Here is a 72089-nt window from a genome sequence, read left to right on the forward strand (position 1 = left end):
AAACCCATTTACATCTAACAAGTTTGCGTCCCTTTGGTAGAGGAACAAGATCCCATGTATCATTTGTCATCAATGAATGTTATTCTTCATTCATCGCTGCTTCCCAATGTGGATGGCCTGAATCTTCTGCAAAAGTGTCAGGATCATGATTTACTGGAGCTTGAGCCAGTAAAGAAGAGGCTCTTTCAAACTGAGAACGTGTACGTCTCTGATCTGTAGGATCACCGGCAAGATCACCTGCTGCATCCCGAGTAGCATGGACCCATCTTGGAAGTTGAGGATCCTGAGAAGGTGGGGGAGGATTATCATCCTCGCTTTCATCATCTGAAGAAGAAATGTTTTCAAAAGTAGAAGAGATAGGAAGAGGTGGGACATCCGCCGGACTAGGCTCGCAGGCTGATTTATTTTCATCAAATTTTACATCTCTTCTAATGATAACATTTTTGGACTTAAATGGAATAAGTCTATAACCTTTTACATCTTCAGAATATCCAACAAAAGTACATTTCTCACTCTTAGGTTCTAAAGCTTTATGCTTTTCATCTGGAATATGGGCCCATGCTTCACTTCCAAACACACGAAAGTGACTTACAACTGGTTTAATGGAACTCCAAGCTTCTTCTGGAGTGATATTCTCTAGAGCCTTAGTAGGAGTGCGATTGATTATATAATTTGCACAATTAATTGCTTCGGCCCAAAAACTAAGACTGAGTCCTTTAGATTGCAGCATAAAATTAGCCATTTCCTTTAAGGTGCGATTTTTCCTTTCAGCTACACCATTTTGTTGTGGAGTGTATGGAACAGTATGTTGCATTTGAATTCCATTTTCAGTGCAAAAGTTGATGAATGTGTTTTTAACATATTCTCCACCATTATCAGTTCTTAGCTTAAGAATTTGATGTCCAGATTGTTTTTCAACAAAGGCTTTGAAGGCCAAAAATGTGTTAAATACTTCGCTCTTGAGTTTTAAGAAGTATACCCAAGTGCGTCTGGAGAAATCATCAATGAAAGTTAAGAAGTACTTGCAGCCAGAGAATGAAGCAATAGGAAGAGGACCACATAAATCACTGTGCACAAGCTGTAAAGGGGCTGAGGCGTGCCAAGAGGCACATTTGTCAAAAGTGTCCCGATGATGTTTTCCGAGTACACATCCGGAACAAACACCATCTCTGCAAGATACCATAGGAAGACCTGTCACCATATTTTCTTTACATAGATGCTGAAGGGAGCGATAGTTTAAGTGACCAAATCGCTCATGCCAAAGTTTGCTCACTTCATCATTATGAGCAACAAATACTGAGGGAAGATTTGATGACCCAAAGTTGTGAAACTTATACAACCTTGTGGAATCATCAGCAAGACCAGTAGCTAGAATCTGTTTAGGATCTTTTAGATCCTTGATTACAACATCATGAGGTGAAAATTCAACAATTTTACCTTCACCTGAATGAGTTATCTGATAGGCAGATAGAAGGTTGCAGGATAAGGTTGGAACACATAATACATCATTAAACTGACCATTGTCTAGATGAACAGTTCCAGTCCCTACAACATTAAGAGATCTATCATCACCAACATATATATTTTTGGTGTTACAATCATTTAAAGAAGAAAACATGGCTTGGTTTTTGGCCATGTGATAAGAGGCTCCAGAATCAATGAGCCACTCATGAGAATGAGAAGAAGAAGAAGATACATTTAATGCATAACCAGACTGAGATGATTGACAACGACATGCAGAAAGTGCCATTCCGGAAGTTGAAGTTGAAGTAGGCTCCACATGGATGTTATGTTTCTTCATTGCGGCTTCCAAGGCTTCCATTTTCTTAAAGAATTTAGATTCTAAGTGGCCATCTCGATTAAAAGTTACAATGTCTATCAGTCTTCTTCCATTTGTTTTTATTGGTCTTTTCATTTTGCTGAAATGATCTTTCATTTTGAGGCTGAGTTGGTTTAGGACCATTCTTTTGAGGATATGACTTCTTAGGATTCTTTGAATTTGGTTGCTGCTGGGCGGCTAACGCTTTCGTGGAAGAGTTTCCAAGATTAAGAAGACCAAGGTGTAAGAGTTTTTCTTGTTCTCTTATTAAGGAATCACAAAAGGAGTCAAAGGAAGGGGCCTTGTAGTCTTTTCCTTGACAAATGAAAGCTTCCCTTGTAGAATGGAAAGTGGAAACAAATACAGAGTAGGCTGGTCCCAACTTAGTAAGGATGGAATAAATAAGGTTACCATCTTCTTTCTTAACTTTAACACCTTCCAAGAGATATCTAAGGGTCTTGAATTTGGACAAGAAATCTTCAATGCAAGAAAAATTATTAGGATCCAAAGTAAGTAACTCATTTTCAAGTTAATGGGCTCTAATTTCATTTTTAATCCCAAAAACTTTAGCGATTTTTTCTAATGCTTCATGAGGAGTCTCAAGTTCTGCAATGTGGAATCTAAGATCAGGAGAAATAGACATCCCTATTAAACCACATGCTTGATCTTGTCTATTTTCCCATTTTGCAGCCTTGTCTTCATCTTTTGGTTTCTTCTCTTGGTCTGTGGCTATTCTGAAGAGACCTTTACTTCTAAGTAAATCTTCCATGTAGGCTACCCATTGGAAGTAGTTAGTGCTGTCAAGAATGACTTGGTATGGACTTTCCATTTTTTTTTAAAAAACTGAAGCTGAAGATGCTGAAAGTAAGTGTTCCAATGGATAGATCTCGAAAAAATATGCGGTTTTAAAAAAAACGGCTCTGAAAAAGGCTTCCGGATGAAGAATTTATGGCTTTTTAAAAAAAAAATGTTGACGTTGCCGGCAAAGTGTGCGAATGTGCGGGAATGAAAAAATCCGCCCCCACAAAATGGAGACTTGAACCCAAGACCTCTACTCTCTTAAAATAGCTTTGAACCAATTGATCTATACAAAAAATTTGAGAGAGAGAGAGAGAGAGAGAGAGAGGGGGGGGGGGGGGGGGGGGGCCTTGGTTTGCGTGCTTGCCTTGAGAAAGCTCTTTTCCCCTACAAAACACAAACACAAAACCCAACACGAATATGCAAAGAAAAACGAACCTTGCGGCTCGAAGTTAGCTTTAGCCAAAAAACTAAAAAAATTTAAAAAAAAATTCTCAAAGTTAGCTTTAGCCGAAAAACTAAATATTTTTCTCAATGTTTCTGATTTTCCGAGATCACACTAAGGTGCAGGGAAAAGAGCATACGCATGAGAAAAATCCTTCCTTTCTGTTTCTGATTTGCCCAGATCGCACAGAGTCGTAGGGCAAAGAGCATATGCAGAAATGAAAGGTATAGATCCGGTTAAAAAAAGGGCTAAATAAACCGAAACCGAAATAAGCAGAGAGAAAATAACAGTAAACTGCAAAAAACACTGTATACCTCCCGATCTGAAAAATGACGCAGCTAGGGCTACCAGAAACCTTTTCGCATGAAACGAAAGGGGTTCCTCACTGGAACAGATGCTCCGAACGCAACAGAGCAGTCCTCTCGGCCCGAAAGCAGTCAGAAACAACAGATCTAGGAAACGACAGCCGCAAGCAGTTCTACCGGCTTCAAATTTGGATCACCAACGGACGCGGCCCTCAAATAGCTCTGATACCATGTAGGAATTTACAGGGTAAGGTCCTCAGAAAGAATACCAAAAGGACACCGCTCACAACCAGATCACAGATCAATACACCAGTATTTTTGACGTGGTTAAAACCCTCAAAGAGGGAAACAGTCCACGGCCTGTCCCAACGTGGGTACTACAGGCAATTTATTAATCAAAGAATGAAAATTTACATAAGCTTCTCTCATGCACGGATTACCCGAACAATGACCCTCCATGCGCTTTAAATAGAACTCATGGACCAATCGGGTGTCAAGCCACGGATCAAGTGTCGGTAATACCGAGGAGAGAATGAACCGTCGGATCACTACATATCGTGACCGTCGGATTGTAAGTTACAAAATGTACAACGGTAAAGAAACACACTTTACCTAACTCTATACCTAACTCTATACTAGACCAAGTTGAACTTAACTATTTCCTATGTGTCGGAATATCCTAACACACAGGGGGTCTCAAACCTTTTTTTTTTTCTTTCCGAAAACTCCTAACAGAGTTTTACTCCTTTCTTAGGAATACTGGAGTAGCCGAATCCCCAAAATGTCAATGCTGCCAAAAGTCCTATGAAAATCACACCCCGATATAGGAACCCCACACAACTACTCAGATCTGGATGGCTGATCTGGTGGATCTGAGAGATTTGAATGGCCGATTGGATAGCTGTGAGCGGAAAAACAGATTGCTGCAGCGGATCTGATGGATCTAATAGATCTGAATGGCTGTTATGTTAAATCTGAACTGCAGGACAGATTTATGTTGCTGCTGCAAACCCTACTTACGAGATCTGATCTGGCAGAGATTATGTGTGATCCAGAGATAGAAAAGGGAACTATGGTCTCGAGGAGTGTCAGGTGCTACAGATCACAATATACATAAGGGTCTGACAGTAGTACTCGGCCCAATATTTCAGGGCTCTAACTAAGGAGGATCAACCGTACCCTTAGCCGTACAACCCGACTACCCTATCGTACGGGCAAGTAATCTCTCCGAGTGCTATTCTCGGTGTAGTGTAGAAGCAAGATGGCCGACGGTTTATCTATGGTGAGGTTTCAAAGGAGCTAGGGGGCTTCCAATATACCCAGAGGGTACTTGGAAGACAGTCCATGCGTGGTTCTGTCTAATGCGCTACTACTTGAAGGGGTACCCACAGGGGTTACAAGGGAGTCCAACAAGCGTGACCACCTCTTGTATTTCCTGCATGCATGCATCCCCAAATCTGCAGGTTTATGCGCTCAACAACAGATCCCATGGTTTAAAGACATTGGAACACGTCTCTAGCCAAAAAAATAATAATTTGCTAAGAAACGAAGATCCCACTGGCCCTGGAAAGTGCTCTGATACCACTTGTTATGCTCTTAACCTGCAAAATGATACCAGAATACTGAATATGCGAAGAAATATACCCAAAACATAGAATAGTGAGAAACAACAGCAAGTATTTTATTATTTAAAAAGCAATGTTCACTTGCCTCTTTGAGGGGGCAACCTCCAATAGAGCAGAGCTCGATTAAAAAATAAGACAGGATGCTCCTTGTAGGGAGTCTCTATCCTTTATATATGACTCATACATGCAATACCATGGTTCTTATTAATACCATCTATCTAATACCATGGCCCATTTGCAACTAACTGTGGTCCCGACATTAAATGCGGGTTAACCACTTACAATTATTAATGTGGGCTTTATTGACTCTTTACTTAACTATAACTATGACTCGATCCTACTACATAAATAAGGGGGTTAGGGTGGCACCCTAACACGTACTATTGTTTGAATCTCAACTACAACTTCTACAACTTGAGGATGTATTGGTGTAGAAAGCTTTGGCAACCTTACTCGTCTTCCACTTGACCCAACTTCAGGGCTTTCAACCAACTTTCCTTCACCTCTTTTGAGCTTTAACCTTGTAAGCATGACATAAACTTGCAAACAATTAAATCCTTCTTTCACAAAGCAAATCTAGTAAGCAAAAACCAGTGCTCTGATACCAAATTTATCTGAAATGGAGCAGATTAGTAATGTTGTGATAATTCCCCATTCATAATAAAACCCAAGATGCTTATCTTATGTTTTTCAAGCATTTAAGGATTCAATATTGTTGCTTAATTAACTGATTCCCATGAGAGTTTTGTATGTAAATGTTATGAACCATTTAACATAAAACATATGCTGAACAACAACAATATAACAAAAAAGAACATTAAAATACAACACACATCAAGCACATGATAAAGGAGTTCACCCCTCCTCGGCTACGTCTCCTTGGTCCAGCTTCTGATGGCTTGGGCCTCTCTATTATTCTCAAAACAAAAGTGTGTTTACAATGCTCAGATGCCTCTAAAACCTGTCTGAATGAGTTCAGAATACTAAAAAATTGTTATCTATCCTCCTTTTGCATCCCATTTGGATAAGAACTAAAGATTTTATGAGTTCTCCTAGTTCTTCCACTATTTGTTCCACAAATTGCTCCAAAACTAACCAAAAACCCCAATTCGGCTCCAAAATTCTACTAACAGAGCGAGAAATTCATCGCATGGTGGGCTATATCCTGTTGAATGCATCAGAAGTCACAATCAGAAAGTGTTGCGGGCTCTTAGGGTCTATGAATAGAAAATGGGCGATTTGCGATTGTGATATTGCAAACCCAACGGGATATTAAATCGCAACCTATAGTGGCATCGCATCCAGGGACTATCGCATTTCGCAATCAGTGTAAAATCCTAGTGGATGATCTTGTAAACAGAGTAAAATGTTGTGATTGCGATACCGCAGACTCATTGGGGATATTTAACTATAACATATAAAATCCCGTGTCCGGGGTCCATTTCTCATCATGATTGGTGAAGTTCAGCAGCCAAAGATCTTATTAATATGGTGGAACAATGCAATGCAATATCAGCGAACTTGACGGGAACTTAAATTGTGACATATAAAATCCTACGTCTAGGTAATTTATTGCATCAAAACATGGTGACTGTCAGGGGCTAACTTTGACTTGTTCTCCCCTTGCTGATCTGTGATGGCCTTATTGCATCGCAGCCCTGAACCTACCGAGGCCGATTTGTAATGCTTTTCTGCCTTGCGACTATGATTTACGAAATGTGGGGGCCAATGGAAGCCTACCATTTGGCGCCTCCTCATTCACCGAAGACCTTGCCACCTCACCCTAATCCTGCCATGTAGACAAGTCAAACTTGAACTTTGACTTGCTCTAACTTCTGCATACGAACTCAGGTTTCAGTACCCTTCACACTGTTGGATTTAGAATGATCAGATATTCAATCTAAAGCTGAGTGTGACAAGATTATGACACTTTGATTTTTGAGCATAATTATGAGCACTTGATCATTAAATCAACTTCCAGAAAGATGGAGACCAACATTTATCATCATGGATTGATAAAACTTTTAGTTACTCATGAGCTAAGGAAGCATGGTAGTAGTTGGAAAAAGTTACTCAAAGATCATTTTGCTTCAAAAGGAAATTCCAAATCCAAAGAAAGGAACAAGCCATTGGATAGTAATAAGGATTTAGGCAATACGCAGGAGAGTAGCAAGAAGACACATAAAAATTAAAGAACTAATGAAGAAATTACTGGCCCTACTTCGACAAAATCCATAAATCAGTCAAACAAGAGTAAAGTGATGGAAGAAGAGGAATCTCCTACACCAATAGGGTAATCATCAAAAGGTAAAATCCCTTCTTTCAGTTCAACAACTGAAAGTAAAGATGCAAAGGGTGAGAAGAAGAAAAAGAAACAAGTTGATAGTGAGGGAGGAGAACCCACAAGTACCGTTTCAAAAGTAGTTGTTGAGTTACCTCTAGAGTACACTCCTAAACCAGGAGTTAAAAAGGAGAACAATCCTATGATAAGTGAGAAGGGTGACATGTCACAAACTACTAAAAGAAAGGAGACACATGCACAGAAGGGAGAGATCTCAGAGTCCATGTCACAGACCAAGAGGAAGAAGAGGAGGTTGTTTCAAGACCCTATCCTCACTCCTGACAACAAATTTGGTGAGTCCTTAACACCCACACGATGAACTCACACGAGCATTGAAAATCAGGTAATGGTCACTAATACCCCTTCTTTTCCAAACAATCCAATAGATGTCTCTGCTTCACCTACAAAGGAACATGCACAGGTTGAAATGCTTAGTGAAACAGAGGAATTAGTCACAAAAACATTGAAAGAATTGAGGAAAGAAGCTAAGGCTAGTGAAAAATAAATTGAAGCTAGTAAAGAAACCACTAAGCATGTAACAGTTGAACCTGCTAGTTTTATAACTAGTGATCAAATGACAATTGAGAAACTTCAAAGGGAAAATAAAAAACTAAACGAACAAGTGAAAGAGTATAAGTTGTTGGACAAGTACATTAAGAAAGAAAATGAGAAATTGAAAAATAATAGCAAAAAGATACAAGATGAGTATGATGAGGTCTCTACCATGCTCAAGAAGGTTCTTTGCCTCATACATTATACTAGGGTTATTAAAAGCGAACTGAAATAAGAAGTTTCAAGTGTAAACATATTGGATACAAACAACTGATGTTTAGGCAAGAAGACTTCGTTTTTGATATTTTGAGGATTGGTTCAATACCTTTTGCATGAGGACATGCAATGACTTAGGCATGGGGGAATGTTGAGCCTCCTTTTTTATACCTTTCAAACCCCAATTTTTCCTCTATTTCTGACCAACGTTACCTCGCAATCTACTCATTATTTTCATGCCTTCTTCCAAAAACATGACCTTCAGAATCCTTGCGTATATACGAGGTAATTTATATTTTAAGCATGGTTTTTATGATTTCTTGCTAGTAGGATTGAAATAGTTGATTCTTTGTACTCTCTAACTATTTGGATTGGCTCACATATATTTTTATACCTTGTTCCTACTTGTCTGATATGAACATTACTCATCTGGTACCAACATAGGTCATTTGATACCCCTATTCCTGCTTTTTCGGTACCAGTGAAGCTATGCTCATCTACTACCTGTGTGCCTATGTTCATCTGGTACCTATGCTCATCCAGTACCTGCATGCCTGTATTCATTCAGTACCTATTTTCATTCGACATCAATATCAACTATCCAATTGTGTTCATCTGGTTCTTGCGACCATCCTACACCACTTGCATTCATCCAGTACTGGGCCCGATTCTTCAGCTCTGACATTTTGAAGTGAGTTGTCGTTGACGAGACTAAGGGAACCGATGGTTAGCGCATTACCTTTGATGGAAAACCACAGATATGCTTCATCAATCATGCACAACGTGTCATGACGATGGAGTTGAATATGTAAAACAAAGCGAATGGCATATTTTTGTAATGATTTGATCACATCTATTAACATTGAATGTAACAAACATTCTTCTATAAGAGAAGACTGGTAGATGATAAGAGTTAGCTAGTAAGGGAGGGAGAGTGAGTAAGACAGAGTGAGACAATAGTTGCCGCTAGTTGGAGACAATTTTTTAACTTTATTGTTATGCTGAAGACTTGATTCTGTAATCTTTTCTTTTGAAATCAATAATCTCAACAAAAATTGATGAATTCAATGTGTTAGTAGATTCTTTAGTTCTATAAATTCTTCCAGCTTTCCTTGGTAGCTTAGCAAGGGCCCACCGAAGCCATCAAGGAATGTTTTTATTATAATTAGAGTGAATTTAGTTTGGTTTATGTGTGAGAGTGATTTAGTATTATAATTCAATTTCAGAGTGTTTGATATGATTCTAGTTTTGATCATATGCAAGTAATCTATTTTTCTGAGTGATAACACATTGGTTTTATGAATGCAAACTTATTTCTCAGGCTGTAGGTTTAAGTATTGATTTCTATTTTAGAGAACAAGAAGAGTTAAGAACAAATATCTCACCATTCACCTACATGTATTGTTATGTGAATACTCTTGTCATATTTAAAATTTCCTGTACAAGAATGTATGGCTTCCTTTAGAACTAGTTAGATTAGGAATGTTTGCTTTGATGCTTGATTGCAGTAAGTTAATTGAAATCAGCTACTACAAGAAAATAGAGTTGAATCCATCTTTTCATTTCATGAGCCTGTAAATGGATAGACTTGTTATCCTAGCAAGAACCATTAGATTACATGCTTATTAAGATTTTATTTTGAGTTTTTCTTTCAAACTGTGTGAGGAAGTTAGTATTGGTTTTGAATGATTTTTTATTTAGGCTATACTCATCAGACATAGGAACTTATCTATTATCAGTACATATAGTTTATCAGCTCTACTCATTACGAGTCACTGGTTGATAATTTAATATTGTGGCGATATATAATTCATATAATTTCCCCAACAATTATTATGAATCACATTCATTCTCTTATCCCATACTACCTTCAATTTAATCTTGGTCTCCCATACCCTTGCATGTAGAGGCACAAATAGAAATAGAGCAAGGCCACAATATTCATAAGTTGATTCCAACCACAGGATACAAATGACCATGTCCCAAGCCTTTCCTTGAAAGCCATCTTAATAAAATTTGGCATTGAATTCAAATCAAACAATTGGGCTATCTATCTTAAAAAGTATCTATAACCTTATCATTGAACATAAAGTGATATTCTTTCACTAGAGATTGGTGGTGTGGGGACCTATTAATGTAAGACCAAATTACCTAGGGGTGTGATGCCCATGGTGTTTGCATTGGGTCCACATTGAAACTTTGAAACTTCTTCTGATTTTATTCGCTTGTTAGGAAAACTCAAGCTTGGGTAGGAGTTTTGTTAGTAGTTCTTTTCAACCTCACTACCTTGGAAAACTACCTTGTTCGGTAATTTCCTTCGATGATTTACCAGGTTTTAAGGTTTCCTAGATTATTTTTAGATTTGAAGTGCTCTTCCATATTTGGAAACAACATGATCATTCATTGTTTAATGGTGATGTGGTGTCTCATCAATTTCCTTATAATGGAATTGCACTGATACATATTAACTCAATTGAATAGCATAAATCCTCATTCCCCATAAGTACGTTTTGTTGAACCAACTTGGCATTTAGCCTTCTAAAGTACTCTTTCCACCAAACCTATTGGGGCCTCTCTCTTAGCTTGGCCTGATGGTATCCCAATTTATTGTCCCAAAGCTTTGGTAGCAACTGACCTTAACACAAACTAATTCAACAAGTTTAACAACAAAAAGAGAGGGCATGCAATTAGACAAATAAACCTCCTACAAATAAACAAGCAATTCTCGACAGAACCGTTAGCAATTTCAAGTGGATGTCATTAATGATGGCATCTAAATACACATAGAGGAAGACCTAGACAAAATTTGAGCAACATCCTCTTGGAATCAACATAGTCAGTATCTAATATTAATACTAAAGGAATAAATTTGTTGTTTAACACTTGAAAAAATTAACATTTTATTTTTTCTTTACTCATAACAACTTGATTTTATAACAACTTTAGCGTCATGTTGGAATCATCATAGTTAATATTTAATATATTAATACTAAAATGGTAACATTGTTGCTTAACACTTCAAAACATCAACATTTTAGGATTTTCTGTACTTATAAAAATTTAATTTTATAACAACTTACAGACACAACTTTTAATAAAACTAGCATATGGATTTCATAAATTTTACTCATAGCATGATACATAAGTATATTTAACTATAAAGGCATGCATACTTTACCCCTCTCTAGATTTGAATCTATAACCTCTTAAAAATATTTATATGTTGTTAACCATTTAACCTACTGAAACTTTACAATTAAAAGTTTATTTTTCACATCTAGGTTTAACAACCATTGTAAACATTTCATGTTTTTTTAGTACTCTACATCATGCTATAATGGAAACATACAAGAAACATATGCTCTTAACCATTTAACCTACTCAAACTTTACAACTAAAACTTGTTTTTCGACATCTAGGTTCAGTGACAACCATTTCATGTTTTTTTAATAATCTACACCATGCTATAATGGAAACATACAAGAAACATATGCTCTTAACCATTAAACCTACTCAAACATTACAATTAAAACTTGCTTTTCCACATCTAGGTTCAGTAACAACCATTGTAAACATTCCTTCATTTTTTAATACTCTACATCATGCTATAATGGAAACATACAACTTATAACCTCTTAAAAAGAAACATATGCTCTTAACCATTAAACCCACTCAAGATTTACAATTAAAACATGTTTTTCCACATCTAGATTTAGTAACAACCATTGTAAACATTCCTTGGTTTTCTAATACTCTACAGCATGCTAGAATGGAAACACTCAACATTTCTTTTACACATGCAACTTTTAACAAAACCACCATGTTTTTAATACTCTAGATCATGCTATAATAGAAATACACACATTTATTTTACCCGTGTGACTTTTAACAAAACTAGCATATGAATTTTCATATTTTCTGCCAATAACATGAAAAATAAGAAATCTACAAAGTGAAATAAACTAGCATTTGCACCTAATGTTGAAAAGGAAACGCTGTAAGGCATAGAGTGGTGAAGAATAGTGACATGTAAATGGAAATTATTGAAAGCAAGGGTGGATGATCAGAAACCAAGTGACCAGTGCGCGTTTAATCAGAAGATTGGGCAAGTGCTCTTTGGATTGGTGATCATTGGTAAAATTGCAAGGAGGAATATATATATATTAGTAAAAGCTCATTGTTGGGAGAACAATGAGTGCAATTTGACTGCAATAAATTTTCCTTCTAGCACTTTTATTGCTATACTTTTTCCTTATGGCATGCTCCTGCTCTCTAGAAAGTCCCAGAGAGCAGTTTCCCTTGACTATTTGTCATGCTCAATTGTGTAGATTTTGATTTCAATTGGAGCCAAAGAAAGCAATGTAAGAATGTCATTCTTGATCACAATAAAACAAGTGGATGGAAGATATCAAAAACGAAGTGACCAATACATGTTTAGTCAGAAGGCCAGGCAAGTTCTCTATGAATTGGCGATCATTGGTAAAATTGCAAGGTGGAGAAGATATAGCAGTGTAAGTTCACTGTTTGGAGAACATTGAGCACACTTTGACTGCTATATCTTTTCCTTCTGGAACTTCTACCGCTATAGCTTTTTTTTCTGTCATGCTCATACTCTGATATACTATTATCTCATTCCATTTTCATTAGCAAACACAGTACAACTATAGTCCTGGGCACACCTCTCTCTCCATGAAGTCCAGCTAATCGTATTCCTTCCATGATGACAAGTTTTGGATTTCATTCCAAAAAGGTGCATATGTCTGAGAAATTTGATATGAAAATCAAGTTTATATTTAGAAACTTTGTGGATACTAGGCACAGTCACTGCCTACCATGTAATCACATCCTTTTCATTTGTTCCTTCACTCAATAAAATGCAGTTTAGTTTCTCACACTAACATATATCGATCTATCTACATATATGACTAGTAGTCTCCACAAAAGACAGGGCTCATAGGTAGCTAAGTCATTAAAATTAACACTTGGATTGATTTTCCTTTCGTAGGTCAGTTCACCCTGATAGGCGCTGCAATTTTAAATGGCCAAAGAAGATGCTTCAGCCCTATCACTTATGATTAAAGCTATCAAACCATGTAATGGCACCCACCCTGATAAGTGCTGCAATTTTAAATGGCCAAAGAGGATGCTTCAGCCCTATCACTTATGATTATAGCTATCAAACCATGTAATGGCACCCAAAGACACTAGGAACATTTGCAAACAAAGATATGAATATCCATTAGGTACAGTGTTGGTGGCATTATCATTCAGAAAACCTTCTTTGCTAAGGAAGTGCAAGATTTCTTGATATTTAGAAGTATGAGATATGTATATTCCAGATTTCTATTAGAAAGGAACAGATATATCATATGACACAGTTTTTATAGTGCTGTAATTTTAAATGGCCAAAGAAGATGCTTCAGTGCTATCGCTTATTATTACAGCTATGAAACCATGTAATGGAACCCACCCTGATAAGTGCTGCAATTTTAAATGGCCAAAGAGGGTGCTTCATCCCTATCACTTATGATTACAACTTTGAAGTTGAAGAACAATACAACCATATGTCTAAAGATAACTTAAGTCAAAGGCCAGACACTTACTATATTTGTTCTTTTGAAACAAGTCTATTCATTACAAAGATGGAATATAACTCTTCACAACAAGAAGCTTCTGCATGCATGTCTTTAGTTGCCAAAAAAACCACTTATTATGGTATTTCGGCAACACCAACAAGGTGGAAATTGACAAAGGTTGCACTTTCCACTATTCCCTACATGATCCATCCTTCTCATTAAAGTTCGAGCTACTAGTCTATCCTTCACTTTTTCTCTGAGAAGAAACCCACTGATTTATTATTCAAAATGCTTGATTGAGTTTGCCTAGTAAATTATATTAATTCGAAAGGCACAGTAATTGGTTTTCACCTGTGTTCATCTCGAAAGAAATATACAAGAATAAAAGCTAAAGAAAGATGTCCCATTCAAAATTAGTGGGCCTCCTAATAACATTGCCAAATCTGCTTTCACTCACTCCCCATGAATTTAGATAAAAAAACATTCTAAAAAAGAAATAAATATTTTTTATATAATCTAGATCTATCTCTATAAGAACTAGACCCTAACAAAGCAGTTTCCCTTGAATATATGTCATGCTCAATTGTATAGATTTTGATTTCAATTGGAGCCAGAGAAATATATGTAAGAATGTCATTCTTGATCACAATAAAACAAGTGGTTGGAGGATATCAAAAACCAAGTGACCAATACATGTTTAGCCAGAAGACCAGGAAAGTGCTCTATGAATTGGCGATCGTTGGTAAAATTGCGAGGAGAAGGTATAGCAGTGTAAGTTCATTGTTTAGAGAACATTGAACACACTTTGACTACTATATATTTTCCTTCTAGCACTTCTACTACTATATATTTTCCCTCTGTCATGCTCTTACTCCGATATACTATATTCTCATTCCATTTTCATTAGCAAACATAGTAAAGTTATAGTCTTGGACACACCTCTCTCTCCATGAAGTCCAGCTAATCTTATTCCTTCCATGATGACAAGTTCTGTATTTCATTCCAAAAAGGTGCATCTGTCTGACAAATTTGATATGCAAATCAAGTTTATATCTAGAAAGCCTATAGATACTCGGCAGAGTCACTTCCTACCATGTAATCACATCCTCTGCATTCGTTCCTTCACTAAATAAAATGCATTGTAGTTTATCTTATTTTGTCTGATTTCATGACAGTTCAAGTTTTTAATCTTTTTGCCAATTATCACTTCTTATTTGTTGATTTGAGATAAGCCTCTCAATTTCTCCATCATCTTATAATTTATGCAAGATTTTCTGGTTGAATACTCGTATCTATGGTGAACTTAATGAGTTGTATCTCTTTCATTTAGTGAGCTCCTTGGTTCAGTGCTTTGTTAACTCAAAAATTTTAATTATTGTGCAAACGCAGGTTTCCATATCTATTCAAGTTGGATTATTGTTTCTGGATGTAAACCACATGCCAGAAAAAGGAACGTCTTCAAGTTGGATTGTTGTTTTTTTATGTAAATTATGTGTGAGAAAAAGAAATAGCAAAAGTTTCTGGTAGACACTCCATTTATCATCCAAGACAAAGATGATAAAGCTGCTTAAAAAAGATTTTATTGGTTCTTGATGATAGGTGGAGTGTCCATCAGAAATATCTAACATTACATTCAGTCACACACAATTTTTCTTTAACTTCTTGTCCCAAATAATAAGTGAAGCATCTAGCTAAAACATGGAAATTACTTTCACTCTCACAAAATTTACATAAAAAACAATAATCCAATTTAATTAATATCCAACGATTAAACTTTTATCGGTGCGTTTTGAAATCTCTCATCCACAAAGGCACACTGTGAACATTACTTTGCAATCGTTGTGATCTCCAGTCGGGAGCAAGTTTGCAAAGTTTTAAATTCTGGTTTGATTTTTTTTTCAAACAGAAAAAACCAATTGTCCTTTATATAAGAAATATTTTACATTTGCATAGTTTTGAATCTTCTATCATTGAGATTGTATCAAAATCTATCTGGAGTGAACCCAGAATCTATATTTGAATTGCTAAATATTGAAATACAAAAAAGCTCTCGCTCGATCTAAAATCTACTCAAATTTGCAATGAAAAACAGAGTTGACCCATAAAATCCTAAGACAAACAGGGTGTCTCCATTCAATACCTGTGATTTAGCAGTTATGACCTAGAATAAGCAACACTGACCAAAAACAGGGGAATAACATCTTGACAAAAATTTTGCATATGATGGTTGGGTCCTCTTCGAAGTTAAAATAACTCAGTTGTAACCTTGCAACCGAGAAATGACCATAAATGTTGATACACCAATGGAGTAGTAGAGGAGACATAAACACCAACCATTATAGAAAGAAGAAACCAAAGCTTTGCAAACAATTATTGATGAAGGTCTTATAGGAGATAACACTCAACATAACAGTGCACCCTCCTTTGGATAGAAGATAGGCCACCTTGTTCTACTCTTTGTATATGTGGGAGAAGGAGATGTTCTTAAAGGACGACTTCAAATATCTGATTTGTTGCTTCCAGTGATATAAATAGGGCAGACCAAAAGTAGAACGCTGTTGTACTAACTCAATTACTGATTTGGAGTCACCAACAACCTCTATCTTCTCTATTGCCATCCAACTAGCACAACGTAGTAACCCCATAAAGAAAGAAACTCTGTTATTTGTACCTTCACCCCAAACCAATTGAAGTGATAGCATTACGCAGAAAGCAAAACAATGTGTTGCCCCACATCGACATACTCCATTTGTTGAAACACCATCAAAATAGCCCACCCATATGGACAAATCAATTTCTCTATTGCAAAACATTCTCCTATGTGATTTTTGACACCAAGGCCTAATCTCCTTGAAATATTCCACAATCTTCAGGTTTGTTTTTCTCACTTGTGGGACAATCTCGTCAAAGATTTTGGTGTTCCTACTCCTATAAATACCCCAAATGATGTAGAAAGGAAGTGCCCTATTTTATTTTTGTCTCTCGAACCAATGTAATACATTTTCCAATCGAAGATCTATCCACATCTACTTGAATATTTAGAAAACTTGTTACCTCTTTCCATATATAGAAACGTGAATGGGCATGTGAGGAAAAGATGGAAAATTCTGATATGATGTTTCGTGATAGACCATAACTTGTTTTCATGTCAATGTGTGATTGCAAGAAAGGATGAAAAAACTGTAGTTTCTCACACAATCATCTATTGATCTATCTGTCTACATATATGACTGGCAGAACCCAAGGCTAGGTTCCATTCCAAATTTCCATATTAAGAAGAGAAACTCAACGGAAGGAAGTAGGAAAATATATCTTGCATTCTATGAATTGACTTTGTAGATACTAAGCCAAAATACATTATAAGCAACCATCAATACTAGGGCACAATATTTAGACTAAATATATATAGAGAGGAAATATAATACTTGGAATATTGGAAAGCTCGAATAACTGCAGTAATAATAGATTCTACCATTTAATAAAGAGGGATATTGTAGGCAATAGGGTCTACCTAGTGAGGGACCATATCGCAGTAAGATACTTTAAAAAAACACTCACAGCATGACTGGACATTTGGGAGTAATTATGTAATGGTGTCATTAACCGAAGTAAGGAATATTTTCAATTTGAGATTTTTACAAATCAATCCTGGAAAATAGCCACACAGGTGAAACTAAGAAACAACGTATAAAAATTTATTGATCACATCTAGAAGAAAAGATTACCAATGATGGTGTCATTAACCAAAGTGAGGAATATTTTCAATCTGAGATTTTTATGTATCAATCCTGGAACATAGCCACACAGGTGAAACTAAGAAACATCATATAAAAATTTATTGATCACATCTAGAAGAAAATATTCCAAGTATGCATAACTACATAAAGAAATAGTAAATTCGAAGTTGGGCTAACCACCCTTAAACAATCAAAAGCATAACATAACTGTCCATATAGTAGTGTAAACTGCCAGGAAAATTGCAGATAATCTCATTCCATTTTTAAAATCCATTTCCGGATTTGTTTAACCTGACGAATTAAGAACACTAATATGTCATAGAGGGAGCCTCACACTAACATCTATTGATCTATCTGTCTACATATATGACTAGCAGTCTCCACAAAAGACAGGGCTAGCTATTCCAGATTTATATTAGAAAGGAACAGGTACATCACATGACACAATTTTTACAGTGTTATTTAATGACTCTGTAACCTATTATCTTTTCAGTACTGTTTGTTTAACTTGATCGTTAAGATTACCAATTGGATTGATTTTTCCTTTTGACTGAATAGTTTATCCTGTTGAGGGAAAGATTCCGCAAAAGGGTTATCTTTGGTGGTAAATTTATTTAAAAATAAGAGAAATAAGTGATTTTTTGGGCCAAGACAACTAACTAGCAGCCCAAAAAATGTTCTTAAGTTTAGGATGTGAATACTGTGGGATTAGTGAGCAAAACCCAGGGCTAGGTTCCATTCCAAATTTCCATATTAAGAAAAGAAACTCAACGGAAGGAAGTAGGAAAATATATATTGCATTCTATAAATTGACTTTGTAGATACTAAGCCAAAATACATTATAAGCAACCATCAGTACTAGGGCACAATATTTAGACTAAACATATATATAGAGGAAATATAATACTTGGAATATTGGAAAGCCTCGATAAGTGCAGTAACAATAGATTCTACCATTTAATAAAGAGGGATATTGTAGGCGATAGGGTTTACCTAGTGAGGAACCATACCACAGTGAGATACTTTAAAAAAACACTCACAACATGACTAGAGATTTGCGAGTAATTATGTAATGGTATCATTAACCAAAGTAAGGAATATTTTCGATCTGAGATTTTTACATATCAATTCTAGAAAATAGCCCAACAGGTGAAACTAAGAAACAACATATAAAAATTTATTGATCACACCTAGAAGAAAAGATTCCAAGTATGCATAACTACATAAAGAAATAGTAAAGTCGAAGTTGGGCTAACCACCCTTAAACAAACAAAAGTATAACATAGTTGTCCATATAGTAGTGTAAACTGCCAGCAAAATGGCATACATCAAAATTCTAGATAGTATCATTCCATTTTTAAAATCCATTTCCGGATTTGTTCAACTCGGCGAATTAAGAACACTAATATGTTACAGAGGGAGGCCTCTGTATAAGACCCTAAGGCATAGGAGTAATATAAAAAAAATATAATCATAATTTCATGCATGCTCAAAACCCTTTAAAAATATAGCAGAGAAGGACTGGAGAATTACGACTGCTAACATTAGCACTGAATAACTATATTATAAATTGATTGATTGTAGTGAGAAAATTCAGAATGACTTATGATTTCATGGAAACCATTGTGAAGCAGTTTATAAAAAGAAAATTTTATTGATCTCTTTTTAAATGGCATTATCAGTCATAAAGCAATCCCAGTGCTCATAAAAACTACAGGCCTCAAGTTCATGCGAGTACACTGTATGAGAAACTTAACAGGAGTATAATAAATAAATCTAAGTAAAGAGAAAACTCCTTTGAGGGTAAATTTCCTCGAACAATCCAAAAAACACATGGCAATTGTGCTAGATAGAAAATCACTATCTATATTTCTCAGAGAACTGAAAATCATATATAAGTGACTGGAACCTTGGAGGGTTTAACCAATAATGGACAACCTCCAACATACATGTGAGAGGGTTGTGTGAGACCCTCGGAATTTCGAGCAAATATGAAACCTGTCCTTTAGGTAATTACGCTGACAAGTTTACCTGCAGTTGAGAAGCAGCGAGTGAATTAATTGCCAGATCCGGAAATATGTGTAGCATAACTAATAGAAAGATGAAATCAGAATTACCTGTGGGGTTGACACCAAGGGTCACCATGGCAATTGCTCACGTTGTGATAAGGAAGCAGGATTAAATTTCTTGATGAACCCAGTAATTTTGAATACAATATATTTAATGGTTGGACCCTGCATGAGGTTGTGTGAGGGTTTGGTTGCAGATCAAACCTTAGCTGAGGTTACGCGAGGATTTGGTTTCAAAGACTACCAAGACATTGCAATTGGCTTATGCAAGGGTGAACTTCAGAATTCAATCATCCTAATCATCCCAACTCAGAATTCAATGAACTTCAATCCAATTCTTCAATCATCCCCAGAATTTACAATCATCCCTAGCTCACAATTTAATTTGTCCCTTGGAAATCTGATGGTTCTCCGTAATCTTCCACCAAACTTTTAAGTTTTTGGTAATATGATTTACACCATTATGTTTATTTAATAAAAGATTGAAAACAAAAGAGAAAAATGTCATAGAAATATTTGATTGAAAGTTTTCACTACAAAATTGAACATAAATTAAAAGCATACAAATGAACAAAATTGTAGCCAGCAACATCTAACTTTTTCCAAATATTAACTAAATAAGTAGGAAATACATGGGAGTAAAAGAAGAAGAAAAAAAATGTTACGACTTACAATCATCCTCCGCTCACAATTTAATTTGTCCTTTGGCAATCTGATGGTCCTCCATAATTTTTTTTTTAGTAGAGGAAGCCCTTTGAATTGTACCGCATTTGAATTAGCAATATCCTCTACAAAGCATAGTGAATTTTCCTAAAAAATAGAGGAACATAATACAACAACATGCAAAAATTTTCGAATAATATTTCACTAATAAACATATGATAGGGGAATGACTTGGTGAGCACGGGAATGTTGCCTACATATTCCACAGTTGTATGTCAACTGCATTAATCAAACTTATCATCTACCCAACTCTAATATTTGTTTGGTATCTGACAAGTTTGGCGAGTGTCTACTGAGAAGCTATGGTGTCAGGATGATTTGCACCCAACATTACCATTCTGATACTAATGCAGGTTCTGCAGAGATCCTCCCCTCCATCATATAGTCCACCTCTAAACATTAGTTTTGCCCTCATTTCCAAAAGCAAAGCCTTCAGAAGTGTTACATTTTTCCAGAGATACTCATCCAATTTTGTATCATTGAGACCAAGCATTCTCCAACATGTGGATTTATCCAACCAATTTTGCACTTGAGAAACAAAGGACTCTTCGGCAGCCTCCAAGGCACAGGTGCAGATACGTAGAAGTTCTAAAGCTGCCTGGCATCTTGAGAAGGAAGTAAAAGAATGAAGTGCTAATGGAATTGCTACTCTTTTAATGAAGGAAAGTAATTCAGATACCTTAGATTCTAAAATCACTAGGTCATTTCCAAATCAAAATACAAGAAAACAAGCTGCCCATAAATGCTCTGAATGTAGGGAGATTGCCCCTCTGCTACCAACACCTTGGAACTTAGCTTTGGCAGCAGAGTTACATCCTTTTTTTCTCGCATATAACTGAATTATATCATGCATGTTAATCCATCCCTCTTTGGTGCTACTTCTTGCAATACCAAATCTGATCAACATAGTTGATGCTTCTCCTTCTGATTTTCTTATCTGAGATACCCTACAACAACAACCAATTGCATGCAGGCATTTCTTCTGTAGCTGCAACCCACTTGCTCTTTCAGGAGCCTTGTGCGCTGCAATTGAAAGAAGAGAGATAGGGATAAGGTAAGGAGCAAACCAAACACCAACCAATAACATCCTGGTAGCTAATTTCTTTGGTTTATTTGCACGATCAAGAATGCTGAAGCATACATCCAGAAGCTGCATAAGAAAGGGATGAATTCTCAAAGTTGAATCCTCTCGAATACTCCATAACATATCTCTCAAGGACACCCTATTAATGGTATCAAGGAGTCTGGAAGGTGTAATGGGAAGCTCTGATAGGATGGAACCAATGATCTCGAGGCCTAATGTTAACCGACCCAACCTTTCTTCAATTGTTCTTAGCGCATCAAGCTCCACTATTGAAAAATACCTCCTCTTTCCCTTCATCAAAGACATAGCTTCCACACTTGATAAGTATGACAGCCTCACTAGATCTAGATTCATCACATAGGAGAGTCGAGTAGAAATTATCACATGCGTTGTTCCACCAAAACGTGGAAGAAGCTCCAAAAGGTCTCAACTGTCCCACCAATATCTCTCACTCTCCAAATTGCCAATCACAAGAAGGTAAGGAATATCTCTATTGAGCTCCTTTCTCACTCTCTGCAAGGCTTCCATTTCCTGCTCGTCAAATGTCTTATTCCTACCTTTCTATGAGCCAATATGTGTCTCATTACTCACATCCAACCCAAGTAACCGAGACAGATTCAAATAGTTCTATCTTAGGTAATGAGCTTCTCCACCAACCCATAATACCATCCTATACCTCTGTGCATATTTGTAAGCAAATTCCAGTACTAACTCAGTTTTTCCAATTCCTGAATCCCACCAAACTTTTAATTTTTTTTGTAATATGCTTTACACCATAATGTTTATTTAATAAAAGATTGAAAACAAAAGAGAAAAATGTCATAGAAATATTTGATTGTAAGTTTTCACTGCAAATTTGAACATAAATTAAAAGCATACAAATGTTTTGAATCACCTATCATTGGGATTCTATCAAAATCTACTTGGAGTGAATCCAGAATCTATATTTGAATCAATAAATATTTAAATACAAAAAATCTCTTGCTCGATCTAAAATATACTCAAATTTGCAATGCAAAAGAGAGTTTCCCCATAAAGTCGTAAGACAAACAGAGTGTCTTCATTCAATACCTATGATTTAGGAGTTATGACCCACAATAAGAAAAACTGACCAAAAACAGGGGAATAACATCTTGACAAAAATTATGCATATGATGGTTGGGTCCTCTTTCGAAGTTAAAAATTATGCATATGATGGTTGGGTCCTCTTCGAAGTTAAAATAACTCAGTTGTAACGTTGCAACTGAGAAATGACCATAAATGTTGATACACCAATGGAGCAGTAGAGGAGACATAAACACCGACCATTATAGAAAGAAGAAACCAAATCTTTGCAAACAATTATCAATGAGGAACTAGGGTCACCATGGCCATTGCTTACGCTGCGATAAGGAAGCAGGAATTAAATTTTTTGATGAGCCCAGTAATTTTGAATACAATATATTTAATGGTTGGACAATCCAGTAGAGTAGGACTGGAGAATTACGACTGCTAACATTAGCACATAATAACTATATTAGAAATTGACTATAACTGTATTGAGAAAATTCAGAACGACTTATGATTTCATGGAAAGCTTTGTCAAGAATTTTATAAAAAGAAAATTTATAAGAAGAGAACTGGAACCTTGGAGGGTTTGACCAATAATGGAGAACATCCAACATACATGTCAGAGGTTTGTGTGAGAACCTGGGCATTTTTAGCAAACGTGAAACCTTTCCTTTAGGTAATTCTACCGACAAGTTTACTTGCAGTTGAGAAGCAGCGAGTGAGTTGATTTGCAGACCTGGAAATATGTGTAGCATAACTGATAGAAAGATGAAATCAGAGTTACCTGTGGGGCTGAGACCTAGGGTCACCATGCATAACTACATAAAGAAATAGTAAAGTTGAAGTTGGGCTAACCACCCTTAAACAAACAAAAGTATAACATAGATGTCCATATAGTATTGTAAACTGCCAGGAAAATGGCATACATCAAAATTGCAGATAATCTCATTCCATTTTTAAAATCCATTTCCAGATTTGTTCAACTTGGTGAATTAAGAACACTAATATGTTATAGAAAGAGGCCTCCGTATAATACCCTAAGGCATAGGAGTAATATAAAAAAAAAATATAATCATAGTCGCATGCATGCTCAAAACCCTTTAAAAATATAGTAGAGAAGGACTGGAGAATTACGTCTGCTAACATTAGCACTGAATAACCATATTATAAATTGATTGACTGTAGTGAGAAAATTCAAAATGACTTATGATTTCATGGAAAGCTTTGTCAAGCAGTTTATAAAAAGAAAATTTCATTGATCTCTTTTTAAATGGCATTATCAGTCATAAAACAATCCCAGTGCTCATAAAAACTATAGGTCTCAAGTTCATGCGAGTACACTTTCTGAGAAACTTAACAGGAGTATAATACATAAATCTAAGTAAAGAGAAAATTCCTTTGAGGGTAAATTTCCACTAACAATCCCAAAATCCCATGGCAACTGTGCTAGATAGCAAATCCCTATCTATAGTTCTCAGAGAACTGAAAATCATATATAAGCAACTGGAACCTTGGAGGGTTTGAACAATAATGGACAACCTCCAACATACATGTCAGAGGGTTGTATGAGAACCTGGGAATTTCAAGCAAACATGAAACCTTTCCTTTAGGTAATTCTGCCGACAAGTTTACGCGCAGTTGAGAAGCAGTGAGTGAGTTGATTGCCAGACCCAGAAATATGTGTAGCATAACTGATAAAAAGATGAAATCAGAATTACCTGTGGGGTTGAGACCAAGGGTCGTCATGGCCATTGCTCACGCTGTGATAAGGAAGCAGGAATTAAATTTCTTGATGAACCTAGTAATTTTGAATACAATATAGTTAATGGTTGGACCTTGCATGAGGTTGTATGAGGGTTTGGTTGCAGATAAAACCTTACCTGAGGGTGCGCGATGATTTGGTTTCAAAGACCACCAAGACATTGTAATTGGCTTGTGCAAGGGTGAACTTCAGAATTCAATCATCCCAATCATCCCATCTTAGAATTCAATGAAATTCAATCCAATTCTTCAATCATCCCTGGAATTTACAATCATGCCCTGCTCACAATTTAATTTGTCCTTTGGCAATTTGATGGTTGTCCGTAATCTTCCACCAAAATTTTAAGTTTCTTGTAATATGATTTACACCATTATGCTTATTTAATAAAAGATTGAAAAAAAAATAGAAAAATGTCATAGAAATATTTGATTGTAAGTTTTCACTACAAAATTGAACATAAATTAAAAGCATACAAATGAAAAAAATTGTAGCCAGCAACATCTAACTTTTTCCCAATATTCACTAAATAAGTAGGAAATACATGGGAGTAAAAGAAGAAAAAAAAATGCACAACTTACAATCATTCCCCGCTCACAATTTAATTTATCCTTTGGCAATCTGATGGTCCTCCATAATTTTTTTTTTTTAGTAGAAGAAGCCCTTTGAATTGTATTGCATTTGAATTAGTGATATCCTCTACAAAGCGTAGTGAATTTTCCTAAAAAATAGAGGAACAGAATAAAACAACATGCAGAATTTTACGAATAATATTTCACTAATAAACATATGACAGGGGAATGACTTCGTGAGCACCGGAATGTTTCCTGCATATTCCACAGTTGTATGTCAACTGCATTAATCAAACTTATCATCTACCCAACTCTAATATGTGTTTGGTATCTGACAAGCTTGGCCAGTGTCTACAAAGCAGCTATAGTAAAGTTGAAGTTGGGATAACCACCCTTAAACAAACAAAAGTATAACATAGCTGTCCATATATTATTGTAAACTGCGAGGGAAATGAAATATATCAAAATTGCAGATAATCTCATTCCATTTTTTAAATCCATTTCCGGATTTGTTCAACCCGGCGAATTAAGAACACTAATATGTTACAGAGGGAGGCCTCTGTATAAAACCCTAAGGCGTAGGAGTAATATAAAAAAATATAATCATAACTGCATGCATACTCAAAACCCTTTAAAAATCTAGCAGAGAAGGACTGGAGAATTACGACTGATAACATTAGCACTAAATAACTATATTATAAATTGATTGACTGTAGTGAGGAAATTCAGAACGACTTATGATTTCATGGAAAGCATTGTCAAGCAGTTTATAAAAAGAAAATTTTATTGATCTCTTTTTAAATGCATTATTAGTCATAAAACAATCCCAGTGCTCATAAAAGCTACAGGTCTCAAGTTCATGCGAGTACACTTTCTGAGAAACTTAGCAGGAGTATAATACATAAATCTAAGTCAAGAGAAAATTCCTTTGAGGGTAAATTTCCTCGAACAATCCAAAAATCCCATGGCAACTGTGCTAGATAGCAAATCCCTATCTATAGTTCTTAGAGAACTGAAAATAATATATAAGCAACTGGAACCGTGGAGGGTTTGACCAATAATGGACATCCTCCAACATACATGTCATAGGGTTGTGTGAGAACCTGGGAATTTCGAGCAAACATGAAACCTTTCCTTTAGGTAATTCTGCCGACAAGTTTACCTGCAGTTGAGAAGCAGCGAGTGAGTTGATTGCCAGACCCAGAAATATGTGTAGCATAACTGATAGAAAGATGGAATCAGGATTACTTGTGGGGTTGAGACCAAGGGTCACCATGACCATTGCTCACACTGTGATAAGGAAGGAAGAATTAAATTTCTTGATAAACCCAGTAATTTTGAATACAATATATTTAATGGTTGGACCTTGCATGACGTTGTGTGAGGGTTTGGTTGCAGATCAAACCTTACCTAAGGGTGCACGAGAATTTGGTTGCAAAGACTACCAAGACATTACAATTGGCTTGTGCAAAGGTGAACTTCATAATTCAATCATCCCAATCATCCCAACTTAGAATTCAATGAACTTCAATCAAATTCTTCAATCATCCCTGGAATTTACAATCATCCTCCGCTCACAATTTAATTTGTCCTTTGGAAATCTGATGGTTCTCCGTAATTTTCCACCAAACTTTTACGTTTTTTGTAATATGATTTACACCGTTATGTTTATTTAATAAAAGATTGAAAACAAAAGAGAAAAATGTCATAGAAATATTTGATTGCAAGTTTTCACTACAAAATTGAACATAAATTAAAAGCATACAAATGAACAAAATTGTAGCCAGCAACATCTAGCTTTTTCCCAATATTCACTAAATAAGTAGGAAATACATGGGAGTAAAAGAAGAAAGAAAAAAATGTCACGACTTACAATCATCCCCGGCTCACAATTTAATTTGTCCTTTGGAAATCTGATGGTCCTCCATAATACTTTTTTTTAGTAGAAGAAGCCCTTTGAATTGTACCGCATTTGAATTAGTGATATCCTCTACAAAGCATAGTGATTTTTCCTAAAAAATAGAGGAATAGAATAAGACAACATGCAAAATTTTTCAAATAATATTTCACTAATAAACATATGACAGGGGAATGACTTGGTGAGTATAGCAATTTTGCCTGCATATTCCACAGTTGTATGTCAACTGCATTAATCAAACTTATCATCTACCCAACTCTAATATTTGTTTGGTATCTGACAAGTTTGGCTAGTGTCTGCTGAGCAGCTATGGTGTCAGGATGATTTGCACCCAACATTACCATTCTAATACTGATGCAGGTTCTGCAGAGATCCTCCCCTCCATCATATAGTCCACCTTTGAGCATTAGTTTTGCCCTCATTTCCAAAAGCAAAGCCTTCAGAAGTGTCACATTTTTCCAGAGATACTCATCCAATTTAGTATTAGAGTGACCTCCAAGGCAAAGGTGCAAATACGTAGAAGTTCTAAAGCTGCCTACCATCTTGAAAAGGAAGTAAAAGAATGAAGTGTCAATGGAATTGCTACTCTTTTAATGAAGGAAAGTAATTCAGATACCTTAGGTTCTACAATCACTGGGTCATTTCCAAATCCAAATACAAGAAAACAAGCTACCCATAAATGCTCTGAATGTAGGGATATTGTTCCTCTGCTACCAACACCTTGGAGCATAGCTCTGGCAGCAGAGTTGCCTCCTTTTTTTCTCGCATATAACTGAATCATCTCATGCATGTTAATCCATCCCTCTCTGGTGCAAATATTGCAATACCAAATCTAATCAACATAGTTGATGCTTCTGCTTCTGATTTTCTTATCTGAGATACCATACAATAACAACCAATTGCATGCAGGCATTTCTTCTATAGTTGCAATCTGCTTGCTCTTTCAAGAGCCTTGTGCACTGCAATTGAAAGAAGAGAGATAGGGATAGGGTAAGGAGCAAACCAAGCACCAACCGATAACATCCTGGTAGCTAATTTCTTTGGTTTATTTGCTTGATCAAGAATGTTGAAGCGTAAATCTAGAAGTTGCATAAGAAATGGATGACTTCTCAAAGTTGAATCTTGTCGAATACCCCATAACATATCTCTCAAGGACACCCTATTAATGGTATGAAGGAGTCTAGAAGGTGTAATGGGAAGCTCTGATAGGATGGAACCAACGATCCCAAGGCCTAATGTTAACCGACCCAACCTTTCTTCAATTGTTCTTAGCGCATCAAGGTCCACTACTGAAAAATCCCTCCTCTTTCCCTTCATCAAAGACATAGATTCCACACTTGATAAGTATGAAAGCCTCACTGGATCTAGATTCACCACACAGGAGAGTGAGTAGAAATTATCACATGCGTTGTTCCACCAAAACATGGAAGAAGCTCCAAAAGGTCCCGACTATCCCACCAATCTCTCTCACTCTCCAAATTGTCAATCACAAGAAGGTAAGGAATGTCTCTACTGAGCTCCTTTTTCACTATCTGCAAAGCTTCCATTTCCTGCTCCTCAAATGTCTTATTCCTACCTTTCTCTGAGGAAATATGTGTCTCATTACTCACATCCAACCCAAGTAACCGAGACAGATTCAAATAGTTCTATCTAAAGTAACGAGCTTCTACACCAACCCATAATACCATCCTATACCTCTGTGCATATCTGTAAGCAAATTCTAGTACTAACTCGGTTTTTCCAATTCTTGAATCCCACCAAACTTTTAATTTTTTTGTAATATGCTTTACACCATAATGTTTATTTAATAGAAGATTGAAAACAAAAGAGAAAAATGTCATAGAAATATTTGATTGTAAGTTTTCACTGCAAATTTGAACATAAATTAAAAGCATACAAATGTTTTGAATCTCCTATCATTGAGATTCTATCAAAATCTACCTGGAGTGAATCCAGAATCTATATTTGAATCGCTAAATATTTAAATACAAAAAATCTCTTACTTGATCTAAAATATACTCAAATTTGCAATGCAAAAGAGAGTTTCCCCATAAAATCCTAAGACAAATAGAGTGTCTCCATTCAATACCTGTGATTTAGGAGCTATGACCCACAATAAGAGAAACTCACCAAAAACAGGGGAATAACATCTTGACAAAAATTATGCATATGATGGTTGGGTCCTCCTCGAAGTTAAAAATTATGCATATGATGGTTGGGTCCTCTTCGAAGTTAAAATAGCTCAGTTGTAACGTTGCAACCGAGAAATGACCATAAATGTTGATACACCAATGGAGCAGTAGAGGAGACATAAACACCGACCATTATAGAAGAAGAAACCAGAGCTTTCCAAACAATTATCGATGAAGACGTAGGGTCGCGATGGCCATTTCTTACGTTGCGATAAGGAAGCAAGAATTAAATTTCTTGATGAACCCAATAATTTTGAATACAATATATTTAATGGTTGGACCAATCTAGCAGAGAAGGACCGACTGCTAACATTAGCATTGAATAATTATATTAGAAATTGACTAGCTGTAGTGAGAAGAGAAAATTCAGAACGACTTATGATTTCATGGAAAGCTTTGTCAAGAATTTTATAAAAAGAAAATTTATAAGAAGAGAACTGGAACCTTGGAGGGTTTGACCAACAATGGACAACCTCCAACATACATGTTAGAGGGTTGTGTGAGAACCTGGACATTTTGAGCAAATGTGAAACCTTTCCTTTAGGTAATTCTACCAACAAGTTTACCTGCAGTTGAGAAGCAGCGAGTGAGTTGATTTCCAGACCCTGAAATATGTGTAGCATAATTGATAGAAAGATGAAATCAAAATTACTTGTGGGGTTGAGACCTAGGGTCGCCATGGCCATTGTTCATGCTGCGATAAGGAAGCAGGAATTAAATTTCTTGATGAACCCAATAATTTTGAATACAATATATTTAATGGCTGGACTTTTCCTGAGGTTGTGTGAGGATTTGGTTGCATATAAAACCTTACCTGAGGTTGCGCGAGGATTTGGTTGCAAAGCGAACCTTCCCAATTGATGATTGTGAATTTTGAAGTAGATTGAAAATTAGTACTACATTCCTTTCGAACCACCCATTTTGAGAGTTGTTGGAGTCTGGTAAGAAATATAAAACTGAATTAGTGTTTCCAAACTCTTTATGATGAAAGTTTAAACCTCGGTACATACCTCTGTCGATAGAGGAATGCAGAGTTGCCTTGGTGAATTTGAACCGTCATGAACAAGGTCTCAATCCAGTCGAGCGAGGTGGTGGAATCGGTCACCTCCAGACTACGATAGACCCGCATTTTTGATGGTGAAGACAAAAATGATAAGCAAACCTCCCCGCTGCTGCAACAGAAAAATTATGATAGGGTTACTGCTTGAAAGATGGAGGAAAGGAAAGAAGTTAAGTCTCAGAATAATGAGCTGAGGTATTATCGAGCTTGGCAACCGTAGAAAACCATGCAGGAACCTGCATCTGTAACCCCAATGGTGAATTGGTTATAGAGTTATTCTTTTAGTCGAATCACGGAGCAAATTGCAATGTTTTCCTTGCTTCTTCACTCCCTGCACTCCACGACCCTCCTCATCCTGCAGTAAAGAAGAAGGTATTCGGCCCTTCTCTACAGCAAAACCGCTATCCCTGCCCTCCGTGGCCCTCCTCACATCCTCCTGCAACAAATAAGAAGGTATTCGGCCCTTCTCTACAACAAGGCCGCTATCTGCCTGAGCACGAGTAACAAGAATTAATTAAACTTTTAATTAACTAATTTTATATTTTAAAAGTTTTTTAATGATTTTCAATTAAATTGGACAACAGACCATTGTTGAATCATCTAACAATGGATCTGATGGTTAAAATTAAGACATAAAAGCAATTTGGGGAGTTGATTTCAGAGGGAAAGCCTGACGGCGTAATTATTTGATTTTAAAAACAATATATACTCTATCATCTCTGAATTGATTGTATAATTTCTTTAAAATAAACATATATTCTTAACCATTAAACCTACTCAAACTTTACAATTAAAACTTAATTTTCCCACATCTAACTTTAATAATAACAACCACCACTCCAAACAAAGTTTCCAAAGTTTCCAGGGTTTTTTAAATCTACATCACGCTATAATGGAAACATAAAACATTCCTTTCATATGTCACGATCAGTCACTTCCGATGGAACTGGTATCTGCTTTTAGTGTTGTGTGGCGTCCATCTACGTTCGAGTTATTTCATGCATCCAGCGGAGAGTAGATTATGTGGGCATTTAACCGCTCTAATGGATCACCAATTAATTCAAGATTTGTACTAGAGTGTGGGATTAAACAGACCATGGCTTATAAGCAATGGATGCCTCGACGAAAATCTGATAGCCGGCTATGACCTTGATGTAAGGGAAATATGCACAGAAACATCAAATGTCGAAGTATTGTTGGGTATTTTTAGGTGGGAAAATACCAAAAACCAAACAAGCAAACACCACAGAGCCAATGCTCTGTTTTCTTTGTTCCAGGATCTTTGCACAGGGAAGCTTTAAATCAAATATACTCATAACAGCCCATTACACAGCCATAAAAATATTTCTATTGATTAAAATATAAAGCCTGAAACAACATTCATCCTCTTTGCTGAGAGGGATTCACCAAAATTACTTTCACCCATCAAAACTCTGTTTTCACCTGAGAAATTACTGTGCTGGGTTTACTGCAGTAAAACCCATTTTTACATTTGCTGGTGTAAAACTATTTTTACACATACTGCTGTAAAAATATTTTACACATACAGTAATCTTTACATTACATTCACAATCTCAAAAAATACCTGAGCGCTCTTTTCATTTGCATTTCAATGCAAATCCAACCTATAAAAAAAACTTACTCAAAACACATGCGCTCCACTTCGTTTCTTTTCTTCATGCACTACTGTGCAAAACCACACATGGTTTTTGCTACTCCTCTGTTTTTACAATACAACACAAAAACATTACAATCTGTTCCTTGTAATTTCTTCGCACTGCTGTGCGTTCAATACATCGTTTTTCGCTGCGCTCTGCTCTTTCACTGCTTCACACTTACATACCTCCCATGTGTAATTAACACAATACAGAGCACACTCTTTTTTTTCAACTGCTCCATCGTTCCTTTTTACAATGGTCAACGCTACCACTTAGAGCGCATTTCACATGGCTCATATATATGTCAAAAACTTAATACGAAAACATCCATGTTAAAACATACAACTAACACATATATAAAAAAACTCACTTGCCGTATGTAAAACTTAAGTATTCACCTACTCCTATGACAATGCATTAAAAAACGTATGGTCAACCAAAATTTGACATTCACTCCACGCAACTTGATTTGATGTTGGTCGTATGCAGGTGTGCACCTTCGGACAATCAATGGCGGAGGATACGGGAGCAAATCCGACGGTGGACAAAGATATCGGAAGCCCTCACTTGAGTGAACGATAGCTCCCGATATGTCAGAGTTGCTTACGTCAGGCGAGAGCCGCGTGCCTGCACCAAAACGCATCGGAGGCCAATATACGGAAACTGCTTTTCGTTGGATGGCGGTGCGATATCCCTTGGTGGTTTTATGGTTTCGTTCGGTGGTTTTGGACTGCGTACGTAGGCAGCGTTGAAATTATGATTTCAACACTCCCCTTTAATTTCAACTGCTGGGCATTCAATCTTACCCAAGCACTTCCTCACATGGAGGGATTCCCCAACACTGCTGTTAGAAAAATATCTTCCTCACATAGAGGGATTCACCAACTGCTTCTGATGCAGTTCATAAACAAACAATGTTGTCTTCCTCTTAATAGAGGGATTAACCTGAAACTGTGCTTAAGAGCACCTTCCTCATGATAGAGGGATTCACCATAACAATGTGCTGAAGAGCACCTTCCTCTTGACAGAGGGATTCACCATGTGACTGTGCTTAAGAGAACCTTCCTCATGACAGAGGGATTCACCTGTGACTATGCTGAAAAGCATCATCCTCTTGATAGAGGGATTTACCAAATGACTGCTTCAAATGCAGTTCCAAAACAAACAATCATTGCACTGCTGTGTGTGCAAACTCATTACATTGTTCTTTTATGCTGCTGCATATTCTCTGCTGCACTGTTGTGCCATCTTCTTTACTGTGTCTATCCCACACTGCTGTGTCTATACTTGCACTGCTTCTGCACTTTTCAAAGACAAAATACTCTGTCTTTTCTGGAACAATTACACTGTCCCAACTTACAAATTTACACTGCTGTGTGTAAACATTTCTTACACTCACTGTTGTTGCATATATTGCATTTCAATTCAATGAACAACAAATTCATTACATTTACCTTTACTGCTGTAAGGAAAATTTCTTTTGCATGTGCTGCTGTTCAAAACTTCTTGCTGCTGCATTTTTCACATTTGCATTGCTGTGTGCTTCTCCTTCTTGCCATCATGCTGCTGCCCATAACTTCTTGCTGCTGCATTTTTCATATTCACTGTTGTCCATACCCATAACCATAGACTGTCATCCCTGGGTTTTTATTTGCTGCTGCGTTGCCTCTGCAATTTGCACTGTCGCTGCCTTTTGTTTCATCATACTGCTGTGCCCATACTCTTGGCACTTCATTCTCCACACAAAAAAAATAACACGGGCTGTTACTTTTTACACCCTTGCTTCACACAATCTTAGTCTTCATTTTTTTTACACAATGCACTACTGTGCAATTCCTTTGGCTTTCTGCTGCCACACACATTCTTATACATCCAGTGTGCATTAAAAATCTGCTGTCCCTGTTTTTCTTTATGCGTTTCTTTGCATGCTGCATTGCATATGAAGAAAAAAAACATTACATTTTTTTTACTGCTGTGTAACAAAAATTTCATTGCATTCTCAGCCACTGGGCATTTACGCTCTGCTGCGTTTTGCCTTCTTCTCATTTTCTTCTCACTGTTTTGCATTTTCATTCCCAATACAAAACATTTCCATCTGCTGTGTATTATACTCACTCTGCTGTGAGTATATTCTCTCACATTACATAGAAGGAAACTACCTTCCATTGCTATGCAAAAATTCAAAACTGCTGTTCATTCTAATCCATGTGCTCCAAAAAAAATTTCCAAACTGCTGTTTTGTATTTTGTCTTCCCACTGCTGTGAGGGTCTTCTTGCTTTGCATTTTTCTCTTATCTCGCTGCTGCTCTTTACATTTCAGCGCTGCCATCTTTTCTTCTTTATGCATTTCTGTGCATATTGCATAAAAACAAAGCAAAAACATTGCTGATTTCATCACTGCTGCATATTACCTTTTAGAGGGATTAACAAAGATTTCATTTGCAACTGCTGCGCTGCAATACATCCTCCATCAACAAATGACTGTTAATACAGTTCAGCAAACAAAAAATTACAAGCTCCCCTTTAATGTGTGCTTGTCTTCTTTTGGCAGACTCTTCTCAAAACAAATTTAGATCGACTGGGGAGTTCAAGGGGTTTTCAGATTGCCTTTCCTTCCTTCTCCATACTTGTGTAACTTTCTTCTTTTGCATGGGTCTAGCTTGTGTAAGAGCCCATGTCAAGTTACAATCTCGTACCATATGCCCAATGCTATGACACTTGAAGCATTCTACATTTACTTATGCACTTCTGTGCATCACCATAGTTTTCTTGCAAGTCAACATGTTTTTTTTCGCTGCAGCGAAAACTATTTTTACGCACTCTCATATGCGTTCTTCTTTGTAAGTTGTTCCTCAGTTTCTTCTTTGCTACGAGTAGCTTCAGCTGCTGCTACTTTAAGAGAGATGATGTCTGTCTTCATTTTGGAGATTTCTGCTTGACTGCTCTCCATCTTCTTTTCAGCTTCTTGTGCCTTCTTCCTGGCTTCTTGTAGATCAGACTTAAGGGAGGAGACCTCTACCTTGTACTGTCCAATTTCTTCCACAAGCTTATTCACTCTCTTGTGTCTTTGTTCAAGTTGGCTTGTCAAGGCATCTGCCTGCTTCTTTGCTTCATTCAGCTGATTTGTCATAGATATGACTTCTTCATGATGTTTCCTCTTGCATTGATCCAGCTCCTTCTTGAGCTTGGTAAGCTCTTCATCCCTTTCTCTTACCTGAAGCTTAATGAGGTCAAGCTTTTCACTTTCAGCTTCTATGATGGGTACATGACTTTCTTCTTGACTCATTTTCATGGTCAGTGCTCCCTTTGCATGAAGGTCATGCAGTCTGTCCCATATATCCTTTGCTGATGTATATTTTCCTAGATTCCTCTTCACAGAATCAGGGAGTCCATCCAAGATTAGTTTTGCTGCTTGTGCATCATACTCCATGGATTCTTTATCCATCTTGCTGTCATCAATCACTAACTCTCAGACTTCAATCCCCTCAGACATTAGGAAAGCCCTCATCATTATTTCCCATACATCAAAGTTTCCATGAAACTTTGGGGTTTCAAATAAAATGTATTCCAATGGATTGCCTTCTAGTTTAGTAGAGGAGGGAGACACATTTTTAGCAGGCTTGGAGGCTTTCTTCTTTGACCTTGCCATTCTTATCTAGGCTTTAAATACTTGACTGTGTTTTCTTTTAAATCACTGACTGTTCCTTTCACAGTAACAGAAAGGAAAGCTTTGAAAATTACCTTAACTCTTTTGGCTGAGTCTTCACACTGCTGGAGAAGTTTGACTGCTGCAACCACACCTTCCTTCAGCTTCTTTGAGTCTTCAAAGAGCCTGGACTAGCTCTGATACCACTGTTGGGTATTTTTCAGGTGGGAAAATACCAAAAACCAAACAAGCAAACACCACAGAGCCAATGCTCTGTTTTCTTTGTTCCAGGATCTTTGCACAGGGAAGCTTTAAATCAAATATACTCATAACAGCCCATTACACAGCCATAAAAATATTTCTATTGATTAAAATATAAAGCCTGAAACAACATTCATCCTCTTTGCTGAGAGGGATTCACCAAAATTACTTTCACCCATCAAAACTCTGTTTTCACCGGAGAAATTACTGTGCTGGGTTTACTGCAGTAAAACCCATTTTTACATTTGCTGGTGTAAAACTATTTTTACACATACTGCTGTAAAAATATTTTACACATACAGTAATCTTTACATTACATTCACAATCTCAAAAAATACCTGAGCGCTCTTTTCATTTGCATTTCAATGCAAATCCAACCTATAAAAAAAACTTACTCAAAACACATGCGCTCCACTTTGTTTCTTTTCTTCATGCACTACTGTGCAAAACCACACATGGTTTTTGCTACTCCTCTATTTTTACAATACAACACAAAAACATTACAATATGTTCCTTGTAATTTCTTCGCACTGCTGTGCGTTCAATACATCGTTTTTCGCTGCGCTCTGCTCTTTCACTGCTTCACACTTACATACCTCCCATGTGTAATTAACACAATACAGAGCACACTCTTTTTTTTCAACTGCTCCATCGTTCCTTTTTACAATGGTCAACGCTACCACTTAGAGCGCATTTCACATGGCTCATATATATGTCAAAAACTTAATACGAAAACATCCATGTTAAAACATACAACTAACACATATATAAAAAAACTCACTTGCCGTATGTAAAACTTAACTATTCACCTACTCCTATGACAATGCATTAAAAAACGTATGGTCAACCAAAATTTGACATTCACTCCACGCAACTTGATTTGATGTTGGTCGTATGCAGGTGTGCACCTTCGGACAATCAATGGCGGAGGATAGGGGAGCAAATCCGACGGTGGACAAAGATATCGGAAGCCCTCACTTGAGTGAACGATAGCTCCCGATATGTCAGAGTTGCTTACGTCAGGCGAGAGCCGCGTGCCTGCACCAAAACGCATCGGAGGCCAATATACTGAAAATGCTTTTCGTTGGATGGCGGTGCGATATCCCTTGGCGGTTTTATGGTTTCGTTCGGTGGTTTTGGGCTGCGTACGTAGGCAGCGTTGAAATTATGATTTCAACAAGTATCTCTTTCACATCTAGTAAATTACTATTATCTAAGTTGAAACCCACTTCACATCCAGTAAATTACTATTATCGAGTAATTTACTAAATGGTGACATGATTTATGCAAGGAACCAAATGATTCTCTGTAGAGGCAGACGACCGTGACGGCTGAATCCCACTGCTAGAGCTGCCGGCTGTGGATCATTCATAGGAGCTGTCACTACTTTTCACAAATGCGGGTTTTGTCGGATTTGCTAATGTTGCAGTAGCGCTGGAGATCATCAATATAACATTAGACATGATTGGACGGAGGCCTGCATCATCTTGCGTGCATAGAAGCGCAACGTGAATGCATCTTAAAGCTTGCTCCTGCTTCATTGTTTCCGCCAATGTCGAATCTATCATATCTGGAAGACACCCTCGTTTGTATAATCTCCATGCCTTCATCACAATCATCCAAGGCAAGCTTGCAAAGGCATACTCATTTAACATCTCCCTTATCTCCAACCACTGTTGCTCATACAAAAAACAAGCATTTGTGAACTGAAATCTTACCCATTCTAATAAACGTTGTATTTCATCGGGAAAATTTACGTCAGTGTTTTTCCTTCCACTGACAATCTCAAGGGCTTGCACTCCAAAACCATAGACATATACCTTTACTGATAGTTGACCCCGCATTGCATACTATGGCGCGATATAACCGCTACATAATCCAATGAGAAACTCCTCAAGTAAGTGTGGTGATTGTGGCTGAATCACACTATTGCATAAATGTTTAACTGCTGATAAACTGCATAAGGGAAAGGTAGAGGGAAATGTTCTTACTACGTTCATGCAGCTTTTGCTTGGATACGAGTCCCGTCTTCAGGAAAGACTCTTGCTAACCCAAAGTCTGCTATCTTCGGATTCAACTCCTCATCAAGCAAAATGTTGTTTGGTTTAATGTCTCTATGAATGATTCGCAACTGCGAATCCTGGTGAAGATAAAGAAGACCACGAGCTATTCCGATTATGATGTTATAGCGCTTTTGCCAGTCAAGATGTCTCTTTTCTCTGGATCTGTATGTGTAGTATTTCAAGATCTGTATGTGTATTTCAAGAATACCAAATTAGAAACTTTTAAATAATCAATCCCATCTTTCTCTCAACCATTTAAAAAATGAAGTGACCTACCAAACAGAAAGGTGTCAAGACTCTTGTTCGGCAAAGACAAGTAACCTTTCTTGTCCCTCGGCACAACAACCAAGCAGCTTTACAAGATTTCGGTGTTGAACATTGGCCACAAGGTTCACTTCATTCATAAACTCTCGTTTGCCCTGTCGAGACCTTACAGACAGCTTCTTCACAGCTATTTCTATTCCGTCTCTGGTTATTCCCTGAAAGAATCAGTCCCATTAACAACCTAGGGAAAAACCCCACTTCATCTTTATGTGATGTCAAGTCATGCAATTTCATGGGTTAAAAACAATAATAGATAAATACATACCCTGTATACAGGACCAAACCCTCCCTCTCCAGGCTTCTTGTTTTCATCAAAATTATCCGTTGCTTCTATGAGATCTTCTACGGTGAAGAGAATTTGCCTGTGCTTCAGTTGCGTCGATTCTGGATCACTCTCACGTGTTTCTGTGTACACCCAAAAAAGGGTTAATACAAATTTAATTTTATGAGATTAACATAAGTTTGGTCGTGCTAAACAGACGCCAAAACTCAAGATTCTACCTTCATTCTGCGCGCGGGTTCCTCGCCTCTCTGAGATCGATAATTTCATTTTCCTCCACTTTGCAAACAAACAGGCCATTAACACTAGAAGCACGCCTCCCACAATCCCCATTATTATGGGTAATGTTTTTGAAGAGGAACCATCTGTAGAATAAGATCATGGAATACATGATATTATCATATAAAAAAATTTAAATTATAAACAAATTGTATAATCTACAAATCATAAAGCTGAATGCAACAGTGAGAAATTACTTGACAGGGTGGGTGAAGTGCCATTCGCCAGAGGAACCTGCGCAGCTACTGTGGGAGGGTTCGCGCCCGAGGAGATGGGGGATGCAGGTGGACTAGTAATAGTGGCACCTACAGGGGGAGGGTTTGCACCGGAGGAGGCGGAGGGTGGTGGTGGACTAGCACTACTGTGGGAGGGTGGACGTGGACTAGTGGCACCTACAGGGGTTGGGTTTACAATGGAGGAGATGGAGGGTGATGGTGGACTAGCACTACTGTGGGAGGGTCGAGGTGGACTAGTGGTACCTACAGCGATAGGGTTTACAATGGAGGAGGCCTACGGTGGTGGTGGACTAGCACTACGTGGGAGGGTGGAGGTGGACTAGTGGCACCTACAGGGGGAGGGTTTGCACCGGAGGAGGCGGAGGGTGGTGGTGGACTAGCACTACTGTCACACTGTGGGAGGGTGGAGGTGGACTAGGACTACTCCCTCCAGTACGGACGTCAAAGAAGGGGTATATTTCGTATCGGACCGTAGAGCTTCCAATCAGTGCTGGAGCTCCTTGCCTCATAGAATAAGCGACGAGGACGCCCTTAATTGCGGTGTGCAAACAAGATCTGCAGTTGTTTAGGGATAAAACTCTCCAACATTGAACTAAACCGTAAACGGTGCCATTAACAGAATATGTAGCTGTTCCTTGAGCGAATCCCTTGTTTGCAAAATTGTAGGCCTCATCAGACAGGTTGAAAAGGAGATTTGAAGTAGTGGTCGTAAAACTATATATATCACCACTACTAATATTGCTACTGTTCACCAAATGTTTATACAGAGTGGTGTTTAGCTGGTTGAAGAAACTATAGTTCTCGTATCTCAGGTAGCAGTTATCCAGCCGTACTCGACCACCGACATCGTTTCCGCAAAGTTGTAGAACACTATCGTTTGCTTGCTGTGAACAGATTGAACAGGCTTGTTGGGATATGTTACCTGTGCACTGGGGGAGGCCATGGATTATGTTGGGACTTTGTCCATACGAAGAAGTGTTGACCCCTATTTGAGGTGTATTCTTCACTAGATCCTCCATTACCCTATTCCAATGGCAGGAAAATGCACTTCTATTAGAGTAGGTAGTAGCGTTATTGCATGCAGCCAGTTGTCGCGAGTCTGATAAAACTGAAGTAAAATTGCTCATGAATAATAAGGCAATCAAATGAAGGAGGATGGTTGCCTGTTTACAAGAATTAGCAAAGTAAAAACAATTATACTTATCGAAGTTCCCCGTGATCATCAGATTGACAAGAGAGTTGCAAAATCGATGTAATTGCTCTGAAAATGTAGGCGACCTTTCAAATAAAGAAACCCTGAACTAAGAATTGGAACAATGAGAGCATACTGACATTCCCAAAAATAAACTTTCACGGGCCATTGCGGAATTTAAATTCGATCCGTACAAAGAAGTCAACGGTCAAAACCACATTGCAGTCAACGCTTTCTTTCGTTCAACCATGATACATGATTGGCAGGCCACTAATAACCTCTCAGGCTATAAGGTCTTCGATGTCATTTCGTGTACATCGCCACAGAATTTCACTAGAAAAGTTTATGTCCATGGATCTTGGATGTAGGTCGGTTGGATGTAGGTCGGTTAATAAGGTATTTTTTTAACAGTATTTTTCGTAAAAGTTATAATAGCTAGTTAGCTGCTTTTATTATCTATTTATTCCATTGTCTAAATCTGATTCTTTATCTTGTAAGGAAGATGAACTACACTGGTTGGTTCTAAAAGCGTGGACATGATTTAATTTTATGTGATTTTTAGGGAAAATGTTGTTACAAATTAATATGGATCACAGAAGTCTAAATTCTACAAAAGTATTTTTTGTTAAGGAATTTGTTCAATTATCTATTTTAATTGTATATTAATTTTGGACATGACTAAACTTTCAAAACAAAGAGACTAAATTTATGAAGGTGTAAGTTAATGTTTATGAGATAGATTTTTATTTTTTTTATATAAAATATATAACAACTAAGCCTTTTAAATATAGACATCAAAACACTCACTTCATATAAATCTCATATTGTCAAAATTTAAAAGAATCATAAAAATTAAGTAAATTATAACTTTAAACTATTATTATTATTAACTATGTTCATAGACATGTATATTTTGGAATAATATTTCTAGAATTTTAAATTAATTATCAATAATATAAATGGATGGTAGGGATTCAACCTCCACAAAATATATTAGAATATTCTTAGTAGTCACATATCAAAGATTGTGATTTATTTCAAAAATAGTTCTGTCAACTAAGAATAAATGTCATATGAACACATGTTATATGATTAGAATTATGGTTTTTTGGGCATGTGATATTTGTAAGCCATAATAATGTAATGAAACAAATTTACGAGTGTGGAATCTCTAAAGTAATGTTAAATGTGTGTATATATATATATTTAACACTTATGTTATTTTTTTATAATAATAATAATAATAGAAAATAAAGTCATAATATAGCTATTTTTTATGATAGTTCTAATTTTGGTAATGTGATATATATGATGAGGTACGTGTTTCCATGCCTACTAATGTTGAGCTAGTGCATGAATTAAACATATATACATTTTAAAAAACATGTCACAAGAATTTTAGCCATGGAGATTCACCACCACTTTACCATGAAGATCCTTAACCTTTTTGTTAAGATTTTATGAGAAAATACCATGGCTTATCAATTGACCACATGCCTAAAAAAACATAAATAATTTCACAGTAAATTATTTATATATATCTTAATTTAATTCAATATTGTAACTTTGTTTTTATTATGTAGAGAAGCAAAAAATGACAACTACATTTGAGATAAATCTCAGTTGTTTACTACTAAAAATATTCCATAGATATTCCATCCGTACCATCCATTTATTAATTATTGGTAATTAAATTAAAATACAAACCCTATTCCAAAATAGAAACCTCTATCAAAGTAAATATTGCAACTTCCATGGTGTTCTTATTATTCTCCCATAAATATTAACATTTATACATATACAGTTATTTGTGGAGTTGTAAAATAAATACAATATTTCACTTAATTGGAATCACCAAGTTACCCTTCAAAGAAGGGTAGGAATTTGAATTCAATTTCATTTCAATCCAAGGTTTTAATATATGTAAATTATTTCAACATTATTGTGCAAGGAAGGTGAAATTCAAATGATAAATCTTTGTGATATAGTTTAAGAAGAAATATAAAGGAGGATGGATATAGGATGCTTTTTGAATTCTAAAGTTGTTAAACAAAAAATTCTTTGGAGTTATTATTATATTTTTACTGTAAAAAATACAAAACTATAAGAAATGAAGAGTTTTTATGAAGAACAAGAGTCCCTCATGAAATGTGAAGGAAATAATCACTTGCTCTTGTATATATGAATGCTTGATTTAATGGAAAATTAATCAATTGTGGGTTAGTTCCTATGCCTCATAATGGAATTAGATAAGGCCTTGACTCCATGCTTCCTACTCAAAAACATGTCTCTATCCTTTTCCTACAAATATTCTTCTCTATTATAGTGAGCTCTAGTCGTGAGTAGTTGTGAGCCCACCATATATGTCTCCAACATTTAGTGTGCATGTTGAAACACCCTATGTAGACATACCCATCTATTTTTCTCATGCATTGTAACATTCTTTGTGGCACATTTGAGTCAGCTCCTCATCCTTATCTCTCTCTCTCAACATTAAATAAACGCTAGTGAAATCTCTCTCTCTCTCTCTCTCTCTCTCTCTCTCTCTCTCTCTCTCTCTCTCTCTCTCTCATACAAGACCATAAATCATTGCTAATGCAAATTCTTTTTTTGTGTACACCTCAACTTGTCGCGCACTAATTTGTAACTCCTAGTAGTTGTTTCAATCTTCTCCTCCTTATGCATGAACTCCTCCTCTTGAGGCTCTATAATATGAACACCTATCTTGGGACTGCTTAAGATATAAACACTTACAGGGTAACCCCTCCATATCTCCTCTAGTGCATAATTCCAAGTTTGCTTCTCCTACGAAGGGAGGATTTCCTTCACTCCTACGTATTTTGGATCATCTCCATTATGTTAATCATCATCATGAACATTACCTAGTCAATGTTTGGGAAGTCTTTTCTATTTTCTCTCATTTATATGTATTGTCATTTTTAGAGCTTGTACATCATCAAATCAATTCTTAGAAGATGCCAGATTCCCTAGTCATTGCCATAAGAAAACCAGATAATTATTTCAATCAATAGAAGCCATTATCCACCTGTATAAATTTGTGTGTTTTAAAGAAATCTATAACAAAGTTACATCAAGAAAATTTCCTTTAACAATGTTTTGAATAAGCTTTTATTATGGTGTAATATTCTCAAATGCTTGGAAGTTTCAACTACTTATAAAGCCTATTACAAATGATTAGTTTTATTCCGTTGATATTCTAAACAAAGACTAAGTGTTAGCTCGAGTGTGTATGTACTAGATATTGAACTGGTGCAAAAGCTTTCTTTTCGAGAAAAAGTATTGGAGACGAGAATTCTGAGTTTAAATTCAATCTCTTGTTCTAACATTCACTTTTTTTTTTATTTCTATAAATTTAAAATGCATTCTCTCATCTCCATTTTTGGGATGGTGATGACTAGAAAGAAGAAGTACTAAGAGTGGTCTAGAAAGATCAAACACACTCTAATATTAAATTATTTGTGGGATGGGACTTATGAAGGAGAAACTAACACTCGTAATGGAGAGGACGATAGTGGACCTAAGAAGCCTACATCAAAGAAGGAGCTAGACATATGGAAGAACAAAAGCAAGAAAGCATATGTCCTAATGATTGCAATAGTAAGTGAATATGTGAACCATCATATTTTTTCCATTGAATATTATTATGGTGCTCTAGAGAAATTAAAGGAATTGTATTAATCACATTTAGAACTAGAACTTCTACAAGTATAAGTGAATCTATTCATCCTAAAGTTGAAGGATGATGATCTCGTGGCTTTATCCTCTAATATCAAATCCATTATGCATGACCTATATGCCATTGTGGTAAACAGATAACTTCTTCTCACAACCTTAATAAAGGCCCTCTACTCTACATATTCTTACTACCTTGAATGCATGCAAGCTACTAATCAACCAATGTTCATTAAATTTGAATCTTCACTGGAGAAATTTGTGGAACATGAGAAATACTATGAAATAAGAAGACAACATAGCACAATAGAGAGGTTGTGTGCCTTGCTCATAAAGGGAAGAATCAATCACATGATTCTTTTAGAGGAGATGTTAATAGAAGAGGACTTGGAAGAAATAATTCTAAAGGTGGGCGGTAGACACAATGAAGGTGATACATATGATCTTCACTGTGTCTTTTACAACAAAAATTGACATTGATGCAAAGATATGCATAATTCACCAGGAGAAAATCAAAGACAAACAAAATTAAAAATAAGAGAAAGGTAACAAATTAGATTCAATAAAAGGTAAAGTACCTAAATTTTTTTATTACATTATTGCTGACTACAATATTGGAGTAACTAAAGAATTATTTTAGGCTTCACTTGCTTATTAGAGAGATGCATGACTACTTGACATAAGTTCACATGCCACATGACCTTTGAAAAGGACTTATTTGAAGATTTCAATGACAATATAAATGATATATATAGTTTATTTTGTACATAAATCAAGTATCAAACCTTCAAGAATTTCCACCATCAGGTTTAAATGGCTTGGATTCCAAGACTTTATTCTATATGATGTCCTCTACCTTGTATCGTGTGCACATTTGATATAAGGGAGACTCCATTCATATCTTTGATGGAAAATTTGAAATGAGGAAGGTGTCTAACAACATAGTTTTCATGATTGGAGTGGAGAATGAAAGATTTCCAAACTTGAAAAGAACATCTACTCATGCATATAATTATGCATACCCTTCTCATAACAATAAAGGTATATTTCCATATCATTTTCTATGGAATGATATATTTGGAAATATTAACTACAAATCATCTTTTGTTGAAGAAGAGTGGTGTTTTTGGTTTGCCTACTATTCCTAGGAAATTGAAGCAATTGATGCTTGTATCATTACAAAATATAGTAAACAACCCTTCCATGATTACACTTTTAGAGCATGTAGAATAATTAGATCAATACATTCTGATTCATGTGTCTCCATGCATCAGTAAATCCAAACCACCCAAAAGCAACATCAGTAAACATGAATACCTTGTACTAAAATATTTAAACTCTAATCTTAACATTGTAGTATTAAAAGGACACGGGGGGGAGATACAGTGATCATGAATATAAAATATTACAATGAAAATTTCCTTAATCATCTCCATAATAGTGGATTCTAAAAAAATTTAAATAAAAATCCTTTAAATAAATTTGTAACTTAATTAAGACTAGCAATGAACGTGCGAACAAAAACCTCATAGAAAGATTTCCTTATATTCCCAAAATCTATGGTGCCCCTCTGATCCAAAAAGAGGGTATACCTATTAGACCCATAGTAAACACTATTGGTGGACCTACATATCATCTTGCTAAACACATGGCCAAAAAATTGAAACTTCTTGTTGGCAAAACTGATTCTTTTGTTAAAGAATCTACACATTTTATCAATGAAATTAAAAATATCAATCTTGATAAAAATGACATATTGGTTAGCTTTGATGTAACTTCAATTTACACCAATATTCCTATTGATAAATCCATGGATGTTATTAGAAAATTAACTAATCCTGACACATCTAAACTCATTGAAATATTCTTAAGGTCCACATTTTTCATCTTTATGGGTGATATTTATGAATAAACTTACGGTGTTGCTATCGGCTCTCCTCTATCTGCTATCATTGGAAACTTATTTATGGAAGACTCTGAAACCAAAGCTTTGAGCTCCTCACCCCTGAAACCTAAGTTGTGGAAAGGATTTTTGGATGACACCTTCATCATTTGGCTTCATGGACATGACACATTAGAATTTTTCAAACGACACCTCAATAGTCTATCTAACTCAATCAAATTCGCCATGGAAACCGAGTTCAAACTTGGCCTCCCTTTTCTACAGATTCTCCTCTCTCGAAACCCTAATAGATCCTTATCCCACCAAGCATACAAGAAAAAAATTCATATTGAGCAATATCTCCAGGCTACCTCCCACCATCATCCTACCCAGAAGCTTGGAGTCCTTAACACCTTGGAAACCAGAGCTATAAGAATATATGACAAAGAGAACTTGGAAGTATAAAAGGCACATCTAGTAAATATGTTCTTAAAAAATGGATACAATAAACATCAAGAAATCAAGTCTCTCTGTAATTTTAACAAACCTAAAAATAAAAATAAAAATATGGATAACATTGTTGGCAAAGTTAACTTACCATACATTCTAGGAAGTACTCATAGGATTTCCTACATCCTAAGAAAGAATAACATTATGGCCACTTTCAAACCCATCAACACCATTCGTAGTTACCTAAAATTTGTGAAAGATCCCCTTGAGTCTAAGTGCAAAAAAGGGGTTTATCTAATCCATTTTTCTTGTGGTAAACCACATATAGGGGAAACTAGCTGATCCATTAGAATTAGGATACAAGAGAACTATGCTGACATAAAGCACAATCGCTCGAGAACATCAACTCTAGCCAAACATTCCAATAATTCCAAACATCAAATTTGCATTGATAATTCCCACATCATAGCTAAAATTGACCACTATTTTCATAGAAAATTTGGGGAGGCTTTAAAAATCAACAAACATCCTAATAACCTCAATAGAGACAAAGAATGGAACATAAGTGAGAATTGGATTCCCACATTAACCTCTAAACAAAACCCCTCATGAAACTAATAATTTATCTTTAATAATAAATTTATTTAACTACAACTATTTAATAACACTATAATAATTACTTATCATTCAACCTGATCCAACCATATATAATATGAAGTTAATTTTATCACTCATTAATAACAATATATCATATTAAAATAATATGATTAATATATTTAAAATCTTAAAATATTCTAACTAAATTTGCGTTAATAACTTACATTACATCACATATTAATTCATTTATCTCACCTTTTATTATTTTAGGGTTTCCCTATTGGCTCTTTCTTTTCTACTCCATCCCTTACCTATTTATTTGAACTTCCAATGAGATAAATCTTTCACATATGTTTTCATCCCAATGATGAACCATAGTGGTGGGTTCGAAACTTTGATTATAAACTTTTATGAATGCGATGGATCGGAAAATCATATTACAACAAGAAACTGGTCGCAAAAGTCTAAAATGTGAAATATATAATATTTTATTAATAATTATACCAATATGTTTTGGGTGAACTAATTGAAATATAAATCATAAGCTTTTGAAGCTTTTAAAAAATTTCATATATGGATTCAAAACGAAGCATAATCACATATTGTTTCTCTTTATACTAGCAATGGAGGAAAATACACATCTAATCATTTTGAAAAGTATCTTCACCAACAAGGGATTCAAAACCAAATAATATTTCCATACAATCCTAAAAAGAAAGATGAAGTTGAAAGAATGAATAGGACTATTTTAAATATGATTCATTCCATGATGTTTTTCAAAATTGTAAAGTTCATGTTTAGGGCTAATACAACTCTATGTGTAGTATATGTGAAAAATAGGTCTCCATATCATGATCATGGAAACAATACTCCATATGAATTGTTGTATGGCTACATTCCTTTGTTCAGGCATCTTAGGGTCTTTGGTCCCACCTACTATGACTTGATTATGAAGGAGCAAGGAAACAAGCCCAATGAAATGAGTCAAAAGAATATCTTCTTATGCTATTCAAATACCACCAAGGAATATCATGTTTAAAATGAAATAAATAAGAAGTTTGTTTTTCCCAAAGATGTATTTATTCTTGAATCTTCCAAGAATGAAAAAATTGTTGAGCCACAACTTTATCATCTATATAAATTCATTCATGTAAATACATATCATGAATTTTCTGATGAGATTCCACTTATTGAAGGGGGGATCCCTATCTTGGATCAATGCATAAAATATCCTTTTGAAGCACCATCTCCCCCTCATGAATTTTTTGTTAGCTCATTAGATTAAGAAGATCTGTTGGGTGACATGATTGAAAGGATGGACCTTGATGGAAGTGAAACACCATCTCAATTTATGGAGTAATTTGGACAATCTCAGGAAGGTCCATCAAAGTGTCTCATCAATATGCTTTAAAGTGTTCATCCTAATGAGGTTGGAAAGATATGTTCTAGAGCCTCGACTAGAGAATATGGAGGTGACATAGATAACTCAAATTAAATTGATGTAACTGATATGGATGTTTAATATGATTGTGAATTGAACGCATCTACTAAATTTGAATAAACTTCTTTTGATGAAACTGCATCTCGTGATGAGTGAAAAGAAGACATGCAGAACAAGTTTGATGTTGTCATCAAGAATGGGACATGGAAGTTGGTGGACCCTCCATTCCAAAAAAACCAATTGGTTGCAAGTGGTTCTACAATAACAACTAAAAATTAGCTCCCTCACTCGACAAACATAAAGATAAGATCATGGTAAAAGGATTTGCACAAAAAGAAGTAAATCATTAATATCACTCTTTTCCTCCCAGATGAAAATGGGCCATCATATATACTTCGTTTACCTTGGTAGCACATAATGAATTGAAAACTCATCAAGTGGATTTGAACTTTAATTTCTTGAATGAAGACTTGAAAATGAATGTCTTCATGTCTCAACTAGAAAGCTTTGTTGTGAAGGGGCATGAATAGAATGTATGTAAACCCATCAAATTCTTACATGGTATGAAACAGGAACCACAAACCTAGTATGTAAACTTCATTGAGGTTCTCAAATTGAGTTTGAAGTACTTTCATATTAATGTTGCAACTTTGTTTGTCAAGAACGTTGGTAAAATTGCATACCTTTGTAGTGTATGTAGATGATCTATTGATAACAAGGAAAAATGAAAGATATATTGCATCTATAAAGAAAGAGTTGAAGAAAGGAATTGAGCTCATAGATTTCGAACATGTTCAATATTACTTAGGAATTGAAGTGACTCAACAAAATTACATATCCCATTCCAAAAAGAAGTATATTGGAAAATTGTTAAACATGTTTGGTGTGGTTGAATGCAACCCTATCTACTCTAATGGAAGAGAATTTGAAGTTCACATAAAAAGAAATGAATGAATTTGAGGATGCAACTAAGTATAGATGGTTTGTGGGAATTATTATCTATATTAACAAGGCCAAACCAAATATTTCATTTTTTGTTGAGCTTCCTTCTAGGTTTATGCAAAAGTCTTGTGAAGGAATCTAGTTTGTTGGAAAAATAGTATTAAAATACCTGAAGGGAACTTAATATTTTAGGATCAAGTATTCTAAAGTGGATGAATTTATTTAATTAGATATTTTGATTCTAACTTTTACAAACATAAATAAAATGGAGTGTCAACTTTAGGTTATCGCATGAGCCTTGGATGAATTGTTGTCTCCTTGAGGTCACAAAAGTCATTTCCCGCAAATTCCACAACTGTAAAGGAAGAATATGTGCAGTTGCAAAAGAAACAAAGGAGATTACTTATGTGGCTTAGGAAAATACTTGAATATTTGAAAAAGAAACAAGTGAATTACACTCCTCTTTTAGTTGAAAACACTTCTACAATCAAGTTGGTAAAGAATACCAAATTCTATGATTGAAACAAGCATATCAACATAAAGTAGCATCCAATTTGAAATCATGTAGAGGCCAAGACTATTCAATTGAGACATTACTCCACAAATGAACACTTTCTATACATATTCACAAAATCACTTGGAAGAGAAAAGTTTGAAATGATTAGATTGATACTTGGACTCATGAACACCCCCTTGGCTTAAGGTGGAGAACGCTAGACACAAAATCCTTTGTGGTTATTATTGTATATAATACAAAGGAAAATTAAATGAAGAGTCTTCATAAATGCGAAGATTCCCTCTTGGAATGTGAAGAAAATAGCCACTTCCTCTTATATATATGAATATTTGAGATAATGAAAGATCAATTAAGAATGGACTTAATTCCTATTCTTAACAGGATCCACTCGAATGACCAATTGCTTCTCTCATCAGCTTCTTAGAAGAATGTCAGAAAATAAATCTCCAAGTGGTAGGAGGGTCTCAAGGGTTAGTTGCATGGGTGTAGAGGTGGATGTTATAGATTATGTCAATAAGGTAGTTTATGCTCTCTTTGATTATGGTGATCCAGTGCTTTACTGAACATCATACTGGTAATTGTTTAATCCATTGATGATATTAATCAAGTAGTCAATTCTTTATAGTAGTTGGTTGGATTTTTGATCCTATCAATTCAATGGTTGGTTAGGCTATTCACTTAGAAATTAAAGAAATAGAAAGGATAGAAAAAAAAAACAAAAAAAAATGTACCTTACATTAATGTATTTAATGCCTTTTTTTTCCATCCAATATTGGCTCTGACACAAACCTAGATTAAACTTAATTATAATATATATATATATATATATATATATATATATATATATATATATATATATATATATATATATATATATATATATATATATATATATATATATATATATATATTTATAGATTTGAATATATATTAACTTATCTATGAATAATTTACATCAAGTAATATATATTTCAACATATAAAATATAAAATATTTTTTTATTAAATTCATATTAATATTCAATAAAATAACAAAAATATAATAAAAAACTGTATTTATATATTTGATGATAATTAAATAAATTTTCTTTTATGGACAACACTAATTCCAAAACAAATATGACTCTACAATTCAATGAATTTTTTTATTCTTAGATTTTTTTTTTGTAAGCTTGGTGGGACTACATCATCATCATATCCAATATATCACCCCGATCTAGGCGGGGAATTGAATCGGTGACTTCACATCAAGAAGCGCCTTATCAGAGCACCTCATAGACACTCTGGAATTTTCTTATTAAGTTTTAAAATATGTAAGGAATTAGTAAAACCAAAAAAAAATGGAAAGATCCAACTCAATCCACCATACTAATTCTAAAACAAATATGACTCTACAATTCAAAGAGTTTTTTAATTAAATTTTAATACAATGATTTTTTTATTAAATTTTAAAATAGTAAAATAAAAAAGAAATGGGAAGAGATTTATGTGTGCCGAAGGCAGAGTATACTGTAAGCTCAAAATCTTCTGACTTTTAATTAATTTGTAAAATTTTAGATACTATTTTCAAAGTTTATTAAAATTTTGGTAAAATTCCCCCAATCGGGGTGGAGGAGATGGGGAAGCACGATAAAATGATGAAAAGGGCGAGGTGGTAGGATGAACCACCGTGAGTCATTAATATCACTCAAGCCAGAATGATGGAGCTCAGAATTGGCAGGATCCCGAGGCCAGGATTTGTCAGGGCAATCAAGACAGGTGATGGTAAGAAGGGCAGTGATCAGAAGAGGAGGGGAGATTGTAAGAAAGGTGGCATGGATGCGAGAGGTCGGAAGGTAGATGGAAAAAGTTTAAAGGGCACTCCAAGGAAATGCAAGCGCCGAAGGAAGGAGACGCAGGGCAGAAGAAGAGGAGCGGTATTCCAACAGAGGGTGGTGGTGCAGAGGAGCAAAGGAAGAACGGTTAGTAGGGTTAAGAGAATTTGGAACAGGAGCACTAAGGTAGCTCTCTCCCCCACACAGATAGTGAGTACAGGTGGAGAAATTGCAAGACACACCACAACTGCAGAGAGTGAGATAGAGACGGAAGCAACCACGAAAATGGAAGTAAATGAGGCAGGGCAGAGTAGAATCACGCGCAGAACTTGGGAAGGCATAGCCCAAGGCCAGGTGGCAGGGGAGGAACGAGCATTCGATGTGAAAGTTCAGATAATAGAGAGGCCACACCAAACTATAGCCAGGAAAGCAGGAGAAAGGAAGACCCGGAGACCAGGGGGTGACCAACAAGGCACAAGAACAAATGTCGAGAAGCGAACCAGAGGACAGCGAGGTGAGGGAGTAACAGAGAGTATAAATTTTGAAATTGGGCAGGGAAGTGAGCCAGCAGCAAGGAAAGAGCCCATGCATCCAGGCAGGAGAGGCGGGCGTCGGGGCAGGGGAAGAAGTAGGAAATTCGAAAGGCAGCAGGCGAACTCAGAACCGCCAGCGGACTAGAGACGAGGGCGTCGAACCATGAATCATATGGTTCAAGAAGCGGAGAAAGCTTACAAAGAAGGCACGGATGCTGAGATCCGTAGGATAATCCAGGAGATGGAAGCCAAGGCTCTGCAAGAGGATTCAGAAACTGAGATGGAGGACTGGGGAAATTTGATTCCTGATCCAGGTAATACCAGAAGTCGACTGTCTCTTTATAGGCAGGCATTACATGTTTACTGGGTTGTAAAGAGAATTATGGCAAAAGCGATGGAACAAGTAGCAATGGAATTGGCTGAGGAGGCCCAGGGCATCCCGAACTTAAAGAAAGAGATGAAGAACTTCCAGATTACCCTGCTCATGCAAGATGAAAAGCTAGAAGAAATTAAACAACTCCTGAAGATGATAGTGCCAGAGACAAAAGCTGAAGAGACCCTGCCCAAAAATGTGGTAGACTAATCTGTCATGCTTCGTTTCTGATTTTTGTTTAGTTTTTGTTAAGAGGTTGTTAGATAGTCAAGTCCTCAGTTTCATTTACAGTTTGTTTACAATGTTGGACAATAGCAAGTGTAGTGCTTTTGATAGTAGAGTTCACTTGGCATGGACTGATAGACTGAAAATTTTCTTTTACTCGATGGCTATTAAGGATTTTAGGTGGCCAACAGACCTGGTTTCCCTTCGGGGCGGGTTGAGGTCACCAAAATTTTGTAACTATTATAACTTGATGCAATAGAAAATGAAAGATCCCACTTTTACCAACAAAAAAGAAAAATAAATTGGTAAAACTAAATATTAATTTTATTTTTTTAATCGAATATTAATTTTTTGAAATTCTAAAATTTGATTTTCTAATTTTTGGTTGATGGATAACTAATTTTTATGTGGTTTAAAATCAAATTTTCAGAATAAAGAAATGTTTACCAAAAAAAATTCAACCTCTAGTCGCAAAATTAATTATCGATTTTTTCTCCCAAATTTATGGTTTTTTTCATAATTAATATTTTTTTTTGAATTTGTTAGTACATTTGAGGTTTCTAATAACCCTAGAAACTAGCGCATTTAAAAAATAAAAGCAACAATACTGCATATCACACATTTATCATATTTTCTTACTGATTTTTATTATTTAATGGACTTGTTTAAAAATTTTCCTCAATAAAACTTACCTATATTATATATTTTGATAATTAAAATTTAAATCATGATTCAATAAAAAAAAAAACAAAATTTAAGTCAACAATACATTAATAATAATAATAATAATTTAATATATTTCTACCCACAATTTTAATGAAAGAGTTAAAAACGTACTTTATATATACACTTCCTCGCATTCTTCGCATATAGTCTTCGATGAAAGAGTTCTGAGGCTTGGTGAAGATTAAACACGTACTTTATATATACACTTCCTCTACGATATAAGACCATAAGGCTCGCATCTTCGGTGATCAGTTCTGAGGCTCGCTATATGACCAAGGTAGAGGCTCGCATATAAGACAGAGGCTCGCATATATTCTTCGACATTTAAACCCGGTTCTGAGGCCCGCATCTCCGGTCTGTGGGTTGCGGTGGGCACGGGCGATTTGCAATCAGGTTTGCTAATATCAGGTGCACATATTCCTTATCTTTTTCCTTTTCTAATACATATTTTCTCATATAATTTCAAGTATGAATATTTCACCACAGTTACCAAAGATTACCAAGGGTAGACCTAGCACAGTTACTCTACAAGGCCTTTATGAGTATATAGAGTCTTTAGAGAAACATAGAGAAGAAAGAGAAGCCAAGGTACAAAAAGAGTTAGAAGCCATGCTAGAAAATAAATTTGCATCTCTTGAAGACATGATCCAAAAACAAATAGAAAATAAAATAGAACTACTAGAGAATAAAAGGGAGGCAATGGAGACTAGATTGCAAGTTATAGAAAAACAAAACCAAGATATTAACCAACCATCACAACAAGGAGATGCTGATACTTTAGAGAGTATTAAAATGAATGACATGATTAAAGAACTAGAAGAAAAAGTTAGTAGCCGCCTCACCCTAAATAATGTGGTAGATAAGTTAGATATCAAACCAATTAAAGATGAAATGAAAAAATCAATAGAATTAGACCACAAATGTAACAAAAGGGCCTTGAACCTTATAATCTTCGGTTTAAAAGAGGAAGTAGATGAGTATACTTTAGCCTTAGCCCAAACAGAACTACATAATAGATTACAAATTGCAACAATGTATCTCACAGAAGCAACAAGGTTGGGGAAATTAACTGAGAATAAAGGAAGACTAATCTGCATAAAGGTGAGCTCCACTGATCATAAGTATGACATACTTAGTAAAACCTCAAGTCTAAAAGGAACGAGAATATTCATAAATGAAGATCTCATTCTAGAAGATCGAGCTGAATTAAGAAAGGAGGTTCAAAAGGTGAAAGAAGCTAGAAAGGAAGGAAAATGGGTAATAATCAGAAATAGAAAAGCCTTTATTCGAGATAGAAACCAAAAAGATAGTAATCAATAGCAATTAAACATGTTCCAGATCCTTTCTTGGAACTGTCGGGGCTTCCCATGGAACAAAGGCCCCAAGCTAAGTTGGATTTCAAATGATGTTGATATTATTTTTCTTGTTGAAACTTGGGAGCACGAAGAATCTAAGGTCCCTAACATAGATTTCTTTATGCTATGGTCTACCTAGAACAAGCGATCCTCCCGTAGAGGCATTGGGGGAATAGCTTGTTACATTAAGAAGAACATCTCCCCCATGCTAGGATTTATAAAAACGACCCTCACAACCAATATAGTTGGATAGAGATCAGTGACATTAATAATAAAAAGTCCTACATAGCAATATGTTATTTCCCCCCCATCAATTCTAACTTCTATAAGGAGAAGAATCTAGATAAAACTAACCCTTACAATGGTTTAGAAAATGATATTTCTAGCCTAAGGAATCACGGTAATATCCTTTTAATAGGTGACTTTAATGCTCAAACTTCAAACAACCAAGCTATTATTCTAAGAAATCATTCCAACCCTAATCCTCTTTGGTTAGATGAAGACCCTACTCTATCTAGTAGGTACAAAAGGAGCTTTGAAGACCTTGGGGAAAATTTGTTTGGGTCAGAGCTAGTCAAGCTCTGTAGTGCTCAGGATCTCATAATTTGCAACGGTCTAAAGAAGTGGCCCAATTCCAGCAAGATGACCTGCATCCATGGACTTGGTAGCAACGTGGTAGACTACGTTATTTCCGATATCCCATTATACAATGAAATAATAAATTTTGACATCTTAAACGACCACGAACCTGAATCTGATCATAGGCCTTTACTTATAACTCTCAATTTTGTCATGCATAGAGTTCCCACGGAAAATAATACTTACAGCCAAAAGAACTTAATATTTGATAGAAATAAAACTGATATCTTTCTAAATGAATTAGAAACTAATTTGCTTCCTTTATCTAGTATAGACAACATAGAAGACCTCTATCATAATTTTACTACAACCCTCTCATATTCTATTATCAAGTTCTCAATTGAAGTTTCAAATAATAAAAGAAATAGAAAAACCAACCCATGGTATGACAAAGATTGTAAAAGCGCGAGGAGAGCAATTAACGAAGCTGTTGATGAATCTCTTAAAATGGACAAGATAAAAATATACAAAGCCCTAACTAAAAGGAAAAAGAGGTAATACGTTTTTCAAAGACAGGACAATCTCTTACACCTCCCTAATGTAGCTCCTAGGAAATTTTGGAGGCAGACTATAACTAGGAAGACTAAAGATAATAATAAAATTGATCTTCACGATTGGAATTCCTATCTTAAAAAGCTTTATGAATCTCCAAATGTCATGGATAATTTGGAAACCTTGCTCACGACGAAATATTTTTTCTCTTTAGAAGACATTAAGTTTGGGTTCAATCACTTGGTTAATGGGAAAGTTAAGGACATTGAAGGTTACCAGGTGGAAATCTTAAAAATTGGAGCTCCTGTCCCCATCCCCCACATCCACAAGCTTTTCAATCAAGCAGTCAAGCAAGGGTTCCCTAAAACTTGGACTGAGAGCCTCATTATCCCTATTTTTAAAAGTGGGGATACAAATAACCCCTCTAATTATTGGACAATTATGATCAACCCTCTCTTAGCTAAGTTATATGGTAGTATTTTGGAAAATAAGTTAAGCATATGGCTTGAAAGTGAAGGTAAGTGGGCTAAAGGCCAAGCAAGTTTTAGAAGGCATCACTCAACAACAGACCACCTCATTACGCTTAGGATCATTGCGGAGGAATGTCGTAATGATAAATCCAATTTATTTTGTTGCTTTGTGGACTTTAGAAAGGCTTTCGATATGGTTCCTAGATACAACCTTTGGAATATATTAGAAGAGCTAAAGGTTCCTCTCGAGTTGAGAGATACTGCTATAAGGTTATACGAGAATGCAATTGCCAAGCTAAAGAGCAATGAGAGGTGGTCGAAAGATATTAAGTGTAACATCGAAGTTAAACAAGGTTTCCCCCTCTCCCCTACCCTATTTGGCATTTACATCGATAAGCTCGAAGGCTATTTAGAGGAAGCAAGATGTGATGGCATGATCTTAGCTGGGATAGTCGTCATCCTTCTTCTCTATGCTGACGATACTTTTTTTTTCGCAAGGTACCCATCTAATCTTGATAAGCAACTCAGGCTTCTTAAGGATTTCTACTCTACCATGGGTATGATTGTTAACACTGACAAAACAAAAGTTATGATTGTCAAATCCAAGAAGGACACTTACAATAATTTTATGTATGACAATAATAACTTGGAGGAAGTGTATTCTTACAAGTACCTAGGAATTGATATTCATCACAAGCTCAACTAGAACCATAGCATTCAGAAAAGGATTAATGGGGGGTGGAAACCTTATTTTGGTCTTGAAAATAATTGTAAGACAACAAACCTCGTAATGTGGGATAAAAAGAAGTTCCTCATTGAAACTTTAGTCACTCCTGTTATCTAATATGGCTGTGAGGTTTGGGGTTGCAGCATCTCTAGAGAATCATGGAGAAATATTGAGCAAATCCAAAAGAGTTTTATAACTTATAACCTAAAAATCAAAAGTAATACACCCTATCCTATTCTCCTTATAGAAGCAGGTCTTTCCCTTATTGAGAGCCTAGTTATGATTAGGTTTCTGTTGTACAAGCTCAAACTCAATAACATAGATGATCATAGACTTCCTAAGCTAGCTTTAAATTCCAGCCAAAACCACCTAAGCCTCAATTGGGGGTGGCATAAAAACACAAGGGCCTAGTTAAACTATTGGGAGATCAATGAGAATGATGCATTGCAAAACATTAATAACATTAAAGATATTGTTACTTCTAAGTTCAAAGAAAAAATGTGGTGTGAGAAAGATTTAGCGGCTAAAAGAAAATTAAGTTATTATAAGAAGGTCATCAACCCCACCCTAGAAGATCAAAAGTATCTCTCTATTTTAACTAGCTCAAAGAAGAAAATTAATATAGAAAATATTAGAACGAATTCTCATGAGCTCCATAGTTAAACAAGTCATTGGGCAGTTCCTAAAACACCATGGATGGAAAGGATCTGCCATATATGCGAGAATAGGAACATCGAGGATGAAAACCACTTCCTCTTAGAGTGCCCCGCATACAACCACATTAGATCTCAGTTTCACAATCTTTATTACAATACTGACCTTCCTAGCCTTTTACAATGTCAAAATTATAGTGAGCTCGGGAGGCTTCTCTCCTAGTTTTTTGAGCATAGGAATAAAATCTTAAATCAAAATATATAATTTGTTTCTTTAGATCCGATAGACCAGTGTTTGGTCTTAGTGGACGTTAACCATCATCATCATCATCATAATATATATATATATTTTAACTAGCTCAAAGAAGAAAATTAATATAGCAAATATTAGAACGAATTATCATGAGCTCCATAGTGAAACAGGTTGTTAGGCAGTTCCATATGCACAAACACATTTCAATAAGCTCCTAACTTTTGCAACAAATGATGATATTGGGGCTAATGTTTTATCCAAAATTATTTATGCACCTAATGTGTTTGGTTATTAGATTTATGAATTTGTTTATTTAATAATTATTATCAATTACTTTTTACATAAACATCAAATACTGAACAACAACTCTTCATATTAAACTTGTTTTTATAATATAAACTTAACTTAATCTTAAAAAAAATTAACTTATAGACCTTCAACTTACAAAAACACAATCCATCCTTATAATATCAATGCATCAAAGATTATCAACATAACATTATAATAATAATAGATAACATTGCGTTCAAAACATTTGATAGTTTTATAATACAAATGCATTAGAGAGCACCTACTATTTAGTGTCATTCCATTTGAAACATTTCATAAGTTGAAAAAAGATGAGATGTGCTCGATTATTTTTTGAATTAAAAAAACAGAGTTTTATATTATATAAAATTGTTAGAATTGAGATGTGTTTAATTATTTAGGATATAATTGATGCATATATTGGGATAGATTTATTGTAATTATGGATTTAATAAATATTAATTTTTTGAGTGTATATATTTTTTTTAAATTGTAAAATTTTAAAAATTTGTTTATAACTCAAAAAATTTGGTCTCTCATACCATGTGATAAATCTATGATTACATATATATATATATATATATATATATATATATATATATATATATATATATATATATATATATATATTCTCCGTGTAGAAATTTTAGACTTGTGGTGACCAAAGCTCTCCACTTAACCATTGGATCACATCCTCGAGACAAGTGGTTCAATGGTTTGGTGGGGAGCTTTGGTCCCCACAAATCTGGAAATCCTCTGGGCATGATTTCTGCACTATATATATATATATATATCGTCACTGTTTAAATTGTATTTTTGAATGCACAAATGAATTCAACATTTTGAAAATCCATTGGCAACTTAGATTGTGTAGACAACTTAGCTTAAACTTGCAATTCTAACACTTTTTTTTTATTGGTTTTCATACACAACTAAGCGAAAAACAAAAAATAAAACAATAGTAAAACAACTTGAAATTTTTTAAATACAAGATTTTATTTTTTCCAAATATATATATATATATATATATATATATAAATAATATTGAAATATTTCATTTCTTATAAGCATTAAAATATTTTATCTATAATCCATATTAAATTTTTTATCATTAGTCATAATTATATAAAATTAAATAAATTATAAATATAACTCTTACTATTTTTATTACGAAACTAATTGTATTGTTTTGCTATAAAATATGATTTTCTTGAACATTGAAATAGGTTATTGTTATAGACATTTTTGTGCCTTACAGCAGAGAGCATGAAATGTCAATAATCTAAGGGATCCAAAGTCCCTAAACATGTTGTTCTTACCCTTAGAGGAACAAGGTCAGCAAACCACAGCACTGCAAATCAGTTCTCCACTGAAAAACACTCAAAAACAGGTCAGTTTTGGATCAAAGCAGCTGCTCCACTAAGCATCTGCGCTGAATGTCAAGAGCTCTATGGTGTACCTGCGCTGCATTGCAAGTGCAACAAAGGCTACCTGCGCTGGGCGTACTTTGACATGTGGAGGAATCTTTTTCTCAATGTGCCAGTGCCCAGGAAGCTTCCAAAAAGACACTTGATCATAAGATTCGCCTAATGATGAGTTAAGAGCTTCTAAAAATCCAAGTGGAAGGTAGAAACTCCGAGTGAAGAACTGAAGAACAACTGGAGTTGAAGAGGACAACGAGTCACACATCAAGCTGACTTATCTTCACTCCAAAACTCTATATAAGGATCTCATCCCATGGGATCTGGAGGGGGCGGAATTTAGTGCGAAGAATTGCTGTTGGTTTACAGTTGTGAGCATTGGGTGATTGCTTGAGGGAGGTGAAGAAGAGATTTCTCTCCGTCGGGAAGGTGATGCTGGATTGGACCTCTCATGGTTGTATCATCGCCTGAACCTTACTTCCATATATTAATAAAGCATTTGAGGTTCTTCTATTCGCATGTGTTTCAATGATGTACTGTCTTACTTGCGTATTTGATTTATGCTAATCCTTGAATCAGTTATGAATGCATGCTTCTTGTAGTTTCCTTTCTCTGTCTTGTTTGCAGGATCTCGTGTAGCTGGGCCCGTGAAAAGACTTGGAGCTGGGAGCAAGCGGCGAATAGAGGAGATTGGATCGACCATTTGCACAAGACATCGGTAAGTGGATCTCTTCCTTCTATCTCTTGCATGTCATAAAGAAGTAACTTTAGATAGCTTTGCTTTCAGCTGTTGCTAAGGAACTGTCACCCTTAGAGTGGGTTAGGGTCATTCCGAGTTGGATACTTTCCCCCACAACAGACTAGCGACTCCACTGGGGATCGTGTCTTGTTGGTAGCTTGTGTTTATTGCTATTCATTTCTTAAACAAAGGGAGTACCGAATCGAACTGCATTCAAGTCCTTCGAATGCAAAGTAGAGGGCAGCTACTCTAGCCCAGTGCTGGGCATGTTTATGATCTGAAGAGCTGATCCACAAGGACTCTTTTTAGCTCTTTGTGATAGTGTTCATCTTCCTTTAATCATCCTCTAGTGTATACTTGACTGATAGCCTCTGATTTGGCCAAAAACCATTGATTTTTGAGCAAACTGTGACCCGGAATCTGAGAGAGACGAGAGTTGTCTCATCAGTGCAGCTGCAACAAAGGCTACCTGCACTGCAACGCAGGTCCCGAAGGGGCTACCTGTGCTGCATCTCAGATTGACAGTGCAGCACCTGCGCTGATCCAGTTTTGCCTTGTGCAACTGGGATTCCCCACTGTCTGTTGCTCAGTTTTCAGTATTGTTTTTGCAGCCTGTTGTCAACCTGTATACCCAGCTGAAACCACTTCTCTTTGCCTTCATTCCGCCTCAGTTGTATGAAGAAACCGTGATTGTTCTTACTGTATTTCTTGCTGTCATTCACAGTTTCCCATAGCGAAAGTGAACTAGTCTTGCTATGACCTCTTGGATCTAGACCTATGAGAAAGTGTCGTTGTGATTCTAAGAGTTAGTTTATTGCTGTTCATAGCTGCTTGAGCATTTGCTTTCGTTATATGGTTCGAATTTCAGTATTTCTTGTGTTGAAACGAGTGAATCTTAAGGTGTTCTTTTGATTATTGGACATAAACTTGTTTGCTTTCGCTTGAAATCGAATTCGAAATTATACAACAACTTTCTTTTTGTAATACATCAACATTAAGGAAGAAGAAAAGAAATACTTGCATTGTGCATGTGCATTTTGACAGTTTGCATGTCGATTTAGGAAAAGTGCATCAGTGTGTGCTCTATGATCTGTTTGAAAAGATGATGTCTTTCTTTTCCTTCAGTAGTTAAGGTTTTCATAAGTTGAAAGAATTGAAAAAAGCTTGCTTATCATTCTTAGACTGCATTTAGGAGTTGTATCATACATCACGTGGTGATCCATAAAGGCAAACTGCTAAGCAAGATCAACCTAAAAAGAACTGAATTTATCTAACAACGCTTTGAAACATAACGAAACATAGTAGAGGTCTAGGTAGAGACATGAACCGGCGTCGTTAAACATAGTGACTGTCGATCTCTACGAAGGTGGGTGATTCCTCCTGAGGGACGATAGCACTAATACGGACTTGTGCCCCCGCGTATCGTCGCGTATATTGGGGGACCCCTATAGGAAAAAAGCCTTTATCCATAGGAAGCCGTGTCAGTCGCCCTACTGATCGTGATGCAGTGAACAGAGCATTCACGAAGATCGACCACTCGTACCGTAAAACGTATTCTGTGGTTTCGCGAAAGGTTTGGCACACCCTCTGCCTAGAACTCCAGAGTAGTTTCTTTTGGCCTTTTTCAAACTCTATAATTGAAAAAGTCCATCCGAGCATTTGCCACTTCGGGCTCGTTAATACATCGAAGGAGACTAGAGTCATCTTTAGCTTTTTCTCGACTCTTAAAAAGTGAAAAAGCAAGTTGTGTCTAAAGCGTCATCATATAAAATTCATTCTAAGCGGAACATAATCACCCCTTATTCCTACGTTGATCTTTAGGTTGAGAACATGGAACGCACCAACCAAGGGATTCCACATGATGGAACCCCTAGCTCTTTCTCCTCTTGGGGAGAAGTTGGTGCGCCCCACATGGCCACATTGTCGCTTCCAGGACTGACAATTGGCCTGCCAGTTTGGCTATTCTCAACCGCTGTAGTTCAGACCACCACGGTTCCTGAACAGTCGAGTCAACAGTTAGACCAATCTAGAGCTACCCTCTAGCCTTCCACTTCTTATAAACCTTCCTCCGATCCTTCTTCTTCGAAAGGTCAAGCCGCCGAAAGCGGAGCTCCCATAGAAAAGAAGAAGGAAAAGAAGAAGAAAGAAAAGAAGCAGAAGGAGCCAAAGGCGCCTGGGGGCAAGCAAAAGGTATCTAACAAAAACCCACACACAGCACGGACCGGGCCCAAATCGCCATGTGTCATATGTAGAGGAGACCACCTACACCGTGATTGTCCCAGTATTCCCCGGATACTAAGGGACTGGTCCCCTCGTTTGCACAGTTCGGAAGCGTCAACCTCTGACAACCAGGTTGAATGCTTACCGTCGACCAGCGAAAGTGAAGGTTCTAGACGACGAAGGGGAATGAGACTCCCTTGCGAATTGTGTGAAGGCAATCACACCCTCCGCCGTTGTCCCTTTTTAGACGAAGCAAAGAGAGTTTTGGAAGATCAACCGGTAGCACCGGTGCTACTTCCTCCTGGATACCAAAAACTCGCGCCAAGTCCTTCGTTGGTCGAAAATACAGCTGCCCCGCTCATAGGGCCAGCTGAAGTGTCAGTCACTGAAAGTGAACCTACTGAATCCGGACCGGACGAAAGTCCAAAGGTCGAAACGGCAGTTGACCCGGTTCTCCCTTCAGAAGTTTCATCTTCAAATACCATAGTCACTGAGGATTCATCTTCAGCTGACACCCCTACCGAAGAGAGTAAGGATGACACCGTCTAGATTCTTTTCATGAACACCGATTCTGATGAACATCAGGGCAATGCGCCCACTCCTTTATCGCAGGAAGGAGTGTCGTCAGGATCATATTCGGCCGTATATTCGGTCCCACCACCAAGCAACCTAGTTGTGTCCTTTGATTGGAACCAACTAGGCAGACCCCGGTTACCAGCCAGTATACCATTTAGAATTATAGTCCAAATATACAAAATGGTGATGGCTGGAACTATCATTGATGAGGGGGCGTCTGTGAGTATCCTGTCCTCTATTTCTTGGAAAGCACTGGGTTGCCCGACGCTTTTGCCTGAGATAAGAAATCTCTCGGGTTTTGACAAAGGAACTAGTCGACCATTAGGGATTCTACCTAATGTGCCTATTACCTTGAAAGGGAAGGCCGTCAAGATGAACTTGATGGTCGTCCAAGGACCCTTGGATTATAACCTACTCCTTGGACGAGACTACATATATTGCATGGAAGCAATAGTCTCCTCACTCTTTCGAATAATGTGTTTTCCATACGAAGGAAGAATGGTCAAGCTCGTAGACCAACTTTCACTTCCGGGATCACGCATCGCAAATAGTCACATACCTATCCTGAATGGTATATTTGATCAAGAAAGGTCTCCACCTCCGGTTCTTCTTCCCGATGAATGCGAGTAATTCGGGAAAGGAAGGCCGGAACCCAGGGGGCATGCATCCTGGTCTGCTCTGGAGGCAGAAAAAAACCTTGGGTGTAAAGTAGAATTTCCGCGGGAGAATATGACTAGTCCATACCCCGTCCCCTCCTTCATCCTCGTAAAACAGAAGAGCCAGCAAGAGCTCTCATGCGGAAGAAGGGGCAGTTAGGAATGGGGTTGTTCTGGAAAAAGATTCTTTTGTTAAAGTTATGTGGGAGGACGGGGGCCCGTTACTCACCTTTGTCTAAATAAGTAGGCTCTGCCAAAGAAGGGGATCCGTTTGCAGCAGCAAGTAGTAACCATCTTTGGATTAAAGGCAAGCCTCACCCATTAAAACAAATGTTTTAAAGGATAAGTAGGGGCAGCCTCCAAAGAAAGAGATTCTATTGCTGCAACAAATTGTAACCATCTTTGGATAACCTAATGATAGACATCGCCGAAGAAAGTTCTGTTTGAAAGGATTAGCAGAACAATCTTTGGGTAACCTGAAAGAGGTAAGCCTCACCTGTTGAAAACAAAGGTTTTTAACGGAAAAGTAGGGGCGGCCTTGAAATTAGACTTACACCTGGGGGCATGCAAACCTCTTGGAATGCAAGCACGGGCGACTTTTAGTTTTAGGTAGGACTAACCCCGCTAACCCGTAGATAAGTCGATACCCGGCTTGCACAAAGGGAGGATATGGAGCAATACGTAGGGAGATGAAGCTCTTTAAAAAATAGTGATCTTCCATGAGACCTTCCTACTTTATGACTGGTAAAAACGAGCAGTTTTGGCAAAGTTCATGCTCGTTAAAAAATAAACGCAAGATCCGAGCAGTTTTAATGCGGAAATTCATGCTTGTTAAAAAATAAACATAAGCTTGTGAGCAGGCTTCCCCCCAGAGTTCAAGCTCATGCAGAAAAAATGAACCGGTAAATAACCATTTGAGACCGTAAATTCATCAGCCATAAAAGCCTTGGTCGTGTTTGTGCACCGTCACCTCCACTTTTCATTTGGCCGATCATTCACATCCACTTGATTGTTTACCTATTTTGAGGAACAGCTGCGAAGAGTGATCCCACCTAGCCATCCTTGTAATACTGCCGTGATTGGAAAATTCCAACCTGTACCTGGAATCTGCTGCTATCCCTGTTTATCACTCGTTCCTCGAAATACGAGTCTTCTTTGAGCTCTTTTCACTGACTCGTAAAAAATGAAAAGTTTGCCGAGTTTTGGCCTTCCAGCTCGTTAAAAGGACTGGAAGAGCTATCCCTCCTCTAGATTTTAATCTTTTTGGACCTGAGGGATTATTGCACAAAAAGATCGAGCGCTTGTCTAGTTCGGCTCGATAAAGATATCGAACATTCATCCCTTCTGTATTGTTTTATACTTTTTCGGACTTAAGGGATTAGATGACGAAAAAGGACCCCTGGAGTCCACTTTATGTACCCTTTTCAGACTCTCTAAAAATGAAAAGGACAGAGTTGTCTTTGTCGCTGGGCTCGTTAAAATATTAGATAGCGACAAACTTGTCTTTAGACGAGAACGAGTTTCCCTATCGCTAGGCTCGTTAAAACATAGCGATGGGCTTGCTTGAAGGGCGGGTTATAGAACAAGCATATGTTATCCTCCTCAAGCTTGACAAAAATAAAGAGGTACTGGTCAGAAATGACTGGGCAAAAATTGGGAAGAACCTCAAAGCTTAATGGTAGCAAGTCGCTCTTGAACATGACACTTTTGCCTCCGTAAATATTGGGTTGGGTTATTATCATTCACCGGTCCCTTCACCATGGTCTCGCCATACCATCCATACATGGGGTAATGCTACCGATCCATCACATCAGTGTCGTTATATGTTCAAGAGATGTCATTCAGAAAGTGTCAACCGGGTCCCGTCCACTACCGTACATCATCTTTCATCCTTCCATTACCGCCACCCTGAATCATATTTCACAGATCGTTTTCACCATCATCACTAGCTCCGTTCCGTGTCACTGATGTGGGATTCATTAAGGCCCTCCTTTGACGGATCACTTCTTGTCGACATCAGCTCATTATCCAAGAAGTTGATCTAGGAACACCCCCTCAGTACTTTGAAGCTTGCATGCCTCAATGGCAAGTTTCTCACTCCCGGCGATAGGTATACATTAATGACCTTCGACCAGGAGACTTTCCGTGGTGTTCGACGTCAGATCCTATATTCACACCACGTGAATTGTGCTGCAGTACCTTGAGGGTCATCATCATTATCGGTGATTCCTCTCGCGCTTGTTAACGGTTTACATTATTGACTGGTAATCAAGCGATGTCTTTCCATGTTCGACTTCAGGAAATTCTCACATGGATCGACTTGTACTAGAGTGAAGATCAGACAAGTTTTGAAGACCCCGGATCTAGTTTCATCCATCCGGGCTGCGATATATATTCAGGAGATAAAAACATAGACATGTGCAGCAGATGATCATCCTACTGAAAGGATGATAATTAAAAGCAGAGAATTATCAGTCTATTATCAGACGATCGTCTGTTTATGTACAGCAAATGTATTTATAAAGCTGAGCATGGGAAATGCCCGCATCAGCTAGATCATGAAAAAAAAGTATGAAAAGATAATGTATTGTATTGTATTTTGTTACAGGTCACCTCCCGACGATTGAATGAACTTCGGATCCTCCTAATAAAGCATTTCACCCGATAAACGACCTCATACTTTAGGGGGCAACTGTTATAGACATTTTTGTGCCTTACAACAGAGAGCATGAAATGTCAATAATCTAAGGGATCCAAAGTCCCTAAACATGTTGTTCTTACCCTTAGAGGAGCAAGGTCAGCAAACCACAGCACTGAAAATCAGTTCTCCACTGAAAAACACTCAAAAACAGGTCAGTTTTGGATCAAAGCAGCTGCTCCACTAAGCATCTGCGCTGAATGTCAAGAGCTCTATGGTGTACCTGCGCTGCATAGCAAGTGCAACAAAGGCTACCTGCGCTGGGCGTACTTTGACATGTGGAGGAATCTTTTTCTCAATGTGCCAGTGCCCAGGAAGCTTCCAAAAAGACACTTGATCATAAGATTCGCCTAATGATGAGTTAAGAGCTTCTAAAACTCCAAGTGGAAGGTAGAAACTCCGAGTGAAGAACTGAAGAACAACTGGAGTTGAAGAGGACAATGAGTCACACATCAAGCTGACTTATCTTCACTCCAAAACTCTATATAAGGATCTCATCCCATGGGATCTGGAGGGGGCGGAATTTAGTGCGAAGAATTGCTGTTGGTTTACAGTTGTGAGCATTGGGTGATTGCTTGAGGGAGGCGAAGAAGAGATTTCTCTCCGTCGGGAAGGTGATGCTGGATTGGACCTCTCATGGTTGTATCACCGCCTGAACCTTACTTCCATATATTAATAAAGCATTTGAGGTTCTTCTATTCGCATGTGTTTCAATGATGTACTGTCTTACTTGCGTATTTGATTTATGCTAATCCTTGAATCAGTTATGAATGCATGCTTCTTGTAGTTTCCTTTCTCTGTCTTGTTTGCAGGATCTCGTGTAGCTGGGCCCGTGAAAAGACTTGGAGCTGGGAGCAAGCAGCGAATAGAGGAGATTGGATCGACCATTTGCGCAAGACATCGGTAAGTGGATCTCTTCCTTCTATCTCTTGCATGTCATAAAGAAGTAACTTTAGATAACTTTGCTTTCAGCTGTTGCTAAGGAACTGTCACCCTTAGAGTGGGTTAGGGTCATTCCGAGTTGGATACTTTCCCCCACAACAGTTATTACATTACAAATTTACATAGAAATTTATTTAACTTTCTATATATGAAACTAATCTTGACATAAATTTGTTTGTATAGACATTCAATAATTTGTTTAAGTATTTTAAAGCAATTTTTAAAAATACATGAACTATATATCTTGTGAGAGTAAAACGTAAAAATATAAAATTAATTTACTTTTAGTTTATCTGTCAATAAATTTAATATAGGGTACATAAATTTGTTTGTATAGACATTCAATAATTTGTTTAACTATTTTAAAGTAGTTTTTGAAAATATACGAATTATATATCTTGTGAGAGTAAAAAGTAAAAATATAAAATTAATTTACTTTTAGTTTATTTATTTGTCAATAAATTTAATATAAGGGAAGCAGAAAGATGAAAATTTTCAAACAGTTACTCTATAAAAATATAGATAAATTCAAATTTTTGATATATCTAAGCTGTGAATTTTGTTAAATAAATATTATGTTGTTTGAATTTTTTTAAATAAACATTATGTTGTTTTTATTTTAAAATTAAAGAAATAAATAGAAGATTAAAATAATTATAGATATTATTCATCGCATAATATAATAATAATTTATTGGAATTTTTATTTTGGAAAAAAAATTAAGTTTTATTTTAGAAATGTGAGTTTATTAACTAGTGGGTACTTACAATGGCAAAGTTATATTATGTTTAAGAATTCTTGTCAATAAAGTTGTATTTACAATATTGGGCAATTCTTGTAATCGTGGTCGTTCTTCATTTTCTAAAGGACTTCTCTTCTTTCTTTATCACTTGCTTAATTGTGATCCATTAATTGGCATCTTAATGAATAATGAATTGTTTAATTGTTTGCATGTAATTCATCTTCTTGTGGGCTATTACCAATAGTCAATTACTAGAATGATTCACTTCTAGTGAGACAATGGTTTGGTTTTTAGTTAGTAATTGTTGCCTAGTGCTTTGTAGAAAAGTTTCCTTCTTTGTATCGAATATCAAATCAACATTAATGTAATCAACCAATTCTCATTCTTCACTTATAATAGAAATCAACGTGTGTTAGTTGGAAAACCACTTTCCATAATTAGTTTTTTCTCTTTTTTGTGATTCTCATTAGTCCACGTGAGACAATGGTTTGGTTTTTAGTTAGTAATTGTTGCCTAGTGCTTTGTAGAAAAGTTTCCTTCTTTGTATCGAATATCAAATCAACATTAATGTAATCAACCAATTCTCATTCTTCACTTATAATAGAAATCAACGTGTGTTAGTTGGAAAACCACTTTCCATAATTAGTTTTTTCTCTTCTTTGTGATTCTCATTAGTCCACCTAGCCCAGCTAAATTTTCCTTAGTCGATCATTACTTCAACCCAATTTTATATTATGTATATTTTGGGATAGTTTTTGGCCCCTCAAAATCTTATTAGTTCTAAAGAGGATGGGAAAATCTATCCTCTACCTCTTTTAACATATACCTCTACAAAAGAAGCTAAAATAGAAATGAATAAGATTCAATAATGGAAAAGATGGGGCCAAAAAGGAGATTGGATATCTTTTTTTGCAGGAACCCTATGTGAGGGGCACATAACTTAACTCTTTGGAAAAAGAGAAAATTTAGAAATAGGTATGGAACTTTGAGATGTTGCCAAAAATATCTACCTCCCTATGGCTTCTAGCTAAGAGGAAGGTACTAACATGAAAATTTTTCAAAAGAGAATGCTTAAGGTACCATCATTCTCCCACTGGAACATGAATGATTAGAGAATATATGTGGTCAATTCCATTTGAAGTGGAGTTCTTATCAGATAGAGGAGAAATGACCTTTAAGAAATCAAAGAATAGGAGGAATGAGTTCTTATAAACCATTAAGAATGGAGGTGTTTTCCCTTTGAGAGCATGATCTTAAATGAAGTTTGTAACCTATTACCCATATTCCTCCTTTGGGAAAATTGGAAAGAAAATGATAGACACATATTTTAACTTAAAAGGAGGGATGGAGAGGAATGATGGAAGGAAATGCACCAACATATCAAAAAATTAATATAATTCTCTTCCTAGGAGAATGTAACGAGAAATATAAACCTCAAGAGAAACCAATTCTATCCAATTGGAACATAGACTTAAGAAACATTGGAGATATAACACCATATCCCTCCCCTTATGTACAGTTACTAAAATATTTTTCTCTACTAACTCAAGGCATTATGAAACTCAATTTTGATGGAATCTCAAAGGGAAATCCTAAACTAGTAGAGATAGGAGGAGCATTCAGTTATTACTTGGGAAAATTTTGAAAAACATATGTGAAATTACTTAGGACTAAGTCATTTGTAAACTACCATGGACATTTCATTAGAAAATTTGTCAAATAGATTTGATAAACATATATTAAAATTTGAAACCTAAAATATGAGGATTAATTTTCCTTATATTTCTATATTTATTAATTACTATTTTTTCTATTTATGAATGGAATGGATTAAATGTGGAAAAGAGAAAATAATGAAACGCAAACACACAAAAAACACAATGAGCACCAATATATGATGTCAAAAATTGTTTCAGGAAAAAACCCAGATAGAGATTAGTTTTCTCTCCTTTATTTTGAGTAGAATGAAAATGTTGTAGATGCAAAGGAGAAGGAACTCTATGGAGTTGCATGAGACATTTTGCCTGTTGGATGCTCAAATTGTCCTCAATTTTTACATGCTTTTTCCCTTCTTTTCGTTCATCCTATACTTGTGTTTGATATATTTACAGGTCTTAAGGTCATTTGGGTAATCATTAGGCATAATAAAACGTATCAACAATTGTAGCCCATAATCTAGATTTTATTTGTGAAAATGACTGAAATATCACTTTGGCTACCGAATTGTCACATTTCTATAGCTAAATACAAATTCCACAACTCATTCCATGCTTACGCAAGATGCAAAAAATTTGAAGGAAAATAAAAGACATGAGCAGATGTCAAATGTCAAGGACATGGACACCCACATATTATGCCTACTCAGAATATCATAAGGAAAAAAATATACTTGGTCAAAGTACATGTCAACACTGCTCTGTTTATGTGCAAGGGTTTCAGGGAATCAGTTTCGACATCAAGCGAACGTGGAAAATATGGCATCAAGTGAGCAAGTACTTCCATTGGAATAGTTTATGTGTAGGTGAAGGTGAATTGCATGAGTTCCTATGATAGAGAAAATCATACAATATCTATTTCTTAATCAAATTCAAACATTATGTTGTCAATTCCATAACTTGCCTTGCGACATTATTTTCTTTAGTTGTTAAATAAGAAACATTATAAATATCACCTTAATTCGTAAGTCGAGGTATAAAGAATAGTAAGGTTTTGAAGCACATTAAATTTGTAATTCAAGACTTTGCTTTTAGTAATACAAATACTTTGTTCCAGAATTTAGTGTGAATGCATTTTTGAGTGATTTGTTTAAATCTTGTTCCACGCTTGTTCTTCCTTGTGCTCAATAGGAGACCCCCGTGGAGAGTCATAAGATAGAGTAGAATTTTCATTTTCATTTATTTTAATCTACAATTTGCTTAATTTTACTTCTATAATTAGTTTTATGCTTTTTCATTGCTTTCAAAGCTTATTGTTGATTTCATTTCCACATCTTGAGTTCTATATAAAATAAAAACACCAAAAATATTTTCTTTCCTAGTTTCTTTAATTAGATTTATTGTTTAGTCTCATATTTAAATAGAGTTAATGATCATAATTGGTTCTAATCAAAATTGCACACACTATTAATCTATCAAGGCTTGTAGTTTCTTTTCTTTTTTCTCTTTAATTTGAAATGTCTTTATAATTGATTTAAGTTTTATTTGAAGCAACTTTTGATTTAGTTCAATAGATTAGATTTGTTTCTTTTTTTTTTGGTCAAGTAAGAGTAGAGCCTTCTATTAACTGTAAGAAACGTTACATATATTACATGTCTTTACAAGTGTAAACACCAACAAGGGCTAACCCAATGAAGATTAACCATCTACACAACCCGAAACAAACCCAAAACCTTATACCTAAATATTACATCTAAACCTCCGCCCATTATCCAACTCGATAGCTATTCGATAAGACCCCCAATGATCCAATGGTCATTAAAGAAATCTCTTCAAAGATATGCGCGGCCTTTACTAGTTTTACGGAGCTGACGGGTTAAACAAATTGTCAATGTATAAGACTTCGGGTTTGTTCTTGGACTTAACATCCTCGTATGTTGAAACCCGATATCCTTTCGATCCAGATCTAGTAAGATCCGATGGTCACAAACACTATCGCCTCGGAAACATGCGCCCCTTTTACCTTATTCACAGATCCGATAAGGATTATGAGTCATTGGTTTATAAACGTTCGGGTCCAGTATGAGACTTAACCTTCGATTACTTTTAGAACCCGATATCCATACGATTTGGCCCTTGTTTATCTGACAATCCTCCGAGATATTGGATAGGAAACTTGCATTATATTTACCCTCTTTACGGACCCAATGAAGATTATGAACCGTTGATCTAAAAATCTTCGGGTCCATTTGAATAGTTAACCTTCGATTACTTTCCCACCCGATAGCCATTCGATGACGAAGGTTGTCAAGATCTGTGGTCAACGACCTTCTAAGAAGCCTGCTATTTACCAAGTGCCCCTCCCCTATAGAAAGCTCTGTTTTAAGCATTTTTTAGGGATCAACGGTTAAGAATGACTTTCACTTCCACTTACTCCTGCTTCCACTAGTCTTCCTTCTTGTTCATTCCTAATAGTCTGGAAGTACTCCATGTCTTTGGCCGCCTGTCTTTGACAATCCTCACACAATTTCCCTGAGGGTGTCAAATCCCAAGCATACCTGCTGTAACTT

General features: G+C 36.2%; 1 protein-coding gene and 1 pseudogene across 1 annotated transcript; both read right to left on the bottom strand.

Annotated features, from left to right (window-relative positions):
• Window positions 1-30106: 30106 nt before the first annotated feature.
• Window positions 30107-38406, bottom strand: LOC149222875 (cysteine-rich receptor-like protein kinase 44; annotated as a pseudogene).
• Window positions 38407-38917: 511 nt separating this feature from the next.
• On the bottom strand, window positions 38918-39607 carry LOC149222876 (cysteine-rich repeat secretory protein 55-like). The gene has a single exon (XM_089387705.1). The coding sequence runs from the start codon at window positions 39605-39607 to the stop codon at window positions 38918-38920; it is 690 nt and encodes a 229-aa protein (XP_089243831.1).
• Window positions 39608-72089: the final 32482 nt, after the last annotated feature.

Source organism: Pinus tabuliformis, chromosome Q (genome assembly GCF_031772625.1).
Source record: "Pinus tabuliformis cultivar Carrire ecotype Pingquan chromosome Q, CPIR1, whole genome shotgun sequence".
Taxonomy (NCBI): domain Eukaryota; kingdom Viridiplantae; phylum Streptophyta; class Pinopsida; order Pinales; family Pinaceae; genus Pinus; species Pinus tabuliformis.

Bases quoted from the DNA above. Each gene is read 5' to 3' on its own strand.
- LOC149222876 (XM_089387705.1), bottom strand. From the start codon at position 39,607: ATGGAGGATCTAGTGAAGAATACACCTCAAATAGGGGTCAACACTTCT.